General features: G+C 37.9%; 2 protein-coding genes across 2 annotated transcripts in view; both read left to right on the top strand.

Moving 5' to 3' along the window:
* Nucleotides 1-19,289: 19,289 nt before the first annotated feature.
* Nucleotides 19,290-55,837, top strand: vwc2 (von Willebrand factor C domain containing 2). The gene is made up of 4 exons (XM_066690998.1): nucleotides 19,290-19,550; nucleotides 27,404-28,154; nucleotides 37,879-38,008; nucleotides 48,517-55,837. Exons 2-4 carry the CDS (start codon nucleotides 27,480-27,482, stop codon nucleotides 48,666-48,668), a joined length of 957 nt encoding a protein of 318 aa, XP_066547095.1. The 5' UTR covers nucleotides 19,290-19,550; nucleotides 27,404-27,479; the 3' UTR covers nucleotides 48,669-55,837.
* Nucleotides 55,838-67,560: 11,723 nt separating this feature from the next.
* Nucleotides 67,561-72,089, top strand: part of spmip7 (sperm microtubule inner protein 7) — a 9,895-nt gene continuing 5,366 nt past the window's right edge. Inside the window, exons 1-8 of the mRNA XM_066691170.1 lie at nucleotides 67,561-68,059; nucleotides 68,218-68,294; nucleotides 68,420-68,496; nucleotides 69,096-69,234; nucleotides 69,879-69,946; nucleotides 70,360-70,401; nucleotides 70,541-70,648; nucleotides 71,688-71,789. Of these exons, the coding sequence (XP_066547267.1) occupies nucleotides 67,618-68,059; nucleotides 68,218-68,294; nucleotides 68,420-68,496; nucleotides 69,096-69,234; nucleotides 69,879-69,946; nucleotides 70,360-70,401; nucleotides 70,541-70,648; nucleotides 71,688-71,789 (1,055 nt within the window). The 5' untranslated portion in view covers nucleotides 67,561-67,617. The remainder of the gene's footprint in view (nucleotides 68,060-68,217; nucleotides 68,295-68,419; nucleotides 68,497-69,095; nucleotides 69,235-69,878; nucleotides 69,947-70,359; nucleotides 70,402-70,540; nucleotides 70,649-71,687; nucleotides 71,790-72,089) is intronic.

The following is a 72,089-nucleotide window of genomic DNA, read 5'->3' as shown; positions in this document are numbered from 1 at the left end:
CACGTATTATTTATATGCTAGACTATCAAGTCCCCTTATTTAACCCCACAGCCATGTCCTGAGAGAGGCTTGTGGAGATGTAAAAAAGTGTGAAAACTAATTTCTACATTCCTTTAGAGATGGCTAATACACTCTCTCTCGACTCTCTTTCTCTCTATCTCTCTCTTTCTATATATATATATATATATATATATATATATATATATATATATATATATATATATATATACTATCCATTTCAAAATAAACGTGGTTACTTATTCAATCCGGTACCAGGCTTTTAAAAATAAATCTGTAAGACTCAACGCCTTCTTTCCTCTGAAAGACATTTCCATCCGTTCTTTTTCTTTCATCCTGTAATGCAGAATGTTCTTTTGACAGGACAAAAGGATGATTACAAAGAGATAGAGAGATCCAATTTAGATTTTCAGAGCGCCTTTATATGGAGAAGCAGCCTTTTGCAAGTTGAAGTACTTAGCAGAGATGATAAATTCATAATGTTCACTGTTTACATTAAATTCCACTAGTGTTCTTCATAAAAAAATATCGATTTAGTTTTATATAAAAAAATAATTATTAAACAGAATTTTTACATCATTAAACAAGTTCCCAAACTAGTTCAGAAATATTTTAGGAAGAATATTAAAACAAATTGCATGTTTAGATTCATATATTAATTCTTATATACATACAAATAAAAAGATTCCAGATATGTTACTAGGGAGGCAAAGGAGATGTTGTCCTGAACACCAAAAGTCTTGAATCTAAACATTGAAATGTTTTTTATCCACGTGTTACATTCACAAGGAATACCAGCCATTATTTAAATTAAATTCTACTGAATTTTCAGTAACACTTTATAATAAGTTGCTGTAATTCCTCATGAATTAATATGAATATCATAGGATTTAAACATCAATATCTCATGAACATCATTTGAGTTCTGATGTTAAGCACATGAACCCTAACCCTGCTATATATGTGATTAACATCAGAACTAAGATGAAGTGCATGACATATTCATGTGTTTATCCTGTGGTATTCATATATTAATTAATAATTACAGCACCTTATTGTAAAGTGTGACCGAATTTTCTTCTAGATAATGTCTAGTGACATTAAAACCTATTACATAGTTACAAAACTCAAACTATTACTTTAATAATGGTATTTTAATATTCAAAGTAATTCCTCATTAGTTTCAGTAGTCGTTACTACAGAGAAAGTCAACAAAGGACAAAATCCTTTGTTTTCATGTCTGTAGCAAGAGTAGAGGAAAAGGAACCTGTTTGCAGGTTTGTGCGTGACTTAAATCAGCACTCTGCTCATGCCTGCCCCTTGACTTTCTGCCTGTTTAGCTCTTGCCTGGTCATTTCTCATCCTTTTAACTCCTCTCTGAATATGCGTAATCCGGGGAGTCTGTTGAATCTGTACAGGGAGTGTAATTGGAAAAGGGTCACTGGAAAATATCTTCACAGTGCCTTCATACAGTACATGGCCATCTTCCAAAATCTTATCAAGGCAAGAGCAGTGGCCCCAGGAGTCTGTTGTGTTAAAAAGAGCACACCATTTCTTTAGTGAACGCTCTCGGTGGACCAACCTGCATGAAGCTGTGCAGGTGCGCTGGGCCATTTCAGGACAATTAGCAAAGATCACGCTGCACGGTAAACACTCTCCAGAAGATGGAGGTCTGGGGTTGGGTCAGGTCAGGCTGGTTGAGATGTTCACTGAGAATCAGTCCATCTATCATTGGTTTCTAATTCAGAGCTATTCAACAAATAACAAAGCCCCCATCACTTTTCAAAATACCTTGATAAAGTTCAGAGGTCAATCAGGTACTAATGACTGTTGAAATACAATGTCATGAATGGCCGTCTCTCCTCTGTAACCATTCTGGTGCTTTCCTGGTGCGTTGTATTGTTCAAAACAGTGGCTTTATTCATGAATTAGCAATGGATCCGAAATGAAAAAATGCCATCTTTATCGAAACCTTAGTTATGAAATAATGCAATAAGTACGGTGCATGACTGTGTGGGTTACGGCAAATGTAATCACTAAAGTGCTCAGCCTTGTGTTTCTCGATCCCAGACACTTAATCAGAGTGTTCAGCTCTGCCACAGCAATCTACGCAAGCACCTTAGAGGGAGATTTTGATTCATTTATTGCACAGCCTATGTCTGAGAATAGAAGGGGGAGAAAATTATTCTTCATCCATATGAGAGATTGATTGATGTTGTCAAAACAAAATACATATAGACTGCCGCGGTATGATAGTTCACTAACTATCCATAACAAGACTGTGCTCTATCAAGACACGTGAAGCTAAGGAAAACTCCTCAGGTTTCAAAGATTTTGATACTTGGGGTTCTGATGTCAGATTACTTTTGCCCCTTTACTGACCTTTGACTCCCTGCAAAATTTGGAACCTTCAATGTCCATATGCTGTCCATAACCATAGTATACTATTTTTTGTGACATCTAAATTACTATAAATAGGTACATTAAACTTGGTGTAAAAGTACTTATTGGAACAAGTTTCTCCAAATAATGAGAGATGTTAAATTGGTTCACTTCCAGAAAGTACTGTATGCCATAAATTCAATTCCAATAATAATATTACATTCCTAAAAATGTCATAAATTATATAATTATTGCAAATTATAAGCAGGACAGACCCACATTTTGTTTCTCTAACTGGTCTGCCATCATTAACACATTTCTAAATCTTAATGCCAAGTCTTATTATAGGTATTATAATATAGGTATTATAAGTCCAGACACCAGTAAATTTATGTAACAGTACCAGACTTAATTTATTTGTCTCTATTTCTCCCTCTAGAGGACAACTTCAGCATTAATTTTAGCCAGTCAGTTATGATGACTTCAAAATTACAAACATTTTAAAAACAGTGTTAATAAGCTGCAATTGATTCCAAATCTCACGTTAGAAGGCTTGTCTTTCATCCTAGAAAGAAAGGCAAGGTACTGCTACCGTGTTAAATATCTTTGCCTTGTTGACTTTGGCTCTCGACAGCAGCCGAAGCCAGGCTGAGATTTCAGGCTTTGTCTCTTGAATGAAGCACAGAGACGGAAGATAATGGAGCTGTTGTTTGCAAAAGCAGACACAATAGAACTGCACAGACAGCTTTTGAATACAAATCTGAGTCTATCAAAGGAACAAGGGAGCATCCAATAACTTTTCATTATTTCCTTGGCTTCAAAATAATTATCGGAACTTGTTGATTCTGATTAGAATTCTCCTTTAGGATTCCAATGTCTAATTATGTCTGGAATTGTGTACTGGAGCATTTTTCAGATGGGTCCTGTGTCAATTTGCATAAATAAATACATACATACATAAATACTCACTTAATATAGTTTAAGATTCTCCTAAGTTTCTCTCATGAGTACCTTATTTCACTGAAGTCAATATCCCAGGAAGAAATACAGTTACAGTGCTATACTTAAAACTTAAGTTACTCAATACTTCATGGTTTTATAGTGTAACTGTAATCCTGAATCTGGTGTTTTTATTCAGTCAATTGCATAACCAAACCCTTCCCTGAATTAACTAGACCTTAAATTGTTCTCAGTTCTAAAATGGTGTCATTTTGTATTCTAATGGGTTAATACTTCTTCAGTATCACAAGATTTATTGTCAGAAATTGTCAAAAAAACGACTGCCTTGTAAGCCAGTTCCAAATCTGTCCCATTTTATGGTGGCATTCTGTTTGGAGGGAAAGTACTTCACCTATCCAATGGCATGCCATATTGGAGTTAGGATTGTAACTGGCAGGCAGACCGGGCTTCTGATAAAATCCTGGCCCATGTTTACTTTGAGAGATTATCAGCCTAGCATGTTTATTGTCAAGACAAAATAGAGCAAAGCTTTCACTGAATGAGGACTATGTTGTATACATACAGGCAATTAATAAGCATAAAGTCTTGAGGGAATTTCCTCAAGAAAGCAGCGTAACAAATAATGAACTCTTCCAGAGCTCTGTTTAAAACTCTGGCAGTAATAGCAACAGAATCAAACACACCATCAAATTTGATATAATTTTGTTTATTTAGTAGTGCATGAAGTAAAAAGTTCAGTGAGACAAATTTATCTCTTCATTACTTTGCCCACCGAAGTGAAATTATTTGGGCCAAATGAAGTAAGATGTGAACAGACACCAGGAAAGAGCTATAGGACAATAAGGGTTCCTTGTATCTTTTGGTTCAACAGCTCAAGTGAACTCTTGCTGCTTAAGCGAAATTAAAAATGGATTCAGGAAATTGATTCAGATCAAAATCACTAAACTTGTGCGGTGGTAAGCCTCAGACCTCTGGGTTGACTGGTCTCTAGAAGAGGCAATCCAGAGCCTTCCATTTGGAAAATTACAGCCTCGACGAAACAATGGCTGAGCTCCAGGTCAAGACACATCAAGTGAGCGATTGGAAATGAAGAGTAGCACTATGCAATTCAACTTGTTCTTGTTTCTTAAAAACAGCAATTCTGATATACAAAAGCCAGGCTTCACAGTCTGAGGCTGTAAACTCATAGCAATCATGCTAAACATGACATTTAGCCTATTGCCTCCCATGTAAGACCAGAAGAAACATGTCATTGAGCCACCTTCTGAATTAATGAATAAATACAAATGAAAATAAATACATGAATACATAAATAACGCTTGAGTTACACTAAAGACATAACAAATCAATTCCAACTTCAATGGGAAATACATGGCTATATCTGGGATTCAACAGCGAGCAGACACACAAGAGCTGGTGCTAAATGGATCTATGAGCGTTTCTGTAAAACAGATAACAATTTCACACTTAATACCTGTCGGTCCTCTAACAATGAAAGCAATTATCAGAAAGAGTCCTAAATAACTGATAAGAAGGAAATGGTCCTCATAGCGTTATTTGAGATCATTCTGATATTTGATAAAGGCGACTGCAGCATCTGAATAAGAAATGAGGGACAAATTGTTACAATAATGTCCATTATCTCCCTTTCTGTATTCTTCACAAAATGAGCAGAACTTTCTGAAATAATATTTAAGCCTGTGATAGAATCAGAATGGGTCTGTATCCTCAGTGAATGGACAGCAGTATAACCTTTTACATGTTCTCTTTAACTGTTTTTTTCTCTTGTGTGGTACATTATGTGGAGCTAAACCATTATTTAATTGTTACCATATAGATAAGCTGTAGTGGAAAATAAATAAGAGGGTTCATTTAAGGTCACTCTCGTATGTAGTATCTGTTCAAGGGTTATTCTTTTTTATGCACAGGGAAAGAGGGTGAAATTTGAATTCATTTCTTGTGTCTGCAACTTGGAAAGGAGACATCCAGAAACAGAAGGAATTTGAATACATTATTGATGTGAACAAATTATTTATTTAATGTAAATGTGCTCTGTGTCACATATGCACATTTACGCTAGCCATGACCTTCTCCATTGGCACATGTTGTTCCAGCCCTCGACTGGCAGGGACAAGTGTGGATAAATGAAGAAAGTGAGTACAGTAATGTAGCCATCACAAGCCGCCCCCAGGGCTGGCATAGCTCAAGGCAAATCATCCTGATAGGAGCAGGTTGAGGAGAATGGCAGAGTACAGAAATCACAGGGGGCTGTAGAATTACAGGTACAATAGATTGGATTATCACATATTTATTTGATCAGTCAATGGGTGGATTTTAAAATCTAGTTCCCGGGCAGAATGTCACTGACATTTTGGGTTAGTATATGTGAAATATTAGCTTAATTGCTCATCTGGAAAACACAGTTATCTTTCAAGTCAGAAGCACTTCCCAAGGGGGAGGGGTTTCTGCGCACTTCTGTAGGAACCCGATATCAAACGTCACTCTATTAAAGATGCCATTGGTTGTTCGCCACCGTTTTACTAGTGTGTGTGTGTCTTTATTGTGTTTGCATTAGTTATTATTGATAGCTAATCTGATTCTGTTCCGTCTGCACACTGGGGCTCTGACTGCACTTTCAGTTTCAGTTTCATACAAATAGAGTACTTTTAAATAATAGTCGTTTTTATATAGTGCCTTATATATTCTGACTGCTTGCTGTGTTGGTTGTTTTTTTTGTCCACAGGACTTTTTCGTCCACAGCAGGAGCGCTAGCAGCGGCAGTAAAATCCGAGGCCCGGCTGCAGGCCTGAGCCTCGGTGTGTGGGGGCCCATGTGAAAGGCTCCTCCTCCGGCTTGCACCCGCTTCTCCGCCTGCGTCTGCTGCTGCGCCCACTGCCAAGACTGTACCTGCCACGGCAGCTGCTCCCCCCACGGCTGCCACGCCCCCTCTGCCTGACGTGCCCTCGGTGTGCGCCACTACAGCCACACGTGCCCCTGCGCCCCCACACGAGTACGTGAACGACAGGGAAGAGCAGTAGACAGGCCACCTGGGAGGAGGACTGCCTGTCTCTGGGTCCGCATGTGGGCCCTCCCGCTACTGCCTGACCTCCTCGACAAACTAAGGGCCACCTGGGACCATCCGGCAACAGCCCCTGCCCTAGCTAGGAGAGGGGAGGCTTATGCCAGGACCCAGGGTGTGGCAGTAGCGGGCCTGGTGGACTTCCCGCGGGTCAACTCCAGGCTCATCTCCCTACCTCCACAGTCTACGGAGCCACACGACCTGGCCTGCCACAACAGGCAGTCGTGTCACGGAGCCACTGCTCCAAAGGGCGTATGAGGCAGGAGCATGACGACGCATCACCAACCCCGCCCCCTATCTTGGAGATGTACCTAGTGTACCTAGAAGAATTGATGCTGTTTTGAAGGCAAAGGGTGGTCACACCAAATATGGATTTGATGTAGATTTTTCTTCTGTTCACTCACTTTGCATTTAGTTAATTGATAAATATAATCTATTAACATGTCTATTTTTCATAGCATTCTTACTTTGCAGCATTTTTATACACCTGCCTAATACTTTAGCACAGTACTATATATATATATATATATATATATATATATATATATATATATATATGGTATTGTGTACAGATGCGTAACAATAAAGTAAAGGTTCTATTAATTTAGAAGTTTGTGTTTCTAAATGGCTGTAACTGATATTTAAATAAATAAATACAAATAAAATCACAATACCAACTTACCTAGAACACAAAGAAATGTTGATATAACTTTATTGTTAGTTTATTGTAGGGAACATCGCTGGTCAGGACAGGAGGCCGTATTTGGGACAGACTAAAACGAATGACAAAACGGAATGCTCATAGACTACAATGGGGAAAACAGAAGGATGGTCTATATTTCCAAATCCCACACAGGAATCCTAAAATCCTGAATGCGTTCTTTCAAATAACCTCATAGAAAACATAAAAGTGGAATGACATGGAATTACAGCTGATTTCTATGGAATTACAGGCCTGGAATATTGAAAACACACCAAAAACACCACAAATATGTTTGACTGCCTATACAAACATTATATATATACACTAATCAGCCATAACATTATGACCACTGACAGGTGAAGTGAATAACACTGATAATCTTGTTATCATGACACCTGTCAGTGGGTGGGATATATTAGGCAGCCAGTGAACATTTTGTCCTCAAAGTTGATGTGTTAGAAGCAGGAAAAATGGGCAAGTGTAAGGATCTGAGCGACTTTGACAAGGGCCAAATTGTGATGGCTAGACGACTGGGTCAGAGCATCTTCAAAACTGCAGCTCTTGTGGGGTGTTCCCGGTCTGCAGTGGTCAGTACCTATCAAAAGTGGTGCAAGGAAGGAAAAGCGGTGAAGCAGCGACAGGGTCATGGGCGGCCAAGGCAAGGATTAAACTGATGCTACGTGAAAAGGGTACCCTCTAGGAGTATATCCATAGCAAGAACCTGAATGATGTGTGGAATTGGCTTAATTGGCCACAAAGCTGTTCGAATGTTTGCTCACTAATAGGGGTGTAACGTTGCAAAATATTGTAAACAAAAAAAATTAAGTTAAGTTAAGATCAAAAATAAAACAATGAAAAGCAAAATGTATAGAACTGTATACAAAAATAATTGTATTAAAAGCAAAACATATATATTTTGAAAGGAAATCATGTTAAAGGAGAGCACTGGAGTCCCTGTCTGTGGCTGCGATGCTGCGAGCCTCGCTTTCACCACCAGTTTCTTTGCTTTAGTTTTTTTTCGTTTACGAGTTTTGGCGCTGTTTTGAAGTGTAGGTCATGGTTCTCCATTGGTCCACTTTGACCAATTGACGTTTGACTTTTGACGTTTGAGTGACAGTTCTTCCTAATCCAATCAGTGAGCAGGTGAGCTGGTCTAACAGTCAGCACAATGCAACAAACCTTGGACTTTACCAATGATTGTACCCATAGAGTGTGTGCATAACTACGTGGCTTCGGAATTGAATTATAAACAAAGCATGTTTTTAATTAATGTTAGAGACAATCGCATTCTACATATTATTACATATGTGTTTATTTTATACAGCCTTTATTCTCATCTTTATCAATGGTGCCAGTAATTTTGTAGGTGACTGTGCATAGGTGTATATATATGTATGTATGTATGTATGTATGTGTGTATGTTTGTTTCTTACCTAAACAAAAACTGGGAGCTGAATTAAAGTGCTCGTCCAGGTTAAATGAATATGAACATGATATGAAATATTTTACTGTGCACATAGCAGGTGAATCCTGTGTTTTGTTTCAGTGCTGTATGGTGGGAGGAAATTTTGAAAAAGGTGGTGGGATCCTGTGTGGGGATTTTCCAGTTTTTGACAGGTCTATGAACACACACAGGATGTTTAAGAAGTTGCTAGAACTGCCGCTGCTGTTGAAACCAAGACAATGGATTCCCATCCCACACACAGATCACCCAAGACCAGCCCCCCCAATCACTTACTGGGTTAGGAAGGACCGTCACTCAAACTTAGTGGACCAATGGAGATCCATGACCTACGCCTCCCTCTAAGCCCCACCCCCACGACAAAACAGCGCCAAAACTCGTAAACGAAAAAAAAAAACTAAAGCAAAGAAACTGGCGGTGAAAGCGAGGCTCACAGCATCGCAGCCACAGACAAGGACTCCAATGCTCTAGCTTTAACATTATTTCCTTTCAATTATATTTTTTTTCAAATTAACTATGTAAACAGCAGGACTGTGGCTCCGCTCTAGCTTGTGTAGACTGGAGCTCACTGCTGCTGTTCCCAGCTGATGGTGCTCGAGTTGTTCGTTGCCTGGCTGTGTGTATAGTTCCTTGGTCAGCAGGTCTGTGGCCCGCTCATGCTGTGTGCCATAGAGCAAGAGTCCGCTGCTGCTGTCCTCAGCGGTAAGCACTTGAGCGGGCTCTCGTGGTCCGCTGTGTACATAGTTAATTTGTCAGCACAGTAGAGCTAATGTTGCCCTGTGTTCTGGTCTAATCAGCAGGCGTCAACTGCCCCTGTGTTCTGTGGGTGGCGCATGAGCTTGTTCTTGTGCCCCGTGGTGTATATAGTTCGTTGGTATGACATTTTAAGTTGTCAGCACAGTTGTCTCCGCTCTGTACTGCTCAGTTGAGTAGGATGCTCCTGTGCTGCGCAGAGGCAGCATGAATGTTCCTGTTGCCACACTATACATATTGTTAGTTTTCAGATTGACTACTCTGCTGACTAGCCGGTTGTGTATTATGTTGTATTTCAGTGGGTCTGTGGCCCCACTCCTGTTGGATCAGGGGTCCACTGCCATGATAATGCACGGAAGCTGCACAAGTTGCTTGATTGCCCGTGCCAAATATTGTGCAAGTAGACTACGTGCTCACTCCTAGCTGCACTAGTAGAGCAGCCAGCCTTGCTATTGTAAGTGGAAGGCCTAAGAGTTCACCTCTGTAGCCCCTCTTTGTATATGCTGATTCCTGGTAAGAGCGTGACTACGGTCCTCGCTCCTCAGTGGCCCAGGTGTGGCCCTAGGGGGCCCCTGGGATTATTGTCTGGAGTTGTGTTGCTGAGGCCCCCTAGCGGTCGCCTCGGGCATGCTCCCTTATCAGCTCCTCCCTTGTGACGGTTTTGTTATACAGTAACCCCTCCCCCTTGGGCAGTGCTTCCGACTTGAAGGATAACGAAAGGTTGCAAATGGAACCCCGGTTATCTGAAAAAGGAAGCACTGCCCAAGGGTTGCAAGGTCGCGAGGGAGTCCTGCTCCCGGCAAAAGAGGACGAACCTGCGCAGACGTCATGTTTTATATAACAGGAAGTGGGAAGGGACCTGTTCTGAGTGACGTGTGCAGGTGCCAATGGCAGCATTAATAGCGTGACATTTTCGATTGGGTTTCTACGGAAGTGCGCAGAAACCTCTCCCCCTTGGGCAGTGCTTCTTTTTTCAGATAACTGGGGTTGCATTCACAACCTATTGTCCTTAAATGTTATCTGTGTGAATGAGAATATATATGTGTGTGTGTATGGGTATAGATATACATATCTGCGTGTATTATATTATAGGTGCTAATTACAGCCTAATTTTGTGGTTCGTGAAAAGGCTCTTAAATTAATTTCCACAAATTATTATGTTTTGCTTTCTCGTTTTCTTAATAATATACATACACATTTTTCACCTCTACATAATTACTGGTTTCCAGTGACTACTGATCTGTGTTGTTTTTCTACTCAGTTGACACAAATGCCTGAAAGGTAACACATTCTATCTCTTCCTTTCAGACACTTTAAGCATCCACAGTCTTAGAGAATCCATGTGCTCCCATTACTCCTACCACTTCTTTTCTGTCATGCTTGATAAAAGGTGCTTGTGCTCAAGCTCAAAGATTTTCATTTTGCCTACGGACTTCAAGGAGTGTAACTTAATTTGGTGCCTAATGGATTGGATTTCATTCCATGCTTTTACAAATCACTTTGATACTATATGCTGTTACTTTATTAAGCACAGAGAGAGCATGTTCTCATTGTATATACTCATGTACCTGGTGAGCCTTTAGAATAATGTATTAATTATTTTCCTGGCAAACACCTCTTGCTCCCAGGTTCACAGACTAGAAACTTGGTAGCCAGCATCAGTGAAACAGGATTTTATGTAAATCAGGCAATATAACTCAAAGAAGAAAATTTGTTTCTGTCTGATTAACACTATAATCTTTTGGGTTTAATTATTAGGAGCTGTTGTTTTAATAATAAATAAATAAACAGATACAGAGTTTGTATAAGTTCTGTTGATTAAGCCGCCATTATGTGTGTGTGTGTGTGTGTGTGTGTGTGTGTGTGTGTGTGTGTGTCTGCGTGTGCGCGTGTGTCTGCATGTGCGTGTGTGTCTGTGTCTGTGTGTGTGTGTGTGTGTGTGTGTGTGTGTGTATACAGTACATTAGTTCCTTTGAGGCTAATTTTATAGCATTTATGATATTTTGCAGTCTTACAAATAATATTTCCCAGATAGTGCTCTTTTCATACAGCACTAAAAGCAAAATCAATACTAATAACTGCAATTACATTAGTTTTGGTTCCAGTCAATAAGTGGCTTCTATTTGGACTAGTACTTTTAATTGATTTGCTGCTGCAGGTAGCCTTCCTCTTAAAGTAATGATATAATTATACCTGAAGCTGGAGAACAGAATAATTTAACCCTGCGCAATATGCTGGGTTTAAATACATGTTTTCTTTGTCTATAGCCAGACCAGATATATATTTAAAAGTCACTCTGTATCACCTGTAGCAGATATCATGTATATTTTCAATATATATATATATATATATATATATATATATGAAAAAGTGTTTCTGTTGTGTTTACAATTGTCAGTTATCAATATTTTAATGTAGTTTTTAAATAATATCATAATTGAAGAATTTGCAGGGTAACTCAATAACAAATATCACAGAATAATTATTTATAACTATAAGCTATCAGAGTAAGATCTTCCAATCAAAGGATGGCCTGGTTTGAGCACTGACTCTTGTTTGATCTCATATGAAGATGTCTTTGAAATGACTGATGAGCCCAGCAGACCTAGAACAACCTTAGAAAACCACTAATTGTCACTGAACACTTCTAGCCCATACAATAACAACAACAAAGGGCCCGGACAGATGTTAATGAACATCCTCGATCAGACGTGGAGTGTCCATTGAAAATATTTCCCAGACACACGTAATTAGTTTATTAGAGGTATAATTCTTCAGATGCAGGCAGCACAAGTCAAAGATAGCATATGTTATTCTTATGAAATGAAACCCCATAGTTTTAGCTTTGTCCTTGTTGTTTTCTGGTGAGAAGGGACATATGTTTACATGTGATGCTAGGGTGCTAAGGAAGACATCTGTGGATCTGAAGCGACATCAAACAGAATTCGTTTTGTGCACAGGCACCTGTTTCCAACCTTGATCTGCAAATTACTTTAAGAGACATAAATATTAGAATGTGCTGAGAAAAATCAAGACATAGAACACAAGCCATCCAAGTACGTGCAACATCACTACAGGTTATCTCAGGACACAGGATTATGAAATAATTAAGAAGTTGTTTTTTGTTTTGTTTGTTTTTTACTTCCAAGCTTTATTACAATTTAAGCAGTTTAATGTTATCCAGAACAAGTCAAACAAATAATTATGTTGTAAGGAGATCAGCTGTAATTAGAAGGATTTTTTAATTAAAGAGGCACAGATGAGTTCAGTTACTTACTGGTAGGTATCACATTGTCTTTTGTTTTGTGATTTTGTAAACTTCAGGCTTCTGCCCTTTCTTTTCATACATAGCCCTACCTTCAGTGTATTGTACCTTGTGCTGTGGGGTCTAATATAGTGTCCACAAACAACATTTTCCATGTGCATTTGTAAATTGGCACTAATATTAGTGTACCTATAGTTTTTCGGTGCTTTTATTTTTTATTTTTTTATTTATATTTCTTGGCAGACGCCCTTATCCAGATGGGTTCATATAGTCCATAATTGTTTTAGATTGTTTTATGCTTAAATACATAACCCTATTGTAAGACACCCTTATTAAAATGACACAAAGCAACAGCCATTCTCTGCAACTGTAAAATGCATCATTACACAAATACAAAAATTATAGATTTACAATTCCAATCAATAATATTGGTGGGATGCTTTTATTGGGATAATAATAATAAAAAAAAGCTGTAGAAGAGGAACTAATAGTTGTTTCTCACTTTAATAATGCATGAGAGATCCAGTTTAGCAAAATGTGCTTTTATATGGCAACATCAATGAGTTTAAGGTTATGAAAGAGATGGAGGTCATCGCGTTCAATTGCCTGTGCTATATTGATACACGGACCTCATTAAGCCATTTCTTGAAAGACCATTATGGAATCATTAAATAAAAAAGGCTTTGTAATTTGTATGATGTGGCTAAAACTCTTGTGTGTAAAAAGATCCCTGTCATCTTCCAACTTGACTCTACCATACCTCAGTTTATTTTCAGTTCCTTCAATCCACTTTATAATTTAGAAGTCCCAAGAGTGGAACGTGAGCATTGATTTTGTCTTGGAATATTCCACAAGGGCTGTGAAGTGCAGCGTATATTATATATATATACAGACATGCTCAGATTTGTTGGTACCCTTACAGCTCATTGAATTAATGCTTCATTCCTCCTGAAAAGTGATGAAATTAAAAGCCATTGCATCAAGTATACTTGCATGCCTTTGGTATGTCATAGAATAAAGCAAAGAAGCTGTGAAAAGAGATGAATTATTGCTCATTCTACAAAGATATTCTAAAATGGCCTGGACACATTTGTTGGTTCCCCTTAGAAAAGATTATAAATAATTGGATTATACTGATATTCCAAACTAATTAGTTTCTTTTTTTAGTATCACACATGTCTCCAATCTTGTAATCAGTCATACAGCCTATTTAAATGGAGGAATGTAGTCACTGTGCCATTTGGTATCATTGTGTGCACCACACTGAACATGGACCAGAGAAAGCAAAGGATAGAGTTGTCTGAGGAGATCAGAAAGAAAATAGACAAGCATGGTAAAGGTAAAGGCCACAAGACCATCTCCAAGCAGCTTGATGTTCTTGTGACAATATTATTAGGAAGTTCAAGGTCTACCTTTCTATCAGAACCAACATTCACTTTTTCAGCAATTTGAGCTACAGTAGCTCGTCTGTTGGATCGGACCACACGGGCCAGCCTTCGCTCCCCACGTGCTTGCATAAGTATTCAACCCCTGTGCTGTTTTTATTTCATCACAGATTAAATAAATTGCCCCAATGAGGACATAATTACCTCACCATTGGCCTACACCTGTGAACCATAAAAGTTGCTGTCACTTGTCATTAAGTCCATTGATAACCTGAAATGGTACAAAGGTAAGCAGTAAACTGCTGGTTTGACAGGTTGAGTGGCAATAAGAAAGCCATTGCTAAGATATAAGCAATATAAGAGAAATAGGTTTGCCTGGGCCATGAAGCTCCGCCAGTGGACTACTGAAGACTGGAAGAAGGTCTTACGGACCGATGAATCAAAGTTTGAAATCTTCAGTTCATTACGCAGGGTTTTTGTGCAGCATTGAGTAGGCGAAAGGATGGTTCCTCAGTGTGTGACACCAACTGTCAAACATGGAGGAGGAAGCGTGATGGTCTGCGGCCCTTTTGTTGGATCCAGAGTCGGCAACTTGCAGACTTGAGTGAGTGGCACCCTGAACCAAAACGGCTACCACAGCATTTTGCAGCGCCGTGCAATACCCTCTGGTGTACACCTAGTTGGTCAGGGTCTCATCCTGCAGCAAGATAATGACCCAAAACATACCTCTAAGCTATGTCAAAACTACCTTAGAAGAAAAGAACAAGACGATAGGTTTCAAATCATGGAATGAACAGCATAATCTCCAGACTTAAACCCCATCGAGGTTTGGGATGAACTTGACAGAAGAGTGAAAGCAAAGAAACCTACAAGTGTAACACATTTGTGGGAACTTCTGCAACAGTGCTGAGCAGAACTTTTGAACAATATTTGATTTCCACTGTAGAAAGAATGCCACGACTGTGTCCAGCTGTTATAGGTGGCTACTTTGATGAGTCAAAATTTTTGATTAATATTTTGTTAAAACGATTCCATGATTTATTTATTTTCTCCAATTGTTTGTTTGTTCAATACTTTAATTTCATTACAGTACATTGAGACATTAAACTCTGTAAATTTCAATAAAAACTGGAAAAATGTAGGTGTTCTAAAACTTTTGACCGGTAGTGTATGTATATCAACAAATAATAATAAAGAAGATAACTAAAGCACATCTAAATCACAATGTTTTCCATATGTGCACTGGATCTTTTAAATTGGTTTGTTTCAGCATAATGTGATAAAAGAAAATTCACTTGTTTTCATTTTCATTGACCCATTCATTAATTATAGAGGATTGCAGTGTAAATTGTTAGTTGTTAATTACTATTCAGTTCCTTAATTTCTTTAAGTACCAGTGCATTTTGAGAGCCTATTTTCTGTAGATTATTCTTTGGCCATATCCAGGCTAAATCATCCTTCATGTTTTCATCTTCAAACCCACTGTTCCACTTGCAAGGGCATGGCTTTAAAATTCAATACGACACTTGTCTGAGAAGAGAAGAATGAACATCAAGAGAGGTTAGAAAAAACAAAACAACCTCTTTTCAAGCTCAGATGAGCAGCAGCAGTCTATTGCAGTGGACAGTCCATTGAAAAAAGGACACGTCAGAACAATATGCTTAGCGAGTGGGGAGATGTGTCTCAGCACAACGCACTTACAAACAATAGAAGGCTAGCTTTCATGGTCATTGGGATTTTAGTGGAAAAGCAGGGAACTATACCTTCAAATGGATGTTTGGTGAAGGAAAAAAAGACCAGCTGTTTGCTACATCATATCTCCTGCATTTGAATATGTAATGTCACAGGTATAATGTTTATAACCATCAGAAAAACCTCAAAGAACATTCAATTTACTGCATTTACTGACAACAATTCATAATTAGATTGCATATTGTGAAATTGAATGAACTGAACTAAATTACATTTAAACATACATAACTATATAAATAACATGTTATTAAATGTCAGATATGCTATTTGTCTGTTTATTATTCTTTTTCAAAGAATTCCAGTTTTCTTGTATGTTGTGGTTGACAGCCATGCTGCAATGTCCCAGGACTATAAAGTAATTTGCCAGGAAGTCACAAAATAAAAGCAAAATCTCTCCATCACATCAAAGGCTTCAGTGCATCCCCAGTTTGAAATAATTCACTGACTAGATATTGAGAATTTCAAAGAGTTTCTCTCAAGTGCATGCCCATCTACCAGAACACTCAGAAGTCAGCATCTACAATTTCAAGTTATTTTCTATGCTTTCTCAAGACCAAATAAGTGACTCCGTTTTTTGACAGAAAACATCTTATGTGATAGCTTTTCCTGCTGGGTGGCAGGGTGTTTTATTAGATATGATTAAAAAAGTGTTTAGCATCTGTTGCACTGAGATATGAACTGATGAATTAATTAGCATCATACACACACTTCCATCAGCAATGAGATTTATACGTTGTCTGCTCCTGGAGTTGTTGAGCAGAAAACTGTCATTAAACCAGACGCAGCTATTCTCTAATGCAGAGGATCTTCAACAATTATACTTTAATTAAGTTTTTATATCAACAAAACTATTGCTTTTTGATCCAGACAAAACATCATGATTAATTTTTTAATTTTAAAGTATACACATCTCTGCTCAGTGAACCCCTCTCAAGTTCAAGGGCTCATTGCGTACCTGCCAAAGAGTAAAGAAGTAAAGAGTAAAGAACATCTAGTCTCTAAACAGGGGTAGAGATTATAGCTGTCAAAAGTAAGGTATGCAATTTGACACTCCGAATATCCCTGCAAATTTTATTTTTTACCACTTTCTTTGCCTTCTTCTTATATCTTAAGAGATGTGTGGGGTTTAACAAACAACTTCAAATTGCTCAGAAAGTGATGCTCATCTGCGTTTGCATTTCCTTCTAATGGCATCACATTAATAATGCAGTCTCTCATTCCACTGAGGTACGTAATACAGAAGAATCACCCTTCTGGGGTATTAGGGAGCCTCTGCTACCAGTTTTGGGCCTCCGGGCCATCAAAAGGTGTCCCATCAATTAAATACAAATCCTCAAAGAGAAAAAGGAGATAAATCATGTGAAGTAGTTAATCTCTCTTCACTAGCATTCCTACCGTTTTCAGTTTTTAAACATACCATATCACTGATTCGCCTCTACCTTTAGATCAACTCTTTGGTGTTTTGTTTCCTTCCGAGTTCCCTGTAGGTCTTCTTTTCCTTTTTTCCAGCTTGTTCTGTTCTAAAATGCAAAAGGTGATTCAGAGGTCAGCATCAAGTGCACTGCAGAACGAGAGGCATGCAACAGCAGGAGACTGGGGTGTCTTAGATGAGGCAGAGACAGCTTTCAGACCAGCTCAGATCTTCAAGGAGAACATCGTGGAGCAGAGGAATGAGACAGAGCTCAGTCAAAACAGGACAACGGGAGGGATGTTCTGAAGAAGAGGGGACTGATGTGTAATGCTGCAGTACCTGATTGGAGCTTACATGCCAACTTAAAACAGTCTGTTTTTGTAAAATTAAATTTGTTGGAATATAGAGTCTGACTGTTTCCCAGAGCATGTTTGTATGAACTAGCCTGCAGTAGCACACACACCAGTCTGTGCATTGGAGAGCCCTTAGTGGTTCCCTCACTAATGGACTGGTTTATCTCTGGGGATCCCTCCCATTCATAGTGCTCAAGAGATGTCTAGCAGCATGAAGCACACTAATCTGACCTTCAGCTGTGCAACTCTTTGCCACAGTCTTTCTATTGCTGAGTTACATTGTCCTAACAGCTGGTTACTTCACAACCAGCATAAAAGGCAGATTGAAAATGAGTTTGGGTTTTTGTTTTCCCCATTTCATTTCCTTTAACCTCCCATTCCCCCTTTCTGTTCTCCTCTAATTTTCTCGATACTAAATTGAATTTGAATTTCACCCGAGCTCTGGAATCGTACAGACCTCCTTTATTCACTGTTTGTGGACAGGTACTGCTGTTAAAAATGACTAACATCATCTGATATTGATCAAATTCCTGACATGTGGAAGCTGCTGCACTCTGCTTGGGTTAAGCTGGGCTGTTCACCTCTGTTACTCTCTATTTAGTGAGGTGACTGTGTCCTGATGAGACTAAGCAACCTACATTGAGTTTAGATGCTCCAGGTAAGACAGGTGCAGCATGCATCGCTCATAAGAATGATGGTTTGATAATACCAGAGTTGATATATGAGATATTGTATACTTTACACTTCAAATCTTGTAAGATAAAATGAGTCCCAAGCATGATTCTTAAATCTGTGGCTTCTACAAATCATTTATTTATTCATTTTAATATTTTATATGTGTGCTACAGCTTTACATTTTGACCATGCCGGCATTGGAACCAAACCAGACTTTTCTTGTATTCAGCTGTGACAAAATGTAGGATGAATAACCAATACTGAGTAATGAATAATTTAATGAAAATTGTATTAGGTGTCTGTGAGGTAAGACAGTATGATACATCACTAATTAGAATCTGACATTTCAATTCATGAGCTATGCATTTTATATTATATAATTATATTATTTTGCAGGATAGATAAGAATGTAGATAGGTCGATGGATAGATAGACTATGCAAGAAGTTAGGATCTTGTTAGAAATTAGTTGTTTTGTTGGTAGCCTGTATATATTATGTTGTCACTCCTCTGCAATAGTGCTTTTTGTTTGCTTTTAGGTAAGCATATTCAAGTTACTTCTAAATTATTAAACAAGACCATCTGAGACCATTCTTAAAATCAATGGTAAACTGCACCAGTTTTACATGTTAGCAAAAGCCTTGATCTTGAATGCATATTCTCAACACATTTTTTTCATTATGCTGAACCCACTTAACCCCACTCCTCAGGAATTGTACAATTTAGCATTCACAAAGGGGCATTAAAGATGCACCAGACAGATGTTCACCCAGCCCCATGCTTCCTGGACCCATTCAATCATTTAGAAACAAAAGTAACATGCACAACGTTGTCAAAATAAGGGCTATAAAAAATATTTCCCCAGGCATTATCATATGATAAATCCAGCACTCAATCTGTTCATTTGTTTTGATTTCTTTAACCTTTATTCAGCACAATATGCAGTACTGCGTGCATTTGCGAGAGCCTGCCCGGCTGATAATGATTCATGAATCGCCGAAGAGTGACTCCTTTAAGGGACCGGGTAAGATTGCTCCTCCTCCTCCTCCTCCTCCTCTCTGCTCCGAGGTGGCTCCTTGCCCAGCGCCAGGACTGCCTGCCCGCCGCCCGCCTGCGCTCACATCTGCGCCGGGAGAGTTGCGCTTCGTGTCGCCGGGCTCTGCAATCACTCGGATGGACACGCCAATCCGATCAACTTGACACGGAGACGCAGGCAGAGAGGCTGCCGCCAAATGTATCGACTTTTGTGCTAATTGTTGCGATTGCAAACCTAAGGCTAAGTGGACTGATCGCACTTTTTCCCATTCGTGCAGAAGTACTGGCGGTGGCCATCGCTAAAGCCGCATCCTACAGGTAAACTTTGCATGCAATCAAACACTGCAGAAAGTCTTGGGGATGTGATGGGTTTGCACTGTTTGCAAAGGGAGCTTGACAGAGGAAACCCGTACTAATGAGGTATTGTGCTGTGTGTGTGTGTGTGTGGATGTAGGTGCTTTTCCACGCCACAAGACAACAGATTCTGACAGCAGAACAAAACCTCAATACCCCGGCTAATACAATCTGCAGCTTTAAAATGCGATGTCTCCTTCTTGTGAGTGCAGCTGTGTTACAGTTTGCAGCTGGAGACCCAAAAGCCATTTCTGTACCTTTGCATTTCATACTGAAACACTGCGAGGTGAGCGATGGCTTGGAGTGAGGGATGCAGTGGCAACAGACCGGACCTGGCAGTGCGGGAGAGAAGTGTACTTTATTCAGACACTGGCATCTCAATTGAAAGAGATCTTTCCCTTGCCCTGATCTGTAAGGATGGTCTCCGCCCGGTTAGCATATACAATAAAGAGCAACGGCAGCATTGACTGTGGGTACAGATGTGTTTTCTTTGTATTTTCGTTTTTACAATGTATTTGGTGCATAGATGCTGGCTAAAGTTCAGCTCATTCATTCAACTTCCTTTTCAAATGTTATTATTGCTACTTCTGATACTAACACTACTACTACTGCTACTACTAAATAATAATGGTGATGATGATAACAATGTGCTTCTATTTAAAGCTTAATCACATTATTTCCTGTATATTTCTATTCAATTTGCAACCAGAGAAACAGTGAGAACAATACTAAAAACCAGTGGGTGAAAAGTAAGGATGCCATTGTGTTGTGTTTTAAGTTCAGCACAGACACTTGTAGCCTGTCTTTTTATGAGTGCCGTGGATTGATCTCCAGGTCTGGTGGGTGTATTTTCATTGACATATGAATATGCATCTGCATGATACCAAAAGAAAGTAATAGGGTAGGAATAAAATATGCCGTCCTTTTTAAATGTGTTTGTTCTGTTCCAATGCAATCAAAACTGTAATTCCTGCTGTTTGGATGCTGCAGTATGCAGGAGCTCTAGAACAGAATAGGATGCCCTTTCTCTACAATAGTGACAGGGTTGCTGAATTGAGGTATATTTAGGTTCATGTGTAAATTGCACTGGCAAAAGGATGTGCTTAAGGTTAGAGTAAAAGCCTGTAAATAATAGGCTCCAGATATTCATTCAAGAGAACAAATGGTTGCTGGCCAAATAACCCAGCGTCATACACAGTACATTCAGATTGTTAATGTGATGCTGTAAAAATAAGAATCAGATTACAAATATGTCCAGTGTTAAGTAAAGGGAATGGGAATACAGTTTTTCAACAAGCTCCTAAAATACCCAATCATCTGTAAAAAAATACAATTAATATTCATACATAAATAATAAGCACTGCGTTAGGATGCTTAAAGGAACTCTGATATAAATATTTTATAGAAATAGCACTCTGGTCATTTTTGTTTTGGCTTTTCGGTTGTTTGTTTTGTATGTATGTGTATGTAACGTGTATGTGTGTGTGTGTGTGTGTATGTATATTGATATATCAGTTTATGCCAGACAGCTGGAATCCTGTAGGACCGTGATATGGCAGGCTTATTGATTTGTAAGGCATTTTCTATGTTAATCCTGTAGTTGACTGCGTGGATGTGAACCATGCATTGTATGGATGGAAAGGTAAAAGAGACACTGGTTCAGAACACCTGCTTCTGTAACAGGGGCTTCTTTTTAGAAAGGTCTTCTTGCAGCTGGGGTTGTGCATTCAAACAGCACTACACTGTGCTGTGCAGGGAGCAGGGAAACACATTCACTGCACTGCTTGGATTTCAGTTTCGGTCTCTAGTGCTGATGTAGCCCACTTTGCTTAACATGATTACAAGAATCCTGGTCTTAAGATCAGACTGAAAAGACTATTGTGTACTCTAAAAGCACACCTGAATTCCTGCCATAGTTTTAAAAACAACAATCGTAAATATTGCACAGGGCTTGAATTTAACTTGTCTAAAATATGTCTTCTAAACAGTGGGCTGTATGGATATCTGAAATGACTATACAGGGCAATTACTAGAAAAGGTGGAGATCCCTGTTAAATTTGTTTGGCCACTGGGCTACTTTGGTGCAAATTAATTTTTCATGCGATAGTGTGAGGAGCATCATATTCTGAGTATGAAAAATGCTCATTATTTTAATTTGTATGCTGTTATTAAAAACAAAAGCAGAACACCTTCACTTAAAATAACATGGAGGTATTTGAGTTCTGTATTCTGAATCAAACATGAAATATAAAAGGAGCTTTTAGAAATTGAAGATGTTAAATGTATATAATTGGATATCCCATATATCTATGCACATCTAAATGATTTTCTCAGCTATAACCACTAGAGAACTGTCTCTCATAGTATTTAACTTCAAGTTACTAGAAACCAAAATACCTGAGTTGTATCTGTACTTATGTGTTATTTAATCATGAAATTACATTTGACAAAGAATTACATAAAATTGCCTTACAGGACTTGTTCCATATGACACTCAGTGTATTGTAGCCATAAATCATTAGAAGACTGATTCATGAAATAGCTCTAATATCTGTCTACAGAGGGTACCAACATCAGCACTTCATTAAATCAAAAGATCAAAGAAGTGGGCAGGGAAAGTCAAGTGGAAATTCAGGAATAAACCCAAATATTATGATTGACTTCTCTAGACAAAAATGTAACTTCCCATGTTATGCACCACACCTTGGACTTTATAATAATAAAGATGTTTACTTGTATTTTACTTTATGTTTATTATATCAATGCATACTGTGCCCCAGCAGGTATATTTTAAACTGTGTCTTGACTACTGTTTTTATAAATACTCAGGTTACTATCAATTAGGTGTTGGTGATATACATAGTCATTAAGCTATATAAAGTTATCCCACAAAACATGAGTTTGGTTTCTGGAGATCTACAATGGCTTAATACTGCCACTTGATTGGTAGAAGTATGTGAATGCTATACCTATTAAAACGTTATTAAAAAAAAAAATATATATATATATATATATATATATATATATATATATATATATATATATATATATATATATCACGTAACCCTTTATTTTGTACTTCTTTTTTCCTTAAAGGACAAATGCAGTAAATTATTACTTATTCATGCTAACAATGATTACTTTGAGAACTAAAATGTTCAAAAAACAATTCCTGTTTTGTCAAATTAATAAGTTGTTTTGCTTTTTAAAATGCTTCTTTCATTTTTGCAAGTTTGTAATGTATTGGAAGCCAAATGTAAGTGATATTCAGGCATGTCACAAATGTCCACATGGCTGTCTTCTCCTTATTTGGCTAGTAATTACTAAACATAGAAGTATTGATTTAAAAACTGCCTAGTTAAGCTTGGAACTGTTTCCACTTTTTTATTAGTTCAGAAGTTGAGATCTACAATCATTCATTTTATGTGTTTGTTTTATATCTTTGGTCAGCCTTGTCAAACATTTCCCAGTCAGTTATTGTACAATTCCTTTCATTTTACCAATTCTTCTTGAGTCTGTCTCATTAATACCTTATCATTCCTGACCTAAAAAAACAACATGATAGTCTAGTGGATTGTGTGTCTGGTTCCTCATGCATAGGTTGGCTTGACGATCTGTAAATCCAAGAAAGGAAGAAATGAGCATGAATCATGTTCAACAGGTTTTGAACTCACTGCAACTTATAATGGCAAACTTTTGGACTTGTACTTCATACACCCAAAACATGTGCTTCACTGCATCCCTCCAGGAACATGTTTGTACCTCTTATACATCTTAGAATATCAATATTATTTTCTTGGCAGACATTTGACAATGCATCCTCAATTTATACCTTATGTTTTTGTCACACAAAATGTTGTGTTTCCTGGGCATGACTTTTCTTTATTTCTTTATGTATGTATCTGAGGTCAGTTTGGCTCACTTCAAACCACTGTCTCTCTTTATAATAGACTCAAAATGAGGCTGTTACACAACTCCTCTGGGAATACACTATCCATTTTAATATTACCGGGTACCCACTGACTTAATTTGTTTTACTGAAGTGAAATGTAGCCTACTTTATTTTATTTTATTTTTAACTTAGAAGTATGTGTGCAGTTATTACGCTAAAAAGTCTAAACATTTAGTTAAGTAAAGATTTATCACAATAAATATGCCTCTGATACCTTCACCATTGTTAATGGCATTTGCTTTTCTTAGAGGTTTGGATTTATATGGTGCTCTGTTGACTTTTAAGGGTTATATATTTAATTCACATTCCAGAGTTTAACACTGTGACTGTTAAGATGAAAACATGACCTCTAAGCAGTATATTTTAATTGTATTATGAACCACTTACTTTTTTTATTTCGTCATGCAATCTTGGCAAGCCTTTTATTCCTCCTTATTGTGCCAGAGTCATATAAAACGTGGTATATAAGGGTTTGAATTACTGTCTTACATTTTTTTTTTTTAAACGTCAACAGTATTTCTTTTGTCCCTGTCAAAATCAGTGCTTAAAATCAGCAATTGCTACATCAAATCTGTTCCTTGTTTAATGGTGCATCTGGATGTAGATGTAAAGCAGTGAAAAGAAATGTATTTTGGCTCCCGTCTCTGCACTGCAGGTCTGAAGCGTTGTGCAGATTGTGCAAAACCCAGATGCTAGTGCTCTAATTAAGATGAAGAAATATCAATGTGTCACTCTGGGCTCAGCCTTGATACAGGATTTTGCACTTTGTGGAATGTGAGGTAGAGCAAGATTTATTTGGCACGCTGCCTCACGCTGTAAAGGTCTTGGACCTACACTTTCTAACACGTTGGCCCTCTGCGATCCAGGATTTGGCTGAGATGTGAGGTTCATTATCGTCCCAGTGGCACTGGAATCTTTGTATGTGCCCATTATTGTTTTACAGCTGCTGTATTTTGAGTGAATGTTTGTTAAAGCAAAAGGTATTCAAACATGTTACAGTGACTGTAGACAAGTATAACAAATGAATACATCACAATAGAATGCATTTAAGAAATGTAAAACAGTATATACAGATTGATAGACAGACAGATAAATGGGTATGCTGCCACTGTTTCAAAATGCTGACCAGCAGGATGCAGCAAAAGAAAACAGGTGTAATTCTTACTCTACGTAAGAAAGCTAGCAGCAGCTGTGTTTAATAAGTTATAGCCATGGAAATGTGACGCATGGAAAGCTGCACTGTGATTTGACCCATGGTGATTTAGATTTTGTATATATACCTTAAACTTTACATGAGAATAAATCAGTGCTCAGCTTGGTTTACCCTCAAATTCTGCTGTTTTATGTAACATTTATATTATGTTTCAAAAGGAAAAGTATTATTCCAGTGATTATGAGCATTGTGTGTGTAGCAATAATGTCTTTCAATTACTGGTCATTTTAGTCCTAATGAATTGGGGATTCAAACAAAAAAAAGTTTTTTTTGGCAGTTAATTACATTTAAATACATTTTTTTTTAAATCAGAAGCTTTTGGTTTGGAGCTTGAACTTTACATTTTACTCGTATTTAGTCATCAGATTGACCTTCAGTTGGTTTGTTATTCTGCCGTGCTGTGAGTCTATGAATAACCCATGTCAGTTCTGATCAGTGTTGAACAGAGAAACGTGCTGATCAGGTTTGGATACCAAGCCAGGTGCATTGGGGAGGTAGAGCCCTCACTGGTGCAGAAATAGCATCATAAACCTGGTGAAAAGACTGAATGGCACCAGCTCACAGGGATCATCTTACTTTTCAAACCGGAAGGACTGTAAATCAAGCTGTTTCAAATAAAAATGTCCTGTTCAGTCATCTGTGGGTCTGCTCTCTTACTTCTGCCAACATTTGTGCCAAGTGCTGACAGTGACAGAGCCATGCACAGGATGGGATAGTAAATTAGTTAAGGTATATCCACACTAAGAATAGATTTAGTAAAACAAAAAACAAACAAAAAATACAACATGCTTATATTGTCTTTTCAAAACATTACAAATACAAACACAGACTGCTATGGTTGAATTCTGTATTCATGTATTCAGTTTTTGTCCAGTCACTCTGTAGTCATTAACCAGACCCAACAACAAATTCAATGAAAGTACTTCAGCTATGATGACTGTGTTAGACAGCGTATTACAATGCATTTCATCTCCGATTAAATAGACATATCAGTAATGCAACAGAATGGAATTATGTTCTGCCAAGCTCTATTAGTAAAGGTGTGCATTTAAAAAAAAAAAAAAAAAAAAAGACTGTGGCACTCACTGGTTCAAACTGAATATTTAGCACCTTTTGAATATCAACCAAAGTAGTATCTTGATCTCGACACACTTTATGATTTTCACAGCCCAGAATCACATTAGGGACCGTCTGGCGTGTGCTCCTTAAAGAGATCTGCAGCTGTACGTTTAAGAATAGCCATGAAATGTTCAATTAAGATAAAATGCTAGACAGTATTTTTTCAAGTGTCCTACTTACCTTAATACATCTGGTTTTAGTTATAGGGCCGGATGAAATCAAAACTTTGACCCACCCGCTAATAGAAAACTACAGAACTGTACTCAGTTGCGTCTCCATTTTTAGTAAGATGACACTTTCTTCTAATCATAAATGTCACCACTATGATGTACAGGTTTGTAGTTTTCTAGTTTCATTTAATTGCTTCATGGGCAGGAAGTCAAACTGGAATTCATGAAGACATATTACACATAGACTAATAAGAGGTTTGTGGTAAGCACCTTGTGGAAAACTTTTTTCTTCATGATCGCTTTATTTTTGAAGTATTTTGAAGTGCTTTTACAACCAGTAATTTTAACACATTTAAATTGTAATTTTTTCTCCTTTGATTGACACAACCTACTCAACACTTTAAAGAAGCAAGAGGATTTTTATTGTGAAACAACAGTTTTTTGTCTTGTTTAGATTAGAGTCAATATTTGGTAGAGCCATCTTTGGCTGCAATTACAGCTGTGAATCTTTTGGGGTACCTTTCTAACAGGTTTGCACATCTGGATTGTCCAATAGTTCTTCTTGGCAAAAGTGTTCAAGCTCTGTCAAGTAGGTTGGGGTTGTTGGTGGACAGCAATCTTCAAGTCTTTCCACAGATTCTCAGTCAGATTCAAGTCCGGGCTTTGACTGAGGCACTTGCTGTTCAATGTATGGTTTATAATGGTTTGCATTACAGATACAAAAATGAATAATATTTCCTCTGTAGTCAGGTCAATGCCTTTATGTATGTCATTATTTATTTATCAAAAGTGTTAAATCAAAAACTTGAACTATTTATGTTGTCCAGGGACAGGAGTTCAAATAGAAACCTTGATCTAGAAGTACTAAATTAAGATCATTTGGATTAATTTTCAAAGGCTGGTGGAAGAAGCCTATTTACATCTTCAAGGCATGTGTAAGAATCCCTTTTGATCTCAGGAAAAATTTGGAATAAAATCACATCCTGAGGTCTTTGAAAAGAAAAAAAAATAAAAGTTTTAATGATTTTGGGAAGTAAAAAAAAGAAAAGAAACCATAGCCCATATTACCATTTTAAAAGTTACAAAGCACTCTCAAGTTTAAGTTTATTGTCTTTTTAAAATCATTGCTAGGTTTGTTTTGTGTTTATGCAGTATTGAAGACTCCTTCAAAGAGTTTAAAAAGAACATAATGTTAATATGATTTGGATCAACCCTCTTTGAAGGATCAAGAAAAGGTATTCGTTTCTTGTTTGATCTACAGCGTGGAAAATGCTGAAAGATAATCAACAAAATATTAATATTTGCCAGCTGCTCCATATAAAATAACCATACATGATTTGAAATTTTTGTTGTTATTTTGCAGATGCGTGCGGGGAGATGGTGACAGTGATGTGAATCTGTGATGTGAGCGTCCTCACCCCTGGGGGTGGTGGAGAGACATGCGGCATTCTCTTGCCATGACGATTGGCCTTCTATCTAGAGCCCTTCTCATCACCTGCTACCTGATGGGCATCCTCTGCAATCCCACAATCCCCCTGCAGATGAGCCAAGAGAGGCTGGAACGGGCATTGACCCAGATCAAACAGGACCAAGCCTCCAAGAGTGGGCTGAGCCAGGCCAGCCAGGAGCAGCTGGAGGAGATTGGCAGGATGGGGAGGGAGGAAGTGGTCAAACAAGGCAAGGGCAAAGGAAACCGGACCAGTTTCAGCAAAGCAAAGCCGGGCTGGACTAATCAGGATACCGGGAACAAAGAAGAGAAAGTCCAGCAGCAGCAGGATGAGACGTCCCTGGAGCAGATGGACGAGGGTCCCACCAGTGAGTCCAGCGTGACCCCAGATGGTCTGGACGAGTACGCCTACCCCGACTATCGCGGGAAGGGCTGTGTGGATGAGAGCGGCTTTGTGTTTGCCATTGGGGACAAGTTCACTCCGGGTCCGTCCACCTGTCCTTGCCTGTGCACCGAAGAAGGGCCACTGTGTGCGAAACCCGAGTGCCCCAAAGTACACCCCCGCTGTATCCGCGTGGACACCAGCCAGTGCTGTCCTCAGTGCAAAGAGAGGAAAAACTACTGTGAGTTCAGAGGCAAGACCTACAAATCGCTGGAGGAGTTTAAGGTTAGGATTCCCCTTTTTATTTTTTCTACCTCTAAAACAGCTTTATTATGACACAGCAAGAAATAAAGATAAAATAAAATAAAGGATCAGCATACTGAAAAATCCCTCTGGACACCCAGGTGAAAAAAATGTTCTTAGTTTCTGCCAGATAAAATATTTTAATAAATCAAAATGTGCTTAGACTGGCAGTCAGTAGCATAGTCTCAACTTATACTGAACAATAAATAACAGGTGAAGTGAAATAATCTATTGATTTCTATGAAAGTGCATCTCAGAAGACAAAATGTATGTGTTGATGGCATTGCATTTCTCAACAAAATATCACCCTACTTTACAGTACCAGCTGCAAGTTCTTTAGGTATTCTGGTACACAATGTATGCAGAATACAGTATTTTTGTTAATTTGGTCCAAGTAAACTCCTATAGCATATTTCTAGGTCTGTTTCATTTTCATGCCCATCACAACACTTCAAGTGGGGTCAAGGTTGTGTATGTTGAAACCAGCAAATGCATTTCAAATTCTTCCAGAAGTTATTTAGAGTAATTCTGCCTGTGTGTTTAGGGTCCTTAACACATTGAATACAAACTTTTCACCTGAGGATATTCTGTCAAATCAGAGAGTGAATTCAAGTTATTCTTTTGCAATCACCATTGTAAAAAAAGATGCTTAGACTATAAGACAACGGTTTACATACAATTGTACTTTATATATAAGAATTTGTTTAGTAGGTCCCATCATTTTGGCAGCATCAACACATATGCACATAATAAAAAACACACCTTGCAGAGAGTCAATTAAGACAAACAATTACTATACAAATGCCTAGAATTTATGAAAACCTGGATGTGCAAGTGCTGCAGTGTAATGGATTTGTCCCAAGTTTGGATGATAAATTGGGTTAATAACACATAAGCTCAGCAGAGAACCTGGCAATGCGCAGCCAGTTAGTTTGCAAGAATGTGAACATCCGCAGGTCTAATGAAGAAGCACAATTAGTCACACAGGGCACAGCACGCTTCTCTTTAATATTCTACCTACTGTGTTACTTTCTAACAATGCAGACTAGAGCTGGATGAAGAAGAGACTGTACATACAAACATCCAGAGAAATGAGACACGGGCAATGTCATGTTTCAGCTTTAAAGCTGTTTTTTGATCTTATTGAATCTGTGCATAGTGGTTGTTACAGATGAGCCTGTCTTTACGTTGGGTATTTACACATTCAGATCTGCTATGATATCCTAATCCAATCCCACATGACATATTGACTGAATGTTCCCTATTGAAATAAGTGTTAATAGTTTTATTCAATCACAATGACTTATATGTTATTATGATTATAATTATTGATAATAATTAATCATTCTGCATACTTCCGTGGCTATAACATAGAAATACAGATTCATCATAATTTGGTGAGATTTGATCATTAAAGGGGGACACGTTTCAGAACACCTGGCACAATAATTGCAGTAGCAGGCTCTAAGCTCTGTCCAAACATAGTTTATCAATTAAAGTTTGCTGTAGTATTAGTTCCCAATATGCAATTATGAAAATCAAAGTTCATAAAGTGATGGGGTAGAAATTCTCTTCTTGCAAAAGCAGACTTGAAAATAAAGGGTCTTGTGTTCAGAGTTGTATTATGTCTGTGTTATAAAATAAAAGTAGGTCTAAGAGAAACGTTCTTATTGGGGGGAGGAATTACAGCACTGATTCGCTGGGATTACTATTGCTCCCCTAAGAAGATGAAGTAAGAGACACAGAGTCACAAAGCAATCAAAGGTTTCTAAACAGTGGCTGGGAAGCCGTCGGGGACGACATTTACACCGTGTTCTACACCACTGCAAGAGAAGCTCTTCAGACAAAACTGATAAGATTCAGCCTTCTTGAAATGTGTCTGAAAGCAAGTGTGACGGAAAACCAGTTAGCTTTGTCAGTCACTCAGACAGTCAGTTTGTCTATATTTGTACATTAGGACTTTGGAGCGAGAACCAGCCTGTTTGATCCCATAAGGATAACTTGAAAAGTGTTTCTGATACAACATCTAATGGATTATTGATAGACCCCAGTGCGTTGGATTAAGTGACATGACTGATCAAATATTCTAAATATCTTTAATATAAATAGATCTACATGAGTATTTACTATGTCCCTTGGTGCTACATACCCACTGGATATAACAGTCTTTAAATCCTGCTATTTTCAACCTATTTCGTAACTTTCAAGATATCAAGGACCTCTGTCTAGTCACCCTTCAGCTGTTGAACACCAAAACTAGTACTGGAATCAAGCATGAGTTTGACTGTACATTATACTGGACAAAGGCCCTAACATTGAACCGGGGGAACCTCTCTTCTCATTGTTGCCTAGATCACTGGATGCACTTTGTGTCCTATGTTCAGCTCCATCACTATGTGGAACAGCACTGCTAATTCCTGCTGAGCTAGAGTTCCATAATGAATATTTTAGGTACCTGTTTGATGTCTGGTAACAACTTTCCATAAGTAGATGTCCAACTTTCCATGTATGAGATGTTAATCGATTTCCTTTGGCTCATATTGTATTTGATACCTTTGTTTCATACTTCAGATTAAAAAAAAAAACACCTTTGCTGTAATCAACTGGGAGTTGTGTTATTTGGTTAGGAATCCTGTGATGGTAATAGGTTTTAATCAAAAAGACAGAACAGGAAGCAGAATGTTTTGATTTGACCTTTTTTTTCTTTTTATCTCCTTCCATCACGCTGGGTTCCAACAGCTTTAGGATCTTTCCAACTGCTCTTTCATTTATTTTTTTTACAGATCATTTCAAATGTTTTATTCAGATTGCATTACATTGAAATAAAAAATGCACAGCTGTCTTCCAAAAGTATGAAAGAAAGTATGTAGAGAGAGGAACCTGAACCATTTAACATAGTTTTTGCAGTTTTCTTAAATTATTCCGTTTGTCTATGAAATTGCAGAAATATTTTGCTGTTGAATACCATAAAAGGGCACAAAAAGCCAGTAGCTTTTTACAAATCTCTTTGAGGTATACAGTTTAAATAGCTGTATCTTCGTTACAGTAAATTCAACTATACTCACTCTCTTTTGCCACTCATGGTAAAACATCAGTCTGCAGGCTTTAAAAAGATTTTATATTTTCAACAAAACCGCCAATGAAAGCTACCTGTCTATTCATAAAGATGCACTCGTGGCGTTTTTTATTACTTATTTTTTGTTTTGTTTTGCATGTTTGTTTATGGATTCACTGAGACTATAAATATGAGCAAGCATATGGACCTGTCAAAATATCTAGGTTTCTTAATGTGACAGGTGATCAAGAAAGGGGAAACACCTCCCACTCCAAGGAAAACATGTGAGTGTAATGAAATGAGGCAGAAAGATGCGTATTGGCTTGCAGTAAAAGAAAGACTGACTGAAAGGCAGGGTACACTTTTCCATAGTAATGCAAAAAATGTATGTGGAGTGGACACATTTTGTATTTCATATTCTCTACTCGTTAAATCCTATTCAGTATTTTTTGCCTCTGCATCCCTAATAAAGGTAAACATATAATTATTGAAGTAAACTTGTTTTTTTGTTTATTAATGTATTGATTGGTTGATTGTTTCCTATAGATCCATGGTGATTTCAGGGGACATTTTGTGTACAGGGTTATCTTAAGCTATTAAAACATAATGGGGCGCATTTTGTTAAACTAATGGGGGGAATTAATGTAAACATCATGATGATGCAAAAATTAATGAAGAGCGGTTAACTTTATTTATTTTATTTTGCATTTGAATGGAGGCAAAACCAAATCAGATGCACAATGGGCTTTTATGTTCAGTGATTTTCCAGACTACAGTGCAGTTGTTACACCAGAGCAGTTTCCCTTGCCTCTGCCTTTCAAAACCAATCTTGAGTCTGTCTCTATAGTTCAAAACCAATCAATTTCTACTAGTTAGTTCAGGCATAACTAATTAGGCAAGCATATCAGTGTGTTGGTCTAGCAAATAGATGCTTTTACGCTGAAAGTTTTTGTCAGGATTTGGACAGAGTTCTCCTGTTGTCTAATTGACATATGAATAAATCCCACTAATACATTTGCAAAATTAAGTGGTGCTCACTGATAATGTGCCAGGCTTTCAAAATCCATTTGATATATTAAAAGGTGAATGGTGTATGTAACTTATGAAATTTAGACTTTTTATTTATCTAGTTTTTGATAATCAAGATGTTTCGAATGCATTGAATCGCTACCTTGTTTATTCAAACAGGAATTATACATTGCTTAGACTTTTGGCATTAGGCATTTTATTGGTTTGATTTCTCCTTTTTTGACTCAAAAATATTTCTTAACACCCCCTGGTCTCATTAGGGCTGTTTAAAGTAACTTAAATGTGACGAATATAGTAGATCATACGGCATTATTTAAATCTTGCCAATAGCTGTTTCAGTTGTGGAATTTCCTAGTGAAAAAGGCTCAATTAAAGCTTCTTTTATGTCCTTTTCACTGTTTTATTTTTTTAATGATTTTGGTTGTCAAGCAAGTTATTATTATGAATATTACGGTCTAAAACTAATTTGATCATTATTTTCTTACATTGAAACGCAGTCAGTGTGTGGCTAGTGTGTTTAGATCTAGGATCTGGATCACTAAATGTTATTACTTCATGCAGATTTTGATTTATTCTTATATCAATTTTTAATGAACCCCCAAGCACCAAAAAAGGCATGTCTTCATTCCCAAGTCCCTCATACACACAATAAATATTCTTAATTCTAAAGAGAATTGAGGAATGAGGAAGTACTCAAGGTATTTAATTGATCAACACTCAATCTTTATTTAACATGGGGCCCTTTACAAGGATTTGCCACAGAAGGCTTCGCAGAGCTGTTGTGATTGCTTTTATGGTTCAAGGGTCTTCTGCTTTTCATTACACCTTAGCTCTGAGTTACTTACTGGGGCCATTTATTTGCTTAATTGATGGAAAAACCACATGTTGTCCAGGTCTCTCCTTATTGACCATTTGATGTTTTCTCTATAACCTGCTTTCCAGAGTGAGAAAATGTAACTCTTCATCCAAATCGCCTTTATACATTGTTTTTCTGTAATACTTCTATAAACAAACTGCAAATAGTGTCAATAATTAGATAATTTAGCCATAATAATATGTGGGTCTTGACGATGATGAGTTATGTTTATCAAATTTAAGTTGGCAACATACTGTAATGTGAACGAAGAGGTGATCCGACCGCTAGTGGACAGACTAATTTAAGGAATAAAATGGAGGCGGTGTAAATGAATATATTACATGGAAGAGAGTCAAAGATGATGTGCTCTGAATCCTTATTTACACACAAGATTTTAATGTCTGAGTATTTTAATGTTGATTAATTAGAATTCTCTGAAATATAACCTTTGCTAATGGAACTGTATCCAAATACATTTAAATAGAAATTAAGCTTCCAAAAAGGTAAAGCATAAATGATTTGGCATAATAAATTATTTGATGGATACTGAATACATTTTACAGTTTACTGATATTGTATGATTGATGCTCAACATTTTTTTGAAGTCTGAGGAATGTCTGTATAATTTCTATAAGTATTTTTCTACTTTCCATATACTTTTGAATCACTTTGTGCATTCGGATATATTTCTCTGTTGTTGATTTTTTTTCCCTAACACTCCTGAAATGAAGAGTATATAATAACAGAATGCTAAATGCAGTTAAATAAAAAACACAGTTAAATAAAAAAATCTATGTATTCTTCAAATGAATCTTTTACCAACTTCTCTCCACACTGAAATGTGGAATGTATTCATACTCATCAAAAGAGCTGCCATATAGCATCATTATCACTTTGTCACTTACGACCCCAAGTGTAACAGAACTGTCTCTGCAGATTCTCAAATCAAACTCCTTCTATCAGACTGGAAAGTAAACAAGCTCGTAATGTTACTGTGGGGTCTGTGGAAACCAAGGGGACAATTGTAACTGCCTCTGAGCCCGTCTTCCTGTCCCTCTCAGGGGGAGCACCAAACAAGGCAATAAAATGACCAAGAGAGAGCGTTGAGCAATTAATCTCTAAATATTTGGGTCTCGAGAGTGTTTAAATAAATTGTTTGACTCCTAGTGGGCCTTGACAACCGCCAACAGCTAATGAGTAACTGATTTACCGACTCAGGTTACAGATATTACTCCTACCAACGCACAGCGAAACATCCAACCCACTCCAAAATTGGCCATCTTTCATTTCCAGTTATCAACTATGGTTTCAAATCTTAACATTTCTCTCAGATGAAAGATTTGATGCCAGATGTCAAAGCTTTTACACACACACACACACACACACACACACACACACACACACACACACACACACACACACACACACACATATAGCTCCATCATAAGAAATAGCTTGTCTGAAATCTTTTTTTGAATAAGGTACTCTTGTTCTTCTTGACAATTTGTTAATTATAGTATTCTTTGGTTGTGGTGAAAATACAGTGAAAACAGTTATTCATAATTAAATATTAAATACCTGTCTAGGTAGATGAAGGAAACTATTCAGTAGGGTGTTCAATATTTACTTCTGCTCTTCCCTTCAGAAGCTTCCATTTCTCAATACTCAAAATACTTAACAAAAAAAGAATAATAATCTAAGCATGGTTGGTAAAAAATTAAACAATGCTTGTCTTTAAGTTATAAACAATTGCAATAATTAAATGCTGTGCAAGTCAGATACTGTTACAGATAGCTTGAGTAAATCTATCCCCACAGCAAATTAATCCTGAGCTTTATGACTTGAAATGTCAGTGATCCTAACAAGAATCCCTTTGGTACTCTGCAAAATGTGCAATTAAGTGTATGTGATTATTATGTATTTATTATAATAAGACCTTCAGAAGTTTTATTTACTGTAAGCTAATGATAGTCCTTTTAAATTGCCTTCCGTTTTACCCAAAGAGAAAAAACAAAACAAAAAAAACAAAGGGGAAAAGAAACAGGTCTCCTCTGATTTGACTGTGAATTGCTTCTTTCGGTGCATGCAGCAGTCATGATGAAACTCTTTAAAAGTAATGAGATTATTGGGTATAGCACTGCAGTGATTCCAAACTGTTTTACTGAGCCTGGGCAATAAAATCGAATAAAATCCGAGCTTTGTCTATGTTCTCTTTGGAGTTACCCAATGCACCTTGTCAGAGAAATGTTTACTGGGGCCTTAGAAATCCAGTCCCTCTGGAGAACACAGGTGCTCTTGTATTTATTTTTTTCTTTCTTTAAAATACCAATAGTATACTAGTGAACACTCGCATTTTGTAGTAAGGTGAACTCCAGGTTACCCAGACTGATAGACAACTTTGTCAATCCCAGTTTTATCAAAGGCTCCCTCAGTACTTCACTGTGACGATCAATTCCAGGCCTCTGGGAGCTTGTGCATCTAAGGTGATGTGAGTTCCTGGCTGTCAGCTCCTCAAACTACCTCATACTTTTCAGAAGTGGTTTAGTGTAACATGCCTCTGAGATGAGCAGGCATATTACAGAAAGATAAATCGTATGTCATTAACCGAGAAATGTCTTAGAGACACCTGCAGCTGATTGTTTCTGTTATATAACCGATATTCCCAAAATGCGTTTTCTTGTGTCCTTTTCCAGATTCATTCAAGTCACATTGCTTTTGTGTAAACATCTTAGTGCAACTCTGTTCTGCTTCTGTTCAGTTTCTTTCCCACGGAGCTACTTTCTGTTCACTGTAGTTTGAAATGCAGTGCTGTATTACTCGTCAGGGTAAAAAATGCACATATCTTTTCATAATTACATATGCAAATCCATATATTTATTGCATAGATCCAGCTAAAAAATATACATAGGTTCAAAGATCACATCGTATGGATCTCTGAAACAGTGTCCTCAAGGCCTTTCTCAAGAATATTGTCTCATTAAGCCAGTTATATTCAATTTCAGTTTTGTAGTTAAAAAGTTATTGTCATTGATATTGAACTTGCTAGTTTGGAACTATTCACTGAGTATCGTCTGCTGTTCTTGTAGTATGACAAATCTCAAATACAGGCTGTGTTTCTCTGTTGTTCTGTAGCCTTCCAGCAACTATTTCCCTTCATCTTACATTTAGAACTGAAGTCTAGTGATATTTGAATAGGAAGTCAACACCAGGTACTGGATATTCCTTGCATGTTACAGACATTATCTTAAACCTTAGACTGACATACAAAATACTTGAAGTATGAATGTTTTTTCTACTTCAGTTAATGCACATTGTGAATCAAACTGCTGTACAATGCCATGCTTTTTTAGGCTATATAGCAATTCTCTAAAAATCCAATATAAATTAGGTCACAACACCATTGATCCCAAGGATTCTGTGCTTCAGCAAATTAGATTTTGCACCAACATTTCAATAGGAGAGAAGATGGGAATCAAACCCCTTACTCTGATGTTCTCAGCTCTGTGCACAAAGCAACGGAGACCCCCAGACCTCAGTACACTCGGATTCCCAGTATGTGAGCATGTATGTGGAAACAAGGTCATCTTCATCTGACATTCACAAATCCCTTTCTTGCTCTGGATGCCATGGAAGGCATTAGGCTGAGTACTTGCGTCAGTAGTAACAACAGTCAAAGTTCATCGGTTGCAGGAGGCTGTGAAAGTAAAAATGTTCCTACAAATGAATGCAATTTAGGAAATTGCTCACGTTGTTAATATCAATTGACTTGGGATGACCGGTCAATACGTTTCCAAAGTTCAAAGGCTATTAAAAACAATCAGGTCTTCAAGTGAATAATTTAAAATTAAACTTAATGTAAGTTTTTAAATTAAATTGCATTTGCTAGTAATACATTTTTTTGTAGATGCTCGGTAATCCTTTTGCAAACTTGGAAAGATTTAAAAGGTAGGTATTTTTGATTCCAGTAAAAATTATAAGTTATTCCATATATAGATTTATATATTTTTACGTATAAAGTCTGAGAGTTCTTGTAAGACCCTGGGTTTTAACTGATACTAAACTAGATAACCAACTTTGCAATACAATGCAGTGCTACTTAATTTCAACTCCATTATCATCCGGTAATGAATTTTCAATATTCGTTTTGATCATAGAAATTAAAGCATTCATGGTTATTCAAGGCACCATTTAAGAATTTATCAAATATATAATTAATCCGGATGCCGAGCTGTGTTTTCAATCCCCACGGGTGTGTTTGAGTAAAGAGAGCACATCTCTGCGTTCCTTTCCTACTGATGAAATGTGCTGCGCGCAGTGAGAGGAGCCTGGTAATTAAGCAAAGCGATAATTTATGGTGGAAGCTACTTTATGACCTGTTTCGGAATGCAAAACGAGAATGATCCACTTCATTAGAGGAAAGTTAATCCCTGCTCTGTCTATATCCTTAGTGCTGACAGTACGAGCTCAAGAAGTATACACAGTAGGTGCCTATAAGGTCAATTAGCATTTAATGAGAATCAAGATAAAAGATACTCTTTACAGAGTGCTTCAGTTTTCATGTTAAATGCCTTTGCCTTTTTCTTCTTGGCTTCATCTTCTGTAGGAGTGTGTCTGTATCCCTCTACATCTGTGTGTCTGTGTCTTTGTTATCTGTGTCTCTGTGCTGAGCCAGTTGCTGCAACCAAGGGGCTCTTTGTTGGCTAAGTTGTGGGTATTGTAATTGAGTCCATTCTCACCCTAGGTCTGTCCTGTGCTGTGTGTTGCAGGTGTCGGCCTGTGAGAAGTGTCGCTGTGAGGCCAGCGGGGAGGTGCTGTGCACAGTGGCGGCCTGTCCGCAGACGGAGTGCGTCGACCCGGAGTACGAACCTGACCAGTGCTGTCCCATCTGCAAAAGCGGTACCATTCTTTCTTCATTCCTATTCTCCACTGGAAAACTGAAGTGAATGGCCACATTAAAACTAAACTTCGACCCACCTGCAAATAGAAATTAGAAAAAATAGTTATTATTTTTCTGCTCCACATAAATGAGCTAATTTGCACATATTAAGAAGTCAAATGTATTTGGACGTAGGCTTTCTGATCTCAAATGTTGCCCTCCAGTTCGGTTCATATGTATATAAGCCAGAATAGCCACACGGAAATTGGCCCATCCTGACGGTTTTATTTGGCAGCGACCCAGAACTTAATGGGTGAAGGTGGTCACATCAGGATCAATTTGTTCTTATGAGAATTGCAAGAATAATCTCTTGGGTGTCTGGAGGGCAGTGGACCTGACTGCAACCATGACCATTGACCTCAGCCAGGAGAGCACATCATTCACAAGCAAGTTAAAAAAAAAGACGGCAGATATAAATGGAATTAAGCTAAACATTTAGCAGATAATGTAATTGCAGCTGGCGCTGCACAGTCAACACCATGAATCTTAGAGTGCACACCTTCACAATGTTGCGTATCTGTGCTCAGAGTGATCTTTAGGTATTCAGAGAGGTATGTTCCAAGTCGCTGCCTCTTTTACTTTGAGTAATTTCTGAGCCATATGTTTCATTAGCTCCTGGCATTCCCTTCAGACGTGACCTTTATTGGTGGTTTGTACCGCGGGCTGGTGGATATTGAATCCGTTATTGAAACGAAGCTGTAATGCTTTTCGGGGGGCGAATTCTCAAAGCCCTTTCCTCCAAGATGTAATTACTGCTATTGCATTGTATACTTAAAAGTGCAATATTGCTCTTCAGCTTTAGAAACGTTAAATGTATGCTATTAAAGAACACATTGAAACAGTGCAGTTGATTCCGGGGAGAGGTTATTTTGCGGGATAATTGACTTGATGTCCACAGTGCGTAAACCTCCGTGACTGTTGGGTGTGATTAGCAGCTATGAAGTTAATCCTGTATATTAATTACTCCCATTCTCTCTTTTTTTTGTTTTTTTTTTGTTTAATGTATTTTTGTTAATACAATAATTAATTTCAGTACACTATATAATATTATATTATATATTTTTCCAGCCCCAGTTTAAATGCATAACTATCCTTGTCGTACGAGTACCTGTATACTAACCCCATTTCAAAGTGTTCTGCAGTTCTTAACTGTAATCGGACGCATTTTTTGTTTAAACGCCTTTTTTTTTTTATGAAAGTCTAAATAGATGGATATTTAATTACATACACTTAAACATTGCTTATTGACATGCAAAGCAAGATTACAAATGCCTCTGGATTTATATTAACCTTTTTTTTAAGTTGTTTCATTATAAGTAAGTCTGCAAAGTCAATAATGAGCATAATTGAATTACTTCAGTTATTTGTCTGATTACGAAGAACACCAAGTAAACAGGAACTCAATAGCTGTGTCTGGAGCTTGTGTTTTCATATTCAACGTGTCTGTTTGTTTTGTTTATGTAGCTGTTCCTTGCCCTGCAGAAAGCTACAGTATTTTGTATGCTAAGATCAAGGTTTAGTAGCCCATGGGTCAGAGCCCATTATGATGTCTGCAGAGAAGTTCTGACAGATCGCAATGGATTACTTAAAATCCCTCTGATGTTTTTAGACAGTCTGCCCTAGATTTTCTCCTCTTGTTTTCTTTATTTGATAATAATTCAATATGGCGATCTCAGTGATGTTGCCTTCTTCAGCAAATAAAAGAGGACTGTGGAACCTAATAAAGGGAGTCTAACTCACTTCAGTGTCAACGCACCAGCAACTCAAGTGAAAAATAAAAATAAATGTTGAAATCGAATATCCAAGTCACTGTCTGAATTTCTGCCTTTTGTGCTACTGGAAGGGCTTTTTTCCTCTTGAAAAATGTCTCTTTCAAGCGAGTTTCTAAAAGAAACAAACATAAAAAGGGAAAAACATGTCTTTTCTACTTGAATAGTAAAAATGCATTACAGTTCAGTGACTCTAACCAAAGCTCCCCTTTTCATTCATAGCTACAATATACTGTATGCTATTTAAGCACATTGCTCTTTACTAATTGAACAAAATATGAACACCAAAAATAAAAAAGAGAAAATAGAAATCACACACTTTTTACATCCGATATTGACAGTTATGTGATCCAGATGGTAAAAACAGGAAATAAATAATTGAGTATTCGAAAAATGCTACCATTGTTTAGTTCTGTGGTGTGAACAAATCGTTTAGCTTAATGTATTTGTGTAATTAATGATATTTGTATTACTTATAAGAAAGTGGCAGCTGTTTGAGAATAGATGTCTATTGATGGAGGGAAAGTTAAGGTGGTAAAACAGAAAGAGACCAGAAACTATACAGAATACTACCCAAAGGGGGTGGGGCAATGTGGTTAACATGGAAACTCAGCGTCACCCAGGCAGACCCCCCTGCTGCCTATTTCTATCTATAGAGGGTAGAAATAGCCAAACAACGTGTCTTGCTCTCGACAGTCCACACCACACAGTAGAATTCTTTGCCAGTGAATCTCATTAAATAATTGGCTGAATTTATTCCTAGAATTTTTAATTAAAACCAGAGTATTCAGAGGACACAAAGCAACTGTGCATGACCAGTAACTGCTTGGTTTTCAGTTACACAAAGAGAATTAGCAGGCTGATAACGTGCAACTAGTGGCTATTTTAAGGAACATTACATCTCCCCTGGCTAGATGAATCCCTTGTCCCATCCATTAATTAATCTTACTTCATAATTCCCCTTATTTATTTATGTATTTGTTTATGTGTATGTTTGTTTTTGGCATATTTGCCTGTTTTTTCAGTATATATATATACACTCACCTAAAGGATTATTACGAACACCATACTAATACTGTGTTTGACCCCCTTTCGCCTTCAGAACTGCCTTAATTCTACGTGGCATTGATTCAACAAGGTGCTGAAAGCATTCTTTAGAAATGTTGGCCCATATTGATAGGATAGCATCTTGCAGTTGATGGAGATTTGTGGGATGCACATCCAGGGCACGAAGCTCCCGTTCCACCACATCCCAAAGATGCTCTATTGGGTTGAGATCTGGTGACTGTGGGGGCCAGTTTAGTACAGTGAACTCATTGTCATGTTCAAGAAACCAATTTGAAATGATTCGACCTTTGTGACATGGTGCATTATCCTGCTGGAAGTAGCCATCAGAGTACGGATGGGTACATGGTGGTCATAAAGGGATGGACATGGTCAGAAACAATGCTCAGGTAGGCCGTGGCATTTAAACAATGCCCAGTTGGCACTATGGGGCCTAAAGTGTGCCAAGAAAACATCCCCCACACCATTACACCACCACCACCAGCCTGCACAGTGGTAACAAGGCATGATGGATCCATGTTCTTATTCTGTTTATGCCAAATTCTGACTCTACCATCTGAATGTCTCAACAGAAATCGAGACTCATCAGACCAGGCAACATTTTTCCAGTCTTCAACTGTCCAATTTTGGTGAGCTTGTGCAAATTGTAGCCTCTTTTTCCTATTTGTAGTGGAGATGAGTGGTACCCGGTGTGGTCTTCTGCTGTTGTAGCCCATCCGCCTCAAGGTTGTACGTGTTGTGGCTTCACAAATGCTTTGCTGCATACCTCGGTTGTAACGAGTGGTTATTTCAGTCAAAGTTGCTCTTCTATCAGCTTGAATCAGTCGGCCCATTCTCCTCTGACCTCTAGCATCAACAAGGCATTTTCTCCCACAGGACTGCCGCATACTGGATGTTTTTCCCTTTTCACACCATTCTTTGTAAACCCTAGAAATGGTTGTGCGTGGAAATCCCAGTAACTGAGCAGATTGTGAAATACTCGGACTGGCCCGTCTGGCACCAACAACCATGCCACGCTCAAAATTGCTTAAATCACCTTTCTTTCCCATTCAGACATTCAGTTTGGAGTTCAGGAGATTGTCTTGACCCGGACCACACCCCTAAATGCATTGAAGCAACTGCCATGTGATTGGTTGGTTAGATATTGCATTAATGAGAAATTGAACAGGTGTTCCTAATAATCCTTTAGGTGAGTGTGTGTGTGTATATATATATATATATATATATATATATATATATATATATATATATATATATATACATACAAAGGTGTTACTTGTTAATTCAAAATTCAAAAAAAATAAAATTAAATGAATAAATCGGCCTGAAACAGAATGAGGTAATAAACACATATTCTACCCTTTCATCCACGTATTGCCAGTCAGAAACGATAGCTCAGGGGTAACAATTATTATGAATTCTGTTTCTCATCAGCCAACTCTTCATAACTTTTTATGTAAGCATCTGCATTGAGTCAGTGGCTAATTGGTTATAGTTCTCTACAGATATCATTCAAGTAAATTATAGTTGATTACTTATAGCTTGCACTGACATCTTTTATATTCATGCAGGTTTCTCTCTGGTCCGGTGGGAGTTCTCTTGTACTTTTTCGACTGATCAATTATTCATAACGAATAACGCTGACAGTTCTACCGCTGACCAAACAGGCATGCAAACGCACTGTCTTTTAATAAGAAAGACAGGATCAGGAAAGTGCAAAGAAAATATACAGCTAGGAATTTGTTATGGAAACCTGGGCTTGCCGATCCAAACAAAATTGACAAGTTTTCTGTTTTGTTTTGAGCAGTGAATAAGAATCCAACAGGCAAGATTACAGTTACTTTTCTGCACCATACACGTGTATTGAATAATGATAATACATGTGAATTGAATAATCAACTCGTAATCGGTAGCTGTGTGTGTCCGTAATTATATTACCGTTCTTGTCCTACATCTAAAGATCCTGCAGGAACAGATCTTATTGTTCGAAAAATACTGCTACATCTATGGCAAGCAAACAATATAGGCATTTTGCAAAAAAAAACTACCAACTGACACCAAATTAGAGTAGAGCAGTCTATTCAGATTTCATTTAGGGATGAAAATGAAATGTATAAACACCAATTAAATGTTGAATTAGCTTTTGCAGTATCTGAGGGGGGTATATACATACGTTTTGAAACATATGATACTATTTTTGAAAAACAAGCTATTGATATGTTTGATACTGCTAGTCATTTTTGTTGTATACTTATTTGTGTCATAAACGTGTGTGTATGCAGAGCTGGTGAATGCAACACTTAAAAACATCCAACAAACAATTAAGAAATATTTAAATTGAACATGAAAATACCATACAAAAATATGTATGTGTGTGTGCTTTTAAGCTTAAATACTATTTCACAACTGAATATTCTTTTGAAGACTTCAACTAAAATTACAAAACGTATGCAAAGTGCAGATTAAAAGGACAAAAGTACCCTTTCTTTTTAACTAGCAGTCTCACTGAAGACAGAGCTGACTGGGGCTCCAGGCAAACCCTGAGGCGAGTCCACAGGGCTGTGCTAGGAGGTAGCACTCCTGCTCTCATTCCGGTCTTCAAAAACACAGAAAACTTTAGTCTCACAGTTCTCATTAAAGCGGCATCATTATCTGAAGTATAATCCAATCGAGCCCTTTGAATGTGAACCATCGCTTTCTCTAAACTACTCATAGCTTAAGGACGAGCGTGTTGGGAGCAGAGATTATGTGTTCATAATAATGCATCCGCTGGAGTGCAGAAGTCAATTGCTCTTCTGCAAGGAGAATAACCAGGACCAGTAGTGAATGACAGTAATATGGTATTGCACCTCGACTCCCCCAGCTTCGTGACCGCCAATTTATGACACCAAAAAGGACGCAATAACAATTCCAGTCAATCGTTAGCCATAGCAAAGGGATAAACTGCTGCTCATCCCTTTCAGCGAAGACAAGGGGATTACTCACCCGGATCTTATACTCAAGGCTCTAATCATGTGGATGTGGACATGAAATTATATCAATTTATATACTTATAATTATAACATAACTATAGTGCCACCTTCAGTTTTACCAATCAGCATTACTGAGCCCTAGTGTTCCACCTCCACTGTTTCCCACCATATAAAAATAAGATTGTCGAATCAAAGACAAAATCAATGTGATGCCTTTCTTCTCTCTTTGACATTTGATAGAATTACCCAGAATGCTTGTCTATTTCACCATTCATGATAGTGTAAATGCACTTCCTGAGGAGAGAGTTTGGTCTGGTTTGGGAAGTAATTTGTTGTTGTTTGTTTTTTGTTAAACAACACTTTGATTTGATAAGCAATGCACTGTATACATTGTGCTGTATCCAAATATTCATTTTCTTTCTTTTCTTTTTTGTGCACTGGGGAAATCTGTCTTGTTAGTGTATTAAACTGTTTCGCTGCAGTCAGGTACTGTACATAACTTGTTTTATGCTTCGATGATTATCACAGACCCCAGTTTTAAAATGTGATGCCCCCAAAAAACAAAAGACAGAAACAGTTAAGTAAGCAAAGTCTGATTTACCGTACAAAAGCAATTTCTGCATTTTTATAAGCATTAAAGAAAAAGTGCCAAACATATCCACAGTCTAGCTGTAGCCCGATTTATGCTTAGGTCTTGTGTTTTATACTTTCAGCTAAATAAGCAAACTATTATTCTTGACAATTATTCAGAACAATTTTTGTGAAGAAATGTCATACCATCCTTGGCATTGTAGAAGAGAAAGTTTGAGCTTATATCAGGGCTTTTATTTTTCCTCTTTAAAATACCAACTGTGGATTGGTTCACTGAAATATGTAGTTTTCGGATAAAGAATGAGCTGGCCTTGCTGTTCTTTTTTCACAATGCAGATATTATAATGCAAAACGATGCTTCAAGGGTACACAATTCAGTTCTTCATTCTTTGACTCAGTTTCCTAGTTAAGGACAAAAGTGTTGACTCGGAGAGCTGTCTTTTAGCTTTTGTCTGTACAGAAAGTAGTTACAGAAGGCCAGTCATTGAGACACAAATCATTGTAGTTCAATGTGAATACCATTAGTCTTAGAAACCATTGTCTGTATATTTTGAATGGCTCGACCCAGGTCCAGACATCTTCACCGAGATAATGCCCGATTTAGGAGACAGGGCCCAGCCCACCTTCTGATATTTATTCTTTTTGCACACGGTAGACTTGCTGTTGTGGCCAAATGCAAGTGTTTGTGTGTTGTGAGGAAGTCTATGAAAGGTGGAGAGACGATCCTGGGATCTGGGCAGAGATTAGGGAAGAATGTAATGAAGAATGACAGGTAGAAGGGAGACAAATTCATGAAGGGACTTTAGAGATTTAAAAACTACTGTGGAAAAGTACCGTTGAAAATCATTTTTTATGCTTTTCTTGGAGACTATAGGAGCTACTGTACTGTTTTTTTCTTCTTCTTTTCCAAGGGTTTTATGTAAGGCTGGATTAGCGTGAAAGGGGCCTGCCAAGGAATCTAAAAAGTTCTCTAAAGGGGATTAATTTTGATTGTAGCTTGCAAAATCGTCTTCATCTCCTTTTCACAGTCACAGATTAAGACTAATCTTGGACTATTGTTAGCGCTGGTAAAATACACCAAGAGCAGCATTAATCATGCTCTGCGAACCCAGGCAATTATCGAGAAAAAACGTGGTGCAAGACTTGCTTTTATTGGTTCAATAAAATGGATAGCAAGGCATTGCAGTCATATTTCCTGTGAGATTCAGATGTTTTTGATCTGGTGTGTTTATTCTCTGTTAGTTGGTTTGTTGTATTTATTTATTCATTCATTCATTCATTCATTCATTCCATTTTATTTTCAGTCAAAATACACAGAAGAAGAGGATGTCTAATGTAGTGATGAGGGGAAAGGAACATATTCCCTTTAATCAGAGGGCCAAAGACTTGTAAGGAGAGGGTTGGGAGACCTGTTCATGACAGCTACACTGGCAACAGATCGATTTGTAGATAGATAGGTAGTTTCTGGTTCTGGAAATGCTGTCATTTAAATACAAAAGGAAATGCACCCTTTTACATTTACAATTGCAATCGGGATGCTATGATTGACAGCCCAGTTTGAACTTCATTAGTGTTGTGAAGGCAGCTGCAAGGGAACAATTAAAGGTGGTTAAATTCTGTCAGAGACCACATTTGAGTGCAGTTCCTGGGATGTTTCACACTGTGATGAACTGTTGTGAAAAATAGAGACAGGTTGATTTGATTGCCCTGTACTAAAGACACTGATGTCTGATTGAGAAATGTTCCCCAGTAATCAATTTGCATGTTTCAGATCTTAACATTACCACATTGAACCGCTACAAATCTAAGCAAAACATAAAAAGATTAAGAGACAACCCTGTGAAGATTGATTTTGTTTTAAGGTTATTTTCTTGTAATCCCGTAAGAGAACAATTGTTTCAAGAACTGCCCAGAGAAACTGAACACAATATGCAAATCTCGGAAAACAATTGGTTCGTAAGTCTATCTTATTAATGTATGACTATGAAAGGTTTCTCCCTGAAGATAAGAGAGTTAATTGCATTCATTATTTCAGCTTGAAAAATAACGTGTAAAACCTTAACAATCTGAACAGGGAATCTCGGCTAGCAATGCACGGTACAGAAAGAAGCTTGTGAGTGTGTACACCACATATTTAAAACATATCAAGAAAAAGATGTATAAATAAATAAAATAAATCACTCCTCCAGTTTGCATGTAAAACAAACACATGACAAAAGTGTAGCACATAAAGTGTGTGACCTGCAGCTCTCCATCAACGGAAAAAAAATATCCAGCCATTTTTATTCTGCAATTAACTTCTGCTCTGCTGTCTGCAACAGGAAAGTGTGTCAAGTAGTATAAATCAATCTGAAGTTTCCTGGGATTTTTTACTTTTTTTTTCAAGTGCAATTGTAGTATTAAACCACAGGGACGGGAAGTCATCTTTCAAACTACATTGGAGTTGCCACAGCCATTTCCCCAGAGTCCTGTCCTGACAGACATCAGAACTAGTCCAAAGCCAATGCAAGGCAGGAGGGCTGTGCTGTTGTGGGAAATACAGTGCGATACTGGAGTCTTCCCCCCTTTCAGTGTGAGGCCAAGACTGGATGTTAATGGAAGTTTTTGAAAGGATTTTAGCTCCTCAAATGGAGCAGCGTTGTAATTGGAATGGCAATTAAAGTTTTATGGGTTCAACGCCCCAAATATTTAGCAGAACAGTATTGTATATAGAGCAGCTTTTGTTTGTGTGTATGTGTTTGTATGTATGTATATAAATATATATAGGAATAAAAAAATGTACAACCTTACCTAAATGTTAAAACTAACAGATCCAAAGAAAAAATATGTAAAAGTACAATGTGAATGAAATGCTAAATACTAGCTATAGTTATGATTCATTGTATGCAAGAAAACCTTGTTTATGACACTTGATGGCTAAAATAAAGGTGCTATCGGTCCCGCTGCTTTAATGATTGTATTGATCCACTATGACATGGACTCTGGGTCAAAATCTGATACAGAACATGCGCCTGAATTCCACTTCCCTACACTGACTTTTCCATAATGAAAATTAAAAACAGAATCGAAGATGACCTAAACTGTGTATCATTAGGTCTGATCATCTTCAAATGCCACATACTCTGTTGCTGTAACTATGGAGTCTATGGAGTCTTACTATTCTTTGTATTTGTAATAATAATAATAATAATAATAATAATGTTTGTCTATGTGTACTGTGATATCTTCCAGGATATTGCTGGCTATTTCACATTAATGAAAGCTTGAAAAAGGTGTGGGCACATCACCTAAGGGAAATGACAATACAGATTGCTGTTGGACTACAAGTGTTACATTTATGTGGATTGTTGACAGCAATTTTGTATTTGTACATTGCAGTCATGTAAATTCCATTGTAAATCTGTGTTTTCTTGCCTCCATAATTATTGCCCCATCATTATATGAAACCTTTCTGGATACTTTTCCATTCAGATGGTTTTCACTAGTGCTGCCACCTGCTGCGCTACTTATTAAGTAGTTGTCCTGTGGAAGACGGATACTTTCATACACAAGCCGGGTTTTGTGAGGCTATGGCTTGATGACCTCACGATGACAAAACGATGACATCATGGATTGTTGTATTCTTTAGTTATACCAGATCAGTAGGGATGTTCTCTTTCTAAAAATGTTCTAAAAATATCTGAATATATACCGCTGGGTATGTTTTGATGGACTTTTGTGTTTTCATTATGCATGACCTTTTAAGTTTCCCCCCCCACCTCAGAATCACATTTATATTTTGAAAAAGGAAACAGAGACAAAAAGAGCTAATGCTATGAATAATCTCCCTGAATACAGTGAGTTGGGATTATACAAAACTACCATGTAAATCCCCAGTCCCAGTTTTATTTTGTGCTCCATGCTCACACACACACACATTCAATTTCAAGATGCATTCCTGTGTTCTCCATCTGTGGCCTCTTTTTCGATAGAAACAATGGATTCTAATGAAGTTGAATAGCAGTATTAGAAGTAGTATTAGTAATATGACAACTCTTTTTATAGCTTGGCCTTGTTGTTTTGTCTTTGCAGGCCCAAACTGTTTTGCTGACAACGCTGTGATACCAGCTGGCCGGGAGGTGAAAATTGACGAGTGCACAATTTGCTACTGCACATATGAAGAAGGCACGTGGAGGATCGAACGCCAGGCGACCTGCAGCAAGAATGAATGCAAGCCAAGCTAAAAGCCAGGTGATGTCAAGAAACGGAAACATTGCGGGGGCTCGGCCTCCCACTGGCAAAAGTTCTGACCAGCCATTTCAGATGCTCTGTAGAGTTTTTATTTATTTAATTTTTTTATGGTCTATGTCATGCAGTTTTTCTTATGTCATGCGCCTGATAAACAGACAAGGCAAGGTTCTCGGTCAGGTGATATAAAGACACGGTTCTTGGAAATTGTAATCTCCTACACACTTTCTATGACTTTTTGTAATTCTCATTAAGGTGTTTTGTTTGTTTATTTGTATTTATTTTTTGTTCTGGTTTTTAGACTGTTAGCCAACATGGGGTAAAACCAAAACCTCTTTTTTTAAGGAACTGAAAATATTTTTACACTGTGAAGCTGGGGCAGGGCCATTAAGTCACTTTTTTTGGGAATGTAAAGAGTGAAGAGGTTTGAGGAAACTTTACAGGAGCACTATGTTAATGGTCTGCCTCCTGCTATTGGTGATGCAATTAAGTGAGAGGAAATGCTACTTTGTCAGGTCACTTCAGAAAATGGCCTGCCAAGATGCTTATATTTGAATTTCATTTGAAATAAAGTGCAATTGTGAGTTATCTTTTTATTGTTTGGTTTAGCATTTTATTCAATGGTACATTCATTTTCAGCCACCCGTCCCACAGAGGGATCCCCCTCTTCTGAGATTTGTCTGCTTTCATGTGTTGTTTAGTATTGGTGCATAACCTGTATTCGATGGGGATACGGCACATCAACTATCCTATACTCTAAATATCTGCATATCTGCAACTGAAGACAAATTATTTATTCTGGAAAGGCCAGCCTAGTTCTGGTGATGCTGGTTTCGATATTTTAGTGGGATTTGGTTCCCTGATAGTGTGGCAGTAGTATTTGAATTAGTGCCAGCTGAAGCTGCTGGGAAAGAAAGGATGGAATCTGAAGAGATGTGGAACCCATTACCCTCGAATTAAAATAAATCAACCTGATACTGCCTTAGACATGCTCTGAAAGGAGGTGTGCTCAGAAAAGAAAGGCATAGGTAAAAAATGTGTTTTTTAGGTTTTTTTTAAATAGGGGCAGCAGTAGGGTTTAAAGCAGCATTAATCACACTGAATGTCGATTTTGTCAAACCGTGTGATGTATTGTAGTATTTCATACTATTGCAGATGTATGAGGGGCTTTTTCCATTTCAGTTGTACACAGCAGGCATAGCTAGCATCCCCATCTTCTCATTGCACTCGCCTCAAACTGCAGCTCTTCATCATCCGATCAGGGCCGTGAACACACTGCCAGGGCCCAGGTAACAGGAGATCTGTAGAGAGGGAAAACAAGAGAGGGAAATACATGGCTCCATGTGTCACTAGAGTGATGTATTGAGAGGCGTCGCGCAGTGGCTCATTAGCAATTCCTATGAAGGCGTCGCATTTGTCCTCGACTTGTCTGCAGAAGCTGTACCGCTCGTTCATACGCAATCTGCTATTCCACGTGCCTTTGTGCAGCACTGTATGCTTGTGCTATGACATCTTTGAACACCATTGCTCGCCAGTGCATTGTAATATTAATTTAAACATGCAGGGAATTAAGTGTCCCATCTCTTGTCACGACCCTGTAGAAGAGCAAGTCAAAACCTTTTTTTGCTGCTTTTCTGTTGTCCTTTTTGGATGTCCTGTGAACCAGTATGTGTTTGTATGTGTGTGTATTTGGCAGGGGGTGGGTGGGAATTAAGTATGTAGAAGCTTTGACTATCCCTACCTACAGGCTTGAATCAATTACCTCTTGGAATGATGTTCCTCCATCCAATACTTGACATGCCATTTACAGTCAGCTCAGTTTAAAGCGTTTTATTACTTCAATGAGCCAACTTGCTCAAATGACTGAAAACATTGGCCATTCCCACTACAGATATGGGTATCAAGGGTACTATATTGGGTACTTTAAGGCAGTTATTTTATTCCAACCAACATATCCTGTAATCCCTCATCATCTCTCTTGATTGTTATTACTGCCATTACCTCCCTCTTGCCAGTGTGCTGGGAGTGCGCAAGAGCTATGTCTGCTTAAACAGTATGCACAGCAGATGGTATCGCTGTTTTTTCTGGCATCTTTGCAAAGTGTTGCTGGGACACAACTCCGTAAACCCCCCATTCCTATTTCTCTTTAGCAAACATGATAGAATACAGATTTCAACAAACAGGCCTTCAGTATCCAATGGGATTTGAGTTGCTTGAAATTAGTTTGTTTTGTATTGAGTGTTTCTTTTCTTGTGTTTTTGAGTGTAATACATTTTAACATGAAAATAGCATATGATTAGTTTGAAGCCAACCTTGTTTCTGAATTGTACAGCTCTAAAACCCCATTGCCTTATGAACACATTTGGCACTCCTCTGTGATGAAATAGTGCTTTCAAGTGACTAAGATGGAGGGTAAACCTCTCACCTCTGACCCAAATACAGTAATAAATATTTAGTTTGGAGTTGTTATTTTTCCTGCTATGTAGGGTGGGAGAAAACATTTATCTAGTTTTGTTCTGATCTGTATTTATTAAAGACCACTGACAGGCAAAAGGGGGAAATGGTAATGTAATGTTTTTTTTGTTGGTTTGGTTTGGTTTTTGCTTCTCCGAGCTTAGCTTAGGTTTATGTAATTTTTGTATTTATTAATTAACATAAATGGATTTCAACCTCACCAAAACTGAAATTAAGACCTTCTTTAAAGACTCCCAACAAATGGCAGTGATCAGAGATCCTCCTTGCTGTTTTAGGCCATAAGTGAGGTTTATCTGAGGTTTTATATATGAAGTGTTTTGAGGTATGTGAAGCTGTATGTGAGTGTGTGTTGTGTTTTTTGTGGCTGTTACTCTCTCATATGATTCCTTCCATTGCTAAATCGTATGCATGACCAAATCTTTCCCACACAGTCATTTATTCAAACAGAGTCTCACAATGAGACATCTCAAAATCTCCATCTGCGTGGCACTGATTCCTGTGGATGGAAACCACAGGTTCCATTAGTGTGTATTTTCAGGGGGATTAGTGGGGACCTGACAGACTCTGTGTCCTATTGATACGTGCTCAAAGGCTTACAGTTCCTGTCTTGCTCAAACTCCTTTTTGCTACATTCACTTCTTATTGGATGTGGTTAATTTCAAGCACTTAAGCCCACATGGAGCAAAAGAGGTAGAGGAAGTAGAGGAAGAGTTAGTAGATTAAGAATACAACCCTGCAAATCTCCAGGGATCTTAAAAATAGACCCTGTTTTTCAGTGCACCTAAAGATGCCCATTACTGCAAGACTGTCTTTACAATTGTTTACGGTACAATCTTGCTCAAATACATTATTGTTTTGTATTATTATTTAAGCAGAAGTAAAAGAAAGCTAGCAGTAGGCAAACATAAGATCTGAGACCAAAGCGTTTTTATTAAAAATCAGCATGTGTTTAACTTTAAATAAGATAGGCGGATACATGTATTTATTTTTCTTTTAATATATAGGCTATTTAATAATAATTTGATAATAGCAGGTAAGTCCTACTGAGGTCTAATGGTGAAACATGTGGGTATATTGTCCCTGTGTTTCAGCTGTAGCTCCAGTACAAAAATTAAAATAACAACACAGTGATAAAATACACCAGGAGGGAGATGATCAGTGCAAAGATAGAAAAGGGAATTATGGATAATTATACAGAACAAAGGATTTGAAAGACCATAAAGAAAGAGAGCCCTGGGTTGCTTTTTATGTTAATACATAAACCACTTTACTTTGCATTTCATGTGTGATATCTTACATATCCTTAACTACTTTGCAAAGTCTGTGATTAAAAGTCTGTTAGTGCGTTTCATTAGTCTTCCAATATGCTACGGTAATTCATCATTATGTTCAATTTTTTTTTAGTGGGAAAGCCCCAGGGCCTGTGTGTTTTTTCATCTAAGGGATGGTGTATTAATCAGAAGCTTTTTCGTGGTGCACTATTTTCGATAAATAGTTTGAAATGCTTTTTTTTAAATTAGGATTTCAGAATTCCTACACTTGGCCTAACTTATTATTAAAGAATCACATACTGTGTTTTACGATAGGCATTCAACATATCCACATTACCAGCTAAGTGGTTTTCCATGTAGGTTGGCAATGCATGTGTCAATTGTCCCACTACGTGTGTCCAACCAAACAGATATGCAAAACAAATTTCCGTTACTAATGAGTAATTCTTGACTGTAAACCACTTCTGTAGGACTGAATCAACAAGCTAATATATAATCAAACTGTAAAAATAATACATAAATAAATCAGACAAAGACGTCGAAAGACAGTTTTCCGAGTCATGTCAAAACCACCTCTATTCCTTTCCATGTCAAGGTCTCATTAAGAGTTCATCAAACCGAGACTTCAGAAAGAGCACTGTAGCTGCAGAGTCCATTAAGCGGTCTTTAGATACAGATGCCACAAGGGGACATGATTCATAATCAAAGCAAAAGACCTGCAAGTAACTGTGAGCCTTTTAACATTTGAAGGCTTTTGTGGCTTAAACAACAGGCAGTAGCATCATTACCAGTGCAGAAAAAAAAATCTCTTCGTCTTTTCAGGCTTGGGATTTATATCCATTATATAGTGCTATTTTACCTCAGAAGGAATCGCTTTGAAGGAAATTCAGCTTTGCATCAGCACAAATATTGATGAGTAGGTCACCTTGAAATACAGTGTAATTCTGTTAATTAAGATTTTTCAGTCATTCATGCAAGGAGGTTCACTTGGGATAGTTTCCATGCTAACATGGCATCGAGTATTAAGATGGGCATATACATTTTCTTTTTTAAACCTTTTTTTTTTCTTTTTATAAACTTGCTCAGCAAAATGTATACTACTATAGATTTCACCTTTATTACAAGGTTATATCTATTGTTGTTAATAAGCTATCTATATAATATTTATAAACAATGAACAACAACCTGTGCAAATATTATTAATTTAGTTATAACCCTTAATGAACTCAAGAAGCAACATGTTAAATGTATTTAATCTCTTTCAATCGTAGACAAGGTGCAATAATTAGTGATGGAAATGGGTTTTGGTGATTATTCACTTTGTTTTAGGACAGGTGTCTCGCGAGCAACAGTTTGGGGGGAGGTTGGTGCTGACGGTATTTTTTCTGCCGTGATCCGGGGACAGGGCGGGGGGTATTTTCACATTCATTCGGTGTTCACCTCTGAGATGTCCTGTGAGCTACTGGTTGCTCATGAGCGACGTGTTGGAGACCCCTGTTTTAGAGCATATTAACACCATTTACAAATTGCAACCTATTATTTAAAAAATGGACAAAATGAAAAGCTGGTTGCAAATCAATGTGTAAAACCTAATTCAGGGCACTTAATTAACTCCTTTCAAAGTGTTTATATACAATGGATCAGGTATTCAGTTCCTGCACATTTAAATTTATAAATTGAATAATTCAGTACCACATTTTGAAAACCATGCTGATTATATTAACGTCATATGAATGGTGGTTAAGAAATACACATATACTGTTTTTGCTAATTGCTAATTATCACCTATAGATGTGACCTTATTATAAACTGTAACCAAATTTATATTTAAATCTTGAATGGGTGAATGAGAACAAAGGAAAATAACTATGGATATCTTGTTTGTTTTTTTCAAATACTGCATACATTATTTAAAGGAACAAACTCACTAGTTCAGTGCACTAAGTTAAGGACATGGTAAACATGTCGAGGGCTGGAGTTGAAGAAGTCCCAGGCTAAAACTTTCAAATTGAATCATGTGTACCGTCTGTACTAAAGGTAAAATCTGCTGTGAATACATGCTCTGTACTCTCATTCAATATTCTCTGTTTGATTTTGTTTTTATGGTCAATGTTTCACACTTCATATTTTCTCTTTTGTTTTGGTAAGGACATTGGTAGGCTTTATTTTTCACCTCTCAGATATAGGTTACTCAGTACAATTCTGACTGGCGTGCGTATCACTGGGACTCCAGAATGCATTTTCCACAAACTCGGTGAGATCTGAAGTTTGCTGAGATTCAACTTCAAAATGCATGAGCAGAGAAGAGAGCTTCAGTAGACTTCAGATGCCTTACCAGCACACTCCCCAAAGTGATAGAAATGTGTAAGAAAAGACTGATCAAGAGTCACTAAGAAATAAAACAAATGCGAACTATATTACATGGCTGCACAGAGCAGTTCATGATTTTTTACATAGTGCATACAGTAAATTCTTTGTGTAGCATAAAAGTTACGTTTAATTAGGCTTCCACAGTGCTGTTGTTGACTGTTTTTTCTTGCTTACTTTACACCATTTTGCCAGGATTATGTGGGAACAGAAAAAGTACTGTTGGCCTGGTTGTTCTCAACTGTTTTATCCCATACAACCAGGAATCCATCCCAGAAACATATTCCTTTGCCACTCAGTTCCTATGATTCTTTAGTTGTGGTTGTTTCATATATCGTGGTAGACTTATGTATTTGTGTAGCAGCTTACTATGCTACAGATATGTTGGAACACTTTAGTGCCTAACGTATAAGACAGATAAAATTGACCTTTTATGGAACACATTTTACGTCAACTGTATGGTGTTTCAGTTGAAAAGGAGAAGGGGATATAACTTCTTAGAGTTTGGTCCAATTCCCTTCACCGGGGAACACAACCATTCACTATTCTGATGGCAAATTGTCGAGTTGCCTTTTCTTCAGAGAGGGTTAATACAGTTCTGACAGGTCTGAGTCTATTTTGATTATTAATGTATGTGTTGGATCACTGTAAGATTCTCACGAACACAACTAAAGAAACACACATTAAACACAAATAGAAAATACAGGTGTCTCCAGAAGGAGAATGAATCTGGCTGTATTCTATAATCAGGTTTAACTGCATTTTATCAATACACCCAAATATCTCAGTCTTGTCATTTCATTTCTCCTTATTCTCCAGCCATTCCTGGCCCCTATGCTTTTATGATGCTAATGGATTCTGCTCCTACAGACAACTGTAATTATGGAACTTATACCATTCAGCTGTTGGTTTGGCAGAACTGTTATTTTATCTGTTGCTTTATGCTAAATATTATATTTATTATGTAAAAATACAAAAAAAATGCTATTTTGTACATAATGCTAAATGTAATTAGCTGTATTCTTTTAATTAAAATCAGCAATAAAATGTGTGCACTGTTTTGTCACAAATCCTGCTTCCATTTTGACTGCTTGTTCTCCTTCTTCTCCTCTGTGTTTTTCTTCAGGCAGCACTTTGTGTCAGGAACAGTCCCTAGTCAGTTATCTAATTAATCAAACATGACAAAAATATCCTCAAGGTAGAAATATAAACAACTTCTTTCCAAGAATAAGAAAATAGATATGCCCTCTGTGTGGATGTGTGTATGTGTGTATATGTGTTAACAACACTTCACAATAATGGTGTTATATTCTCTCATCAATATGTAACAAAAAGAGAGAAAGTTATTTTAGCTGGTGGGAAACAAAAAGCTGTTCCAATGTATTGCCACGCCATTTCGCGCTTTTTTTACTGATATGACTCTGTGCATTTAATATGCAGTTTAAATAATTTTAGAGTCTGCAGGGAACAAGCAAGAGAGACATGCTGACTAATAACATGAAGCGTTTCTGACACATAGATTGCTTTTCGGCATATTATTTTCTTAGCTCAAAATATTGTTTATCCTCAAGGCTGGAAAACTGGGAAATGTTCTAATTTAATCTAGGGCTGCACCATGCACTGCTAGAATTGGGAGTTCACTACGGGGCAATAGCTGTAAGAAGTTTGGCATATCAGAGTTTGTATCCTACTGAGGGCCCCGTAGAGTAAAAGCTTTCCTCTTGATGGAGTGGACCTTTAGCTAAGACCTGTGGCCAAAGCTGTTAATTACAAATCATCTCTTTAAATTCCAAGTGCTTCAGGAGATTATACAACTCCAACATTAAGACCAGACATTCATTGTGGTAATAAAATTGTGTGTGTGTGTGGAGAGAGAGAGAGAGAGAGAGAGAGAGAGAGAGAGAGAGAGAGAGAGAGAGAGAGAGAGAGAGAGAGAGAGAGAGAGAGAGAGATTTTATATGTATCTCAGTGGATTCCCGTTTGTAAAAACTAAACAAAACCCCCTTTTTTTATTTGCAGACGCCAACGGTACATATGTGTCTATTTTCACAGTTTAATTCCAACCCACTCAATACACTCGGAACAATAAACTACTCTGTTGCTCGTCTCTCTGGATTTTAGACAGCCTCCCTCGTTCTCTAACTAGCTGGACAGACAGCTCAACGAGAAAAGAAAGCCAAGAGCAATTATAAACTTGTCATTTAATTTTGTTTAATATTTTCACATTAATAAATGAAACGTTCGTATGTGTCACCACAGCGTTTTTAACATTTGTAACTAATTGGAATGTACAGTTTCTTATTGACCATGTCTTGGTTTAATTCTCCTTTTCCCCTGCTGAACCTATCTATGCAGTCAAACTCACATTCCTTTCTGGTATCGATGTTGTCTTTCATTAGTGCCTGCGGAGGAGTGTGAGCTGGTAATGTCATGAAAGATTGACCATCCTCAACTACAGCTGTCTAACAATGAATAGCCCAGGATAACACCCCAATACATTAGTGTGCAAGACTGAATATTTTCATCCGGGCAGTCAGGAAGCCTACATCAGGCCATCAAAAAAGACTTGCAACAGTGAACGCTTTCTTTGGGCAATCAGGAAGAGCTCAGAGCAGTTTCTCACCTCTCTACCTAATCGACAGTAATTATTTCTCACAACTATTATCCATTTCCTTTTCTCAGAATCTCTGGAAAACGGATGTGTGCGTCTCTCTGTGTCTTTCTGTTACCAGCACATGGAAAACTTATGTTGATAGGCAGTATGTAAAGGCATTCGCAGGAGACAGGACTATGCAGTTCTAACAGTTTATTAACGGGCGTAGCACCACAACGGTAACAGCACGTCAGTCACAGAAGTGGAGTAAGTCTCTCTAGGTGCACCCTGATGACATGCTAGGTGAAAGACTAAAATATCTCCTGAGCAAAACAGTTGCAATACATCATACCTTTAACCCAATTGAATTAGCAAAAATTGAATTGAGTACAGTAGCATTACTTTCCTTATAGGATCTTTAATACAAATCTGTGACAAATGCTGATTTGGCTATCCCTGCACTCACTACAAGCACAGGTAAGATTGCATTACATTACACAAGGTTATTTAAATAATAGGTGTAAAAACAAAAGAGAGATTAGTCCAGGGAATAAGGCACGTCTTTGTGTAACGGGGCTCAGAGTGTATGAGCTTGTAACGGTGACATAATCCCTCTCTGAACATGGGTACAAATCCCTCGCGGCGGGGAACCGGTGTTTTGGTGTAGCAGGGTTCGACTCACACGCTATATTAGTTCCCCCATTGTACTCATATCATTCAGTTTACATTACATTTAACAACAGTACACTTGTTTCAGTTTACAGATTTAAAGATATTAAAGGAGTGCTGAATGTGGCCGTGTTCGTTTTTGCTGCTTCATTATACAGCACACACTTTTTATTATTATACACAGGCATTTTATTAACATTAGAGCACACTCTGTGAACTTTGCAAATCACACGGTCTCTTGAAATAACCCGTTAGCACTGATTAGACCAATTGGGTCACTTGATATTAGTTCAGATTTTGGATGCATTTGAAAGAAAGACAGAGGATGTGCCATAAGCATGATTCCTTCATTAAGAAGTCGTTAATTTCACTATATATAGAGATGTATATTATCACTTTCCTTTGTGTGCACATAGAACATAAATTCCCAAAATGTTCCATTCTTGATAACAGAACATCCTTCAAATTATTTCCGTACTCCTTCAACTGGGTTTAATTCTACACAGCTACCTTGTCTTCAATAGGCAGTGAAGGTCATTACAATGCCATCCTTTTTACTTTACAGTGATATGCAACAAAATTCACTCACATAAAATCTGAAGTGGCCTTATCGTAAGACCTTGTGCCTATACAACCCCCAAGGTTAGAGGTGGCATGTAGTGTCTGAAAAAATTACATGAATAAAAAGCATGACTATACTGTGTGCATAATAAATGAACCAGGAAAAAAAGAGTATTAAATCTTTACATTTATTCAAAGGACAATAAAGGCTTTGTTTCCATTGTTGTTCCAAACCAGATTAAACTGTGCATGGCAGAGATACAATCTATTAAAATGCAGACAAAGTCAACTATAATTGAAATATAAATTAAAGTACTTACCACATCACTTCATTTATCAAGCCATTTGTTTTCTCCAGAAGAAAAGCCCTTTTGCTGTTTTCCTTTTTTCTTCCACAAATCGTTTGATTTGAATGTCAGTTTTTGAAAAACGAGCCCAAGCTGGAGTCATATTACATACGCGTCTTAGTCTTTGATATGAAACATGTCTTTCTCTGATTTCAGAAACTGATGATGATGGCTTGCATGTAAATAATGTGATGTGACCTGGGGCCCACTCGCAATCACAGGCTTTGGTGGATGAGGAATATAGATTTTGTTACTGTTTTTTAGGAATCCATAAAATAAACACATTGGAGCTGGGATTAGATTTTGCTTTGTATATTACAAAAAAAAATAGTATTTTGTGTTCTATATTTTATTTCACTTCTGATCTAAAATTGTTACTTATTTGAATTCTCTTCAGCAATTTCTCATTCCTGAAAACCCTTTCAACTTCAGTTACTAACGGATCTCACAGTAAAACAGCCTTTATTTTCCACACAGTACAAGTACAAACGAGTGAAGGAAAACCAGCTCTTGAATAGCATTGTGGAATAAGAACAATTAAAACTATTTGGTTTAAGAAATGTATTTATCGGGAATGGCTGTCAATAAGCCAGAAATAGTCCACCGAGGACTGACCAGCCTAACTGCCAGCATCAGCCCAACCTTCTGCCAACATTATTTCAGTCGTCTCTAGTTAATTGGAGGAAAGATGGAGAGATGATGCACAATCTGTTGCTCTATTGAAGCAGACAGTCTCGGTCTCAATCAATACAGCATGTGAGTTTGAAACTACCACCAACATGTTGAGAGTACATAAAGGGAGGCTGTTGCCATTTTAAATCATTTTTAATGATTTGTTTTGTTTGAGTAAGGGTGTAATTACCATGATAAATATCCCTGAATAAATGCAGTTTAATTTAACTTAATTGAAATGTGTTATAATCATATATGTGTGTGTGTATATATATATATACACTCACCTAAAGGATTATTAGGAACACCTGTTCAATTTCTCATTAATGCAATTATCTAACCAACCAATCACATGGCAGTTGCTTCAATGCATTTAGGGGTGTGGTCCTGGTCAAGACAATCTCCTGAACTCCAAACTGAATGTCTGAATGGGAAAGAAAGGTGATTTAAGCAATTTTGAGCGTGGCATGGTTGTTGGTGCCAGGCGGGCCGGTCTGAGTATTTCACAATCTGCTCAGTTACTGGGATTTTCACGCACAACCATTTCTAGGGTTTACAAAGAATGGTGTGAAAAGGGAAAAACATCCAGTATGCGGCAGTCCTGTGGGCGAAAATGCCTTGTTGATGATAGAGGTCAGAGGAGAATGGGCCGACTGATTCAAGCTGATAGAAGAGCAACTTTGACTGAAATAACCACTCGTTACAACCGAGGTATGCAGCAAAGCATTTGTGAAACCACAACACGTACAACCTTGAGGCGGATGGGCTACAACAGCAGAAGACCCCACCGGGTCCCACTCATCTCCACTACAAATAGGAAAAAGAGGCTACAATTTGCACAAGCTCACCAAAATTGGACAGTTGAAGACTGGAAAAATGTTGCCTGGTCTGATGAGTCTCGATTTCTGTTGAGACATTCAGATGGTAGAGTCAGAATTTGGCGTAAACAGAATGAGAACATGGATCCATCATGCCTTGTTACCACTGTGCAGGCTGGTGGTGGTGGTGTAATGGTGTCGGGGATGTTTTCTTGGCACACTTTAGGCCCCTTAGTGCCAATTGGGCATCGTTTAAATGCCACGGCCTACCTGAGCATTGTTTCTGACCATGTCCATCCCTTTATGACCACCATGTACCCATCCTCTGATGGCTACTTCCAGCAGGATAATGCACCATGTCACAAAGGTTGAATCATTTCAAATTGGTTTCTTGAACATGACAATGAGTTCACTGTACTAAACTGGCCCCCACAGTCACCAGATCTCAACCCAATAGAGCATCTTTGGGATGTGGTGGAACGGGAGCTTCGTGCCCTGGATGTGCATCCCACAAATCTCCATTAACTGCAAGATGCTATCCTATCAATATGGGCCAACATTTCTAAAGAATGCTTTCAGCACCTTGTTGAATCAATGCCACGTAGAATTAAGGCAGTTCTGAAGGTGAAAGGGGGTCAAACACAGTATTAGTATGGTGTTCCTAATAATCCTTTAGGTGAGTGTATATATATATATATATATATATATATATATACACCCTGACTGGTCTGTGGCTACGCAGCCCCATACGCAACAAACTGCGATGCACTGTGTGTTCTCACACCTTTCTATCAGAACCAGCATGAACTTTTTCAGCAATTTGAGCTACAGTAGTTCGTCTGTTGGATCGGACCACACGGGCCAGCCTTCGCTCCCCACGTGCATCAATGAGCCTTGGCCGCCCATGACCCTGTCACCGGTTCACCGTTTTTCCTTCCTTGGACCACCTTTGATAGGTACTGACCACTGCAGACCGGGAACACCCCACAAGAGCTGCAGTTTTGAAGATGCTCTGACCCAGTCGTCTAGCCATCACAATTTGGCCCTTGTCAAAGTCACTCAGATCCTTACGCTGCCCATTTTTCCTGCTTCTAACACATCAACTTTGAGTACAAAATGTTCACTTGCTGCCTAATATATCCCACCCACTGACAGGTGCCATGATAACGAGATTATCAGTGTTATTCACTTCACCTGTCAGTGGTCATAATGTTATGGCTGATTGGTGTTTATACATATATGCAGTCAGGCACCACTCAAACTGCCCTGGATTTCTGTACGTCTGTGAAATAAATCATCACTTTGAAAAATCGTCATGTTTGTTTTGTATGTGCAAAACCCCAAACTGCCACTATTTTATATATAGAAACATTCTGGTAAAACTTTTCACAAAGTATCTCAGAAATAAACAAATACCAGAAAAAATTATCAAAGCAACTGTCATTCTCCTACACAAGAAAGAAGACAAAGAACATCTGAAGAACTGCAGGCCCACATTGTCTGCTTCCCATCTTATATATTTACATAGATATTAACACCATCATCTTCAAGACAACCTGGACTTTGCCCAACCAAGCAGGATTCAGAAGTGGATATAACAGGATGGATCATACAAGATGTCAGAGAAGTATTAGTAAGCTGCAGAGAATATGAGCTTCCTCTGTGTCTGGGCTTTGTTGACTACAGGAAAGCATTTAATTCAATATATACAAACTCAGTCATCAGAACTCTAGGAAAACCTATATACACTGTAAAAAGGAAATCTACCCACTTGCCTGAAAAGAAGAGACTTTGATCAATGCATACTGCCAGTGCTCACTTATGATTGTGAAACCTGGTCACTTAATGCACAAATGATACAGAAACTGCAGATGACACAAAGGAGCATGGAAAGATGTCTGCGTGGAATAACAAGAAGAGACAGACAAAGAAATGAATGGATCTGAGAACAAATCAAAATATGTGATATCATTCAAAGACTGAAAATGTTCAAATGGCAATGGTCTCAAGAAGAACAGAACACAGATGGACAAAGGAAGCTATTGAATGGATACCAAAAGATGATAAAAGTCCTTGAAGATGACCACATAAAAGATGCAAAGATGAAATGATAAACTTTGAAAGGCGTGACATGGAAAAGAGAAGCAGTAGACCAAATCTTGGGAACATTCAAAAATAGACTGGTTAGGATCCTTGGATCACTTAGTTATTAATGGACACCAAACGAGCACAATTGGTCGAATGGCCTCCTCTCATTTGTAATCTTTCTTATTTTCCTACGTTTTTATCAAAAAGTGGAAACATCTTGAATTGAACATCATCACAGACACATAGTATCCACAAAAATATTGTATATGCAACTGATTCAATCAACTGTAATCAATTTGAAAAGACTGTATTTAAGAGGGACTTCATCGCTCAACTTGCTGTCAACTCATCAGAAAGACAATGCATATTGACAATGTAATTAGTCATATTGTATTAGAAATCACACAAGAGCAGAAGGGATATGATGACAGCAAATATATGAAAGCCATAAACTATATTTTAGACACTAACTAAAACTAACACGAACTGTCAAACACAATACATTATTACAAAACCCTCTTTGCACCGCAGGAGAAATGCACATCTGTACACACTGTTTAAAAATACATCTTTTAAGTAATGTACATTCATATGCACACATTTACATCTTTGAAACACTGCTGTTTTTTTTGTTGTTGTCGTTTCACACAGTACTTCATCTGGGATGTTTAATGCTTCTTGTCTTTCACATAGTTCCTCGAAACCATTATATCAAATGTATGCAGATAAAAGCACACATTCAAAGCGAGGAATAAGACATGGCGTTTGAGATGGGGTGCTATAGAAAGATCCTCACAATGTATCGAAGAGAAGACAACATAACGTCCGTGACCTTTGCAACCTCACATCCATTAGTGCTAACTAAATTAATGAGGAAAACTAAGAGGAATTGGAATACAAATGTTAAAGTAAACCATAAGCAAAGCTGAGGGAAAACAGACGAAAAGTGTGTCCATGGTTACTGCGTGCTGCCTTCAGAAATAAGGTCATCTGAGGAGAGGAGAATAAAAGGAGATGAGTTTTACACAGACAATCTGATTTGACCAATAAAACCAATTGTGCGTCAAATAAAGTTTAACTCAGAACATGGCATCTGTGTGCTGACCCTGAGACTGAGGTGCTCCTGTATCGTTTGCAGTGCCGTTGGACTGACTGAGCAAACACCTGAACTAATGCATAACATTAGTTAAGGAACAACACTCAATTTAATGTTTCTTATAAGTGTACCCATGTCTGGTGCAAAGGTATAAATATTCATAGCTTCCCACTTTCCCCAAGTGCATCTGTCATAAACACATGCTCACACACTTTAGGAACTATTAGAGCTTGATATAATGTAATTTTCATGGAAAAGCAGAAGTAGGAATTTACATAAGTAAATCAACAAAATTACCTCAGCATCATGTAACGTAGCTCATAGAAACCATAATGATCATTTTATAAGCTTTCTGCTGATTGGTTATAAATGAGTATATGTTCTCCTGCAAGGCGAAACAGCGAAATGAGAGACTACAGTCTGTGTTGATTAAAATCAATCTAAAAAAAAAAGTGCTGGAATTTTGTTTTTCTTCGATCTCCTCTCAACATTTACTTTAAAAAAAAATACGCTGTGACCTCAAACTGAAATTTGAACTGTGGTCACTTTGCCAATAGGCCATAAAATTTACGTTTGGAAAATAGGGGCTGCTGAGCCAGGTTTGGTGAAAATAAAATTTTGAGCACCATGAGAGAGAGAGAGAGCCTCCCCTTCCTAACCTAGGACATTCAGTTCTCAAATTCATTGTATTTATAACTCCTGTTTGCTGCAGTATGATAACACAAACTGGCATTCCTTATTTAATCCCCCCCCCATAAATGACATAATTAAGCCATGTGACCACACAGTCCTACTATATTTGGGGTGGTATTTTCTCCTTTCCAATAAGCACTATATAAATGGAATATTAAATAATGTTTGGCACTAAGCTTACACAAATTAAACCCTTGAGGAATGGTTAAATTGGACTGAATTTTCCATTTCCATTGTATGCCAAATATTCTCTCGTTTAATTAAAATAGACTATTGAAGGTCAAGCAAAATGGAGAAAATTGCCTTTCAAATGAGAATATAAAACTAATTTGGTAATAGAAAACACAGCATGCTTTTATGAGCTTTTTCATATTAAAGCAAATTCTCTAATAAATTACTTTTAAATAAAGATGCATACTTGTTTTTATTATTGTTCTGGTAAGAAGAATACGATAAAAACATGATGTCAGCTTCCTGCTAATTCACTAGTGGAGATATATTGATGTGTATCTTTATGAATGCCTTACTTGAATGTGATTTCAGTATTTTTACAGCGAATATAAATTTGAATATGACTGCCTTTACCGTGTGTTAACTCTTGGTCTTCCTGCTGGGCTCTCCCGGCTTCACCAAGCAGAAGACTTTCTAGAGCAGCAGTGTGCAAGAATGGTCAGGACTGTGGACTGCTGAGAGGAGTGTTCTGGGTTCAATCCCAGGATGTGAGATAACTGTTCATAACGTATTCAATAGGTTGTGTACCCTGCTTTGGGTAATGTAGAGTATATATACTGTGTGTTTCACTAAACCAACTGTACCTAAAAGGATGACAATTTCAGTCCAGTAGTGTTCAAATGAAAGCGCAGTGAAAAGGGATGTATAAAAATAATGTTTTTTAAGGCAGGTGAGCAAATGAACCTTTAGAAGAGTCAGAAACAGAAAAGACTGTGATATCCCTGTAGACAAAAGCCAAGCACTGAATAATGACATGCAGCAGAATAGTCCAGAACATCAAGGACTGTGTAATGAATTTTATGTATGAACCTAGAAACAAAAATACTTGCAGGTTACCATGTGTTACTGTCAAGGAGAAAATAAATGAAGTGTTAATTATAAATATTCATGTGTCTTATAGAGAATTATAGCTCTGCTGGCAACAATGGGGGAAATATCTAAGGCTTTAAAAACTGGGGGGGGGGGGGGTCGTTTATAACGTTCTAGCTTAGTTGCAATTGTATTAAGTACGTCACTTGGCAGTTTGGTATCTTTCAGCAAAACTTTTGACTTAAGAGATAAGCAAAACGTTAGAATGATGATTATTTTTAGACTGCATTAATCTTGATTCTGATCGGCACTACTTTTCCTTTAAGGCAAATATGCACAAATATTTATTTATTTATATATTTAATTTTTACATAGGTATACTATTTCATTTGAGACTGGGGTTCTCAGCCCCTTGTTGGCATGTCACTACTCTTACAAACTGTAAGATAAATGATTTATGAAAGGATCTAGGTCAGGAATTTGAGACTGAGCAGCCCCCTCTCATGTTTCACCTTCCCTATGATCGTATTAGCTAAAGTTGATATTGACAGACTTACTGACAACTCCAATACCAACAGCATCTTAAAATACTTGAAGAAAAGGTACTGGGGAAGTCAATTCATATTGTAAAAGGTTATTACTCCCTCTGGTGAAGACATGTGGACTCAGACACACAATGCTCATATACTGCTCCCACTAAGACAAAGGGAATCAAATAGCAGATTGGTCTTCTTTTTCCCCTCTCTCTTTCTGTGCTGTTGTTCAGTAATGCATATCTGCGAGCCTTTCAAAACATCGTAACAAAGTGTGAAGCCCCTGAGGAAAAGCCTGTTTGATTTCTTAATACAATTACATTAAAGCTTCCCTATTACAATCTAATTGCAATGCCTGTGCCCTGCAAACAAAAAACAATACCTGTGAGAAATGCGGGCACAACTAATATTGTAAATGAACAGCCTCTTGGTTCCCCTTTTTCTGAGGCATGAATACAATGCGCTTTCCAAAATAATTGCATGAATAATAATTGACTCAGTGGCAAAATAAATACATCAACAAAGAAATAAGAGTTTGAAGCTTACATTTTGTCCTTAAAAGTCTCATGATATTAACCAGTGGTTCCCAAATCGGTCCTGGAGGAACCCATGCCCTGCTGGTTTTTGATCCAACTACTTCATTGAACTGTATATAGCACTGTTAGTTCAATTTAGGATTAATTAAGCAATTGAGAGCTCAGTTGGTACAAAAACCAATAGGGTATAGGGGGTACCCTAGGACAGGTTTGGAAACCATTGCCATGGAAGGTTTAAAGTATGCAGAATTAAAATTAATAAGAGTATTAAATCATTATTAATTAATCACAAGGTATATTTTTATGTAGTTGTTTTATTATTAAAAAATATATAACACAACTGAGTGGGAACTTCTTTGTTTATGGACTATTAAGCTTAAATAGACAAACTACTTTGGGGAAATTTAAAATGCAAACGATTCAATGGGCATGCCATGTTATTGTTGGGATATTGGCTCTACCTTGTGGCCAAGGAAGGAACTTAAATTTAAGAATAAATATTTCCAATTTCCTGAGGTTGCATGGTATGGGGGGGTGGGCACAGTACATAATGAACCACCAATTTTATTTCCTATACATATCTGTTAGGGAACATTTATTAACTTTAATTGTTGTTTTATTATTTTCCCCCAGGTTTCATGTGCAACTTGTAACAGAAAATATTCAGTAAGTGTACAAATATAGTAAATCTTCAGAAAGGGGGGCTTTGGGGGGCCGCACTAAACATCCTCTAGGGCCGCATTTGGGCCCTTGTCCGCACTTTGGGATCCCCTGGTGTTTGCAGTAGGACTTGGGTCTACAAAGAAAAATTAAATAAATAATAAGTCGGTATATAGACTATCGGCAGTGTCTGGATAACAACCAGTAAACCTGACACACATTCACATATTTCTTGAAAACACAGTAAAGAAGTTGGTTATTATAATCAAACGAAATATCAAACAACAAATAAATGAACACATAAGTAACAGCTCCCCCGCTCTCATGCTTTTCCCGTCCTATAAAGAACAGAGTCAGTGTAAATGGGACTGCACAGGCTGTAAATTGAGCCCTGCGTGTTAATAATAATGAACCCTGGGTCACTGATCAGTGCGTCTCCCGGCAACAGCTCTGCAAACAGTGTCAAGCACAGCGCGTTTAAAAAAGCACAGCACGCAGCTGCAAAGCAGGCTAGAATATAGCGCCATGCGCGGGGTGTGCACGGACCCCACGCCTCTGCCCGGCGCCTGCAACCCGGGCAGGTTGGACTGCTCTGCTCTGGAAAAAGGCAGGATGATGAAACAGAGGGATCTGCCGATGGCACAGGATCCTGGAGACAGTTTCCAGGAGAAGAAGGGCAGCCCCGACGCCTCTTCCCACGGACTCGGAGACAGCCGTGCATCAGCGCCGCTCCGGGGGGACGCGTTTGGGGGGCAGCGCAGCGCCGGGGCCGCAGGGGACCTCATGACCGAAGGGAGAAGCCGCCAGGGTGTCTTTGACCCATCTGAGCGAAACGGCCCGGCTGAGGCCAGTAGGAGACCCCAGACGCCACCGGTTAGACCCTCTGCGTTGACCCCTGAGCTGTCCCCGGACAAGAGGTGGAATTCCAGGGCCGTGTCCGCTGCGGCTGTCAGAGCAAGATTGGGAGGTAGTATGCATCGTTAAAATACATTCACTTTACTGAACACTAGTGCAAAACTGTTAATGCTGCATCAGAGCTATTGTTTTCTTAAAAAAAGGCTTAGGAGCAACCTGTGTGCAAATGTGTAAGACAATGTCCCTTACTGTCCATGCTTCCTGTTAAAGGTTGGACGAGCCCGGCCAGAGTTGCCCCTCAATCACCCTGCAATCACTTCTCCTTTGAACCCGAGCCTACCACAGAGGTATTGATAGACTGTGCATTGTCATGAGAGAGAGAGAGAGAGAGAGGGAGGGAGATGATATGACATCTCTGTATTTGCGCCATGTTCAAGCTGAAACTTTGCAATGGTTTTTGTTTGTCTTTCAGGTCTCCAATGCTGGGCCTTCGCTGCAATGTAGAGACTTGGCTGCAAAGCGCTATATTTACACGTCTTCCACCCAGAGGTGAATTCTGCTCACACCAGAAGAATAATAGGGATTGCATTGTTTTAAACCAAGCATGTTCATATGGTTCACACATACTTATCTTTAAACATAAATAGTGCCACATTCTCAATATGGCCACCTAATCATGTGACCCAAACATATAAGCAGTGAGTTGCATGCAGTTGCTCATAGAAGTGCCATTGTGGCAGGAGTGGATCACGATGCATTATACAGAAATAGTGCAACTGATGTAGTTCTTTGTTCTTGGAGTCAGAGGGGTGGGGAACTACTTTATTTTAATTAAAATGGAATTAAATATATAACATTTGGCAGACACTAATGCCACTACTTGTACAAACTAGGAGGGGGATGCTGTCTGGTCCAGTCTGAGACTATTTGGTTTTAGATATGATTGATATAAAACTATATCCAACTTTAGAAGCAGTAGACTTTCACTTAATGTGATATCGAACTTGAATTAAAGTTATTGGCTGTATCATATTTCATTTATTTCCTTTCTGACTTATTTCTGACCTGTCTCCCTTGACTTTATTCATTATGTAATTTTAAAGGAATTACAATAGTGAAATCTGAATATAAATATTTATTAAACCCAGGAGTTACGAGGAGGTTGAATGGGACACCAAGCTGCCTCCGAGGTTTAAGCCTCCATCCTCGACTCAGGAGAGAATGGCAGACCCAGTGAACCAGCACTTTACTCTGAAGAGATATGATCCCGTGCAAGAGTACTGGCAAGTCAGTATCCCTATCAGTGTGGTTATTATATGGTTATTAATATTCTCAGCTATAGCACTGTCCAAGGAGATGTGATTCAGACAGAAGGTATTTAATTGGCAGATTTAGCTCAGAGACATTAAAATGTGATCTACATTTGAAAGTGGCTGAAAGTAGACTTTTTAGTGAGAGTTTCTTAGATCTGGTGAATGGGAGAGAATTGCAATAATGTATTACATCACATTGTTTTTGTAGATTGTCTTCAAACAATTTCATTTAGGATCAATAAACACGATGACAGATTAGAACTGGCCACTGGGTTATCTGCCCTATGAAATGCATTTTATAAACCTCACCACATGACGGCAGACATTCACTGTTTATTAAAAGGACTGAATTCTGTGAGGAACTTAACAGGACTTTGGGATTATTTTCTAAGGAACTTTAAATAAAGTGATCAATATTTTCTGTTATTGATTATATTATATGTTGTAAACGTTCAAATTCTAAACTTAATTTTGGAAAAAAGACCGTCAGTCTGTAAGTATTTTTGTAAGTGAAAGGACCAGAAAGTAAAACATTGCCTTATGTCCTTTTCTTATTAATAATGAGCCACGTGTTGTTTTTGGTGTTCTGGTTGGCTGAAATGTGAACATCCTTTGAAGGCAGTTGGATCACTGTGGGATAGATTGCAGCTGCGCATCCCAAACATCGTGAGGAAACCTGTGACATTGTGAGTGCACTGATTCACTGCATCTCCAATTGCCTTGTCCTGCAGAAATTGTGTAATTTTGCCCATCTGAGGATGAGATTTTATTTCCTTATACATAAAAACATAAGAAAGTTTACAAACGAGAGGAGGCCATTCGACCCATCGTGCTCGTTTGGTGTCCATTAATAACTAAGTGATCCAAGGATCCTATCCAGTCTGTTTTTGAATGTTCCCAAATTGTCTCTTCAGCCACATCGCTGGGGAGTTTGTTCCAGATTGTATCAACTCTCTGTGTTTTTCTATATGTTTTCCTCATTTGCACAGAATGTACAAAAGTGTGTCTCCAACTCTGCTTACAGTCTATCAATCAACACAAATGTTAATGGGAACAACTTTTAAAACTAATTAAATCAGTGGTTTTGTTTTCTTAACAGTGTTAGTCCTTGCCCAAGAACAGGTCAAATTCCATCGTATAGGTCAGTTCCTTTCTTCATTATTATTGTTATTATTATTATTATTTATTTTTAAGTATTGTAAAACTACATTTTTAGTGACAGACGTATTAACCTGTAAAAGCTCTGATTTGTGTTTTTCCTCACACTTTTGTTGGGTTAGTGGCACTATTGGTGCTGAGAATCTAGATGAGGTGGATAATCCCGATGCAGACTTCCTCCCTTTCACGGTCCTTCGCACTGTACAGCCCCAGTACACCGATACGGCACAGTAAGTATCCAGAAATATCTCTGCCTGTGTTGGCATTCACTCTGGGACTAACGCAGTGCCAGGCAGATTGACACATTCTAGGTTACAACAATAGATGAGAGAAGGAGAAGGTCGAGGGTGAAGTTTAATACAGACCGACTCATTTCTGGTTATATATATATATATATAAAATCCCGTTGATTCTCCAATACTTGCTGAGTTGTGCTGATTTGTATCTCTTTAACTTGAGGATCATTAAGTTCAGTTTATGGTTAGGTTGCTGGCCGAACAAGATAAATGATTCACTGATCTTAGAGTCTTGAACAGCAACCGTTTTACAGCGGTGGAGATTGCATCTATACAAATACATATCTGATCAATGTGAACACATTTCCCTGCTTTGTCATAACCTCAGGCAACCCACGGCTTCTTGGTTTAAACATGAAACACATGTTGTATGTATATGTGACCAGCAGGGGGCACAGGGTCTCACTGAATGGAGTTTTGTTGTTGGCCTAGTTGTTCAGCGGTAAATCTTAAGAGCCCTGAAAAGCAGGAAGATGGCGTATGATATGTATCCTGTATATAAAAAGTATGGGGACCACAGTAAAATAATGAAAAGACAAATATTTACAACACATTTAAGAGCTAGTAGGCTTTAATGTCTGCTAGTGTCCGTATGCATGAATGAAGATTTACTAGATTATTCCCTTATCCGTTACTGTGGCATGTTTCTGTTTTCTTAGGCTGCTTTACATATAATATACACCATTCCCAGTTTTGAATCAATTGGGGGGATTTGTGTTACATGTAAAATGGTAATGGTATGCTAAAATAAGGTAGCTGGTATATCCATCAGATTTTGTTAACAATTTTGTCTGGTATCTTGTCACATTCCCTCAAATCTCTCTGTGCTTGATTTATCCGGGGCACAACTGTAACTATTGCATGATATGAAAAGCATTTAAAAAATATCAGGTTCTATTTACTGAATGCATTACATTATTTATTTACTCACAAACTTATTTTGAATTCGATCATCTTTTTTTTTTTTTTGCAGCCGCCCAAATATTCCTGGCTACACAGGCAGGATTCATTTCAAGGCTACCCACCCGGCAAACTCCAACCTCCCTTCACCGCCCACCTCCGCCCAGGCACACGGGTAAGGGTTAACCTAGTGAAGAATGCAGAAGCTTTTCGAAAGAAACTTTAAAGAATGATTCCATTATTTATAATAATATAATAATAATAATAATATTATAATAATAATTCAGTTACTTAGCTGACGCCCTTATCCAGGAGGAACACGGGGAAATAAATAGGAAATAAATGTGAACTTAGTGAAGTAACTTGGTGCACCCGAATCCCTCACAAATCCGTTGGATGTTATTTTTAGGAACAATTTGGTCATAGAGGTTTTACAGGAACATTTTTCCGAGTTTAGAGTGATGTTTTTTTGTTT

This window comes from Amia ocellicauda, chromosome 18 (assembly GCF_036373705.1).
Source record: "Amia ocellicauda isolate fAmiCal2 chromosome 18, fAmiCal2.hap1, whole genome shotgun sequence".
Taxonomy (NCBI): domain Eukaryota; kingdom Metazoa; phylum Chordata; class Actinopteri; order Amiiformes; family Amiidae; genus Amia; species Amia ocellicauda.
Note: the sequence above shows the minus strand (reverse complement) of the source record. Positions and strands in the feature narration are given on the sequence as shown.

Excerpts from the sequence above, each read along its gene's own strand:
- vwc2 (XM_066690998.1), top strand. The coding sequence starts at position 27,480 with ATGCGGCATTCTCTTGCCATGACGATTGGCCTTCTATCTAGAGCCCTT. Across the intron at positions 28,155-37,878 it reads AATCGCTGGAGGAGTTTAAG|GTGTCGGCCTGTGAGAAGTG; the intron begins GTTAGGATTCCC and ends TGTGTGTTGCAG. Across the intron at positions 38,009-48,516 it reads CTGTCCCATCTGCAAAAGCG|GCCCAAACTGTTTTGCTGAC; the intron begins GTACCATTCTTT and ends TTGTCTTTGCAG.